Below are 72,089 nucleotides of genomic sequence, written 5' to 3' on the forward strand. Positions count from 1 at the left end.
ATCATTTCTTCTTCTACTTTCATCGCACTGATGTCAAGGTACTTTTCGTTTCGTTTTCTAGGTTTGATATTTTTTACGTATAATAATGTAATAATTTTATTTACTCTCAGTATTGTCTTAATGCTGTTTTGTTCAATAACATTCATCTTTCTCTTTCCTCCGGTTTATCTTTTTTTCCAACTTAATTTTTGATTGAGAATCACAACCTAATTTTTAATTTTTGATTGACATTATTGTTGAATTAGTCGTTATCAAGTTTAGGTATTCCATAAATTTAAGAAAATGAGGTTTCGGCATGTGTTTCGATATTACAAGAACGATTTAGAGACTCTTGGACATATGAGTGAGTTTCTTATTGGATGAAACTTTTTGATTAAGTTTCTTGTGGAGTTAATCAAGTATTAGGATGATGAGATTGACTCCATGAATATCGGTAATCTAGGAGTTTTTTTCTTTTATTTTTACTAGTTGTTAGTCCGCGCGCGATCCCAAGGTAAACCATAACGACGGTCAACTAAACGGTAAACATTAGCATAATTGAATAAGATAAAACGAAGGCACTTTGACTTGGTAGGTCATAACGAAAGGGTAGTTGATTGCATAATATATACTCCTATGCATATAGGCAAGGGTGCGCGTAAAGAAACACAATTGAAAAAATGGTCCATATGGGTGGCAATTGTTCTTATTGTAAAAGGTTTTATGGTACGACAATCGAACCGATGAAAGGCACGGTTAAATGTGGCATTTACGGTTATGCTTTTGTAATAACCGACTAATTGAAAAAGCCGCATGGGGAATTTTTTGTCTTCATAGTTAATAAGACTGAGTTTTAAAGGCAATCACCTACATAATTATTTACAAACCAGAAAAACGGTTTCCACCTCCTCCTCTTCCTACATTTGAGTGTTCTATTGTATTGGCCCAAAAAAAATGCGCTTTCACCTAGCAACTGTATACACACTTCCATACTAAATTAAGAGCTGCACATTTGTCTTCATAGTCCCAAAAAAAACAATAGCACAAAGAAGGTTATTTGTGGAAATCTTGTTAATGGAAAGTACGTTTATTTGGTTAATTGGAGGATCCTCAATTCATAATGTGTATTGAAAAAGTGCTGAAAACTATGCAGATTAATTGATCCAAAGTCGATATGAAATGAAAACAACGGCATACATATGCATAATCTATTGCATGTACAACGAGGTTTTTGAAAATCAATGCTTTAGAGGTTTATAAATGAAGGAATTTTTAAACAACGATTTCAATAGGTTCAATGACTAATTTAGCAAATTGTTACCTAATTCACTAATTGTAAAACTTTTATGGGCATTAATTAAGCATCCTCTTGCATGACACATAAAACACACACCTTACAACACACTATAAACACTGGCATTGTGCTTCCGTGTGGAGTAGCTCAGTTGATCTGTGCATAACAGTCAAGTAGCCACCATATTTTCACGCATACTACACCAAAGCAAACTTAAATACTTATGTTCGATGAGCCAATAGCTCAATTGGATTTTGGGGTTGGGTGTGGTTATGTGTACCTAGTGCAGTTTTGTTCGATAAGCCTAACAATGCAAAAACCGCACCCAACCCCTAAATCCGATCAAGTAAACCTTACCAGGATCCTAAACTTTCTTCAATGTCTTTAGTAAGATATAAAGAGAAAACATAGGTAACAAAGCTAACAAGGAGGATTAGGACATGATGTTGTAGAGAGATTATGTCCCTGTTAAAAGCATCCAAAAGAAGCATAGACTACAAAATAAGAAAACTAATCATTTTATTATTATATTGTGCATACGAACTCCTATCATGGCTCCAATGATTTGAGAAGACCACCTAGAGCTTTGTATTTATATTATTATCTTATGAAAATACAATTTTAAAGACTTTTGTGAAGTTCTTACCCCCAAAAATTCTTACCTCCAAAACCACCAACATAAAGTTTAAATTCGATATAGCAAAAAAACACAGTTATTTTGTGAAGTGAAACATAAGCAAAATCTATGTTACTATACTGTACTGTACTAACAGAAGAAAACAGAACAGAAATCGTAGTTTATTTACCATATTGTTATTTTCATCAAAATTTTCATTTCACAGTGTTGAGATTGATTTCACACCTACAACCATCTCTTATATCATATGGTTTACACGACAATAGCAAAGACCAGTTTTTGTAGCCAACACCATGATGTATACTCTTGTACGTGAAAAATGCAAACATCATATGTTTGATACATGATTTTGACATGAAACATAGAAATTAATACATTTTAATTAAGTCAACAATGTACCATATACTGCAGAACTATGAATTGGGTGTCTGGCTCTTTCATTACATAGTTTATTTTTATTTAAATGTCACTTGTTAGATTTTAATCGTGTTTTAGTTAGCATCATTTGATGATTAGGAATAAGTACATGCCATATCGCAACTATTATCTCATACACAAGAAGCAAGAGTCTACGACTCACCAATACCTACTGAAAACCAAATACCAACAAAAGTCATAGAAAAATCAACTGTTAAATATGCTAAATACTTAAAACTTAAGCACATATGCTCTTACTATATGGGATTATAGTCATACCTAAGGCTAATTTGCCTTTTTGTGTACAAGGAAGCAGGGGATGTCGGAGTCTTCATCATCATGGGCTTCGTCATCAGAGTCTTCGGTATCATAGGAATCGTCGGTATACTTGTCGACATGGTAAAGATGTAATTCCCCATCACTACCCTCAAGAAACATATCATGTGTTTCAGTTGCTTCCTCAAATGAACTACTCCCAATGTGTGGGCCTCCCCATGGCAATTTTGGGTTTCTAACTGGATCCTCTGTAATTTCTATCGGCATTTCAAACTGTTTTGCTTTCCCTTTACCTATGGGCGTTTTTTTTTACCCTTTCCCTTTCCCTTTTTCAGATTTCGGTTCACGAATGCTAATGCCTTGTGTTGTTTTTTGGGTGGCAGAATTTGATTTTGCAAGTCGGGGTAAAGGGGACCTACAAGGAGGAGTATTGAACATTTTTTTAGCTTCTTCCATGACTTTTTCTAAGGCCTCGTACAATTTTTTGCTCAGTTTATCACTTGCTTCGCCAGAGTAGAACATTTTCCAGGCAAAAGGGCTGCCATAGTAAATTGAGTTTGCAAGAAGTATGCAAAGTTAAGCTTCTCCCTCTGTTCCAGCAGCAGTGGCTGCTTTCTAGAGTGGGTGGGTGTTTATGAAAGATGACATTTTAGGTCGAGAATTGGAGGAAAAAGAAGAATGGAAGGAAGGTGTAGAAGATGAAGGGAGAAGAAGGAAAGGTGTTTGGAGATGAGGGTTTTGCCTGATATAAGAGTTACAAGTTAGAAGGAAGGAGTATTAAGTGAGTTCGGTTTTCAATTGGGAGTTTGGGTAATTGTTCATTTGAGAGATACTTGTTTTGGGGGTAGGAAGTATGTGTTATTTTTTTTGTGATTTATAATCATGTAATATATTGTTTTAGCAAAAAGGATAAGTACCTTATTTATAATTATGTAATATATTGTTTGATAATTATGTAATATATTGTAAAAAAGAAAAAGGGTTATTTAGAGGTACATTTATGTATTGACTTGTCTGGATAGTGTAGTTTAGTATTAAGGAATTAGGGCCTGTTCTCCCCAGCTTATTTTCAGTTCAGTTTAGTTCAGTTCAGCTCCATTCTTTTATAACCATTTTGTTAAATATTATTATTACAAATAATATAAAATAATAATTATTAATTATCATTATTATCATTAATAATTATTATTAATAATTTATGATTATTAATATTATTTATTTATAACTATCATTTAAAAATATCTAAAATACTATTATTATTATTCATTATTATTACTTATCATTATAATTATTATGTAATATTCATATTATTATTATTTAAATATTATTTATATATTTATTACATTCAAATTTTTTATTACATTCAATTTAATTTAATTCAATTCAATTTAATTCAATTTAGTTCAATTCAGTTCAGTTTAATTTAGTTTAGTTTAGTTCAGTTCAGTTCAGCTGTTTTATGTCAAAGAGAACAGGCCCTTAATAGATAGTAGTGTGCCGACAAATCTCTATTATATAAGGGAAGGGGGAGCTATGGTGTCCCCGAATAAAGAGACTATTTTACCCCTTTTTCCTTTCTAAATTACAAATTCACTTACAAACCAAAGGGAGATTCAAATAAAAATACTGGAAATAAAATTATAACAATCACTCACAAGTCAATTAAAATCATAGAATTGCATAATTTACATTATACAAATCACTCAAATGAGTAAACTTTACAAAAACCAAAAAATTAACTTACAAACTACAACCAATACACTACAACGTCAATAAAACTCACAAAAATTTGACTTGAAATCCAAGTGTTCACTTTCTTCACAATATATGAAGTAGTATACTTAATTCAAAAACCAACTAAAAAATTATAATATTAGAAATCATAGATAAATTCAATAAAATTTCTATTTTGTTCATAGAATTTAACTTTGAAAAGTAAAAAAGAGAGACTGGTGAGAGACTAAACCAATAAATTTTGTAACTAAAAACAATTATACTCTGTATGTCTAATGTTCAAATTCTGACTTTTACATACGTCGAAAAAAATTGAGTTTCTGTCTTAAAAAAAATTCAAGCACGCAATCGCGTGCAAAAAATGCTAGTTTGATATATCGTAAGTGGTGCGTTTAATTAACACTTGTGTATGTTTGTGAAACAAACTTTGAAAGATTTTGAGATATTTATCGGTATAGTTCAATGACATTTAAATGAAGCAATATATATAGGCTTTGAATTGATCATTTTGAAATCGCAAGGTAATTGCTTAGTGCAATAGTTTTGGTATCCAATGGGTTTTGCAAGGGTTAAGAATGTTAGTAATTTGAGTTTGATTGAATTTGAACGCAAACAATTAAATGTCAATTTTTCTTTACTATTTGTAAAAAATGAGTATAATGATTTCATTAAAGTTGTGTTGAGTTGCGAATCTGAATGTGTAGTTACCTATAGTCTAAAAAGTTTAGTTATTCTAAATAGGCGTTTGCAAATAATAGTATAGTAAATTAACTCAATTTGCAAATAAGCACTCTTTTGTATTATAGGTCTTTTGAAGTTGTCAATTTGTATAAATAGTTTGCTTTAACACTTTATTTGAAAGGAGTTCAATGAAGAATTAGCCAATTCTTTTAATTTCCCCACATCGTCAGGCAATGACCACTGTGAAGATAGAAGATGGAACAAGATAGAAGAGATAACAAATTTCTCACATTACTTTAAAAAATTCTGAAAAAAACACCTTTGACTCCATGTTATCTTACAAACACAAAAGGCTCTTGTTCCTATTAGAACATGATTTGAGCAAACATATTGTCATTAGCTTGCATAATACAAAAGATGTTGAGATGACTGGGCGCATTGCAAGATTTCCTTAGGTCCTTGGCATGTATATTACAAGAAATCAATTATGCATATACGCAAAAGTCAATAATTATATTAGGCATGATTAGGTCCTAGGAACAAGTTATAAACATGTAGCATTAGTCTATGCTAGCAAGCAAAAAGGGGTTCTAGGTGGCCGATGCAGTGGTTAGTCGCTAGACCCAACAGCATCTTCATCGGCATATACATGAGCAGCTTCATGTGCAGGTTTTTTAGCTGCCTCTGTGTCGTGATATGTGGACTTAACAGAAAGCCTTTGTTTTGGATTTGATTCATCAAGCTGAACACTTTGGTAATCCATGGGCTGTGTGATAGTCTTCAGTTTCATATTGACCTCATCAGCTTCATCTTAAGGCACGACTCTTTTGAGAATCCACTGTAGCACATTGTTCAAGGAGAGTGTTGTTTTTGGGCCCACTTCAATTAAGAAAGAGGCTTGTAGGAGTTTTTGGATAGCTGAGAAGGCTTCGAGATTATCCTATCAATTCGACAATAGTGATGTTAAGTTATGCGTATTTGAAAGCATCTACTTATTTGATATTAAGGGTCTGTTTAATCCTAAGGATGAACACGTGTATTTGGAAGCATCTACCTATTTAGTTTTTTGTTCTTTTTGCGTGTTTGTAGGTATATGCAACATAAGCTTATAGTGGAGGTAGTTTTGTATGCTATATGGGTGAGTTAATTGAGTCATCATTAACAGACTGTGTAAAACCAAGGGAAAGCATAAATATTATACTGGAACTTCTATGAACATAACCAACAAAAGAAGCTGCAAATTACATACAGAATGCCTCATCCAAAAGATGTCTTGAACCGGTAATTTGAAAAGCTTTTCAAAATCCTTGCTGAATATTGTAATTGGGAGCGTGGCGTTTTCGTCAGAGACGTCACAGTTGAAAGTAACTTTACATTCACCATTTACAGTTTAAAACGTTGAAGGAGCATGTAATAGGAGTAGTTGTTAGTTTGTGTTTAGAGCAGAACTTGCCTAGGGATGGAAATGACATTTTTTGTCCACAATTAAGGCATGTGTGTGTCTCCCCTACTGGCACATCGGTTCGCTTGTTACAGTTAGAGCAACCTAGGTATGCGTGCAATTTTTCAAAGCTAGGTTCGGGGACCACTACTCTCAAGAATTATCGTTCGTCTTGGAGTGTGTTAACAACTTAGTTTAAATGAAACACATAACCACGTTAAGAATGGGTATTCAAATTAATTAAGTATTCCTACTATGTATTGTTTTCGGACTACAACAAAGAAGTCATTTTTAAGGCTATTATATTATGTGATGATGCTATCAAATAATAATAATGGCAAGTGAATGTTTAAATTACTAATGTGATAATAATATATCTGACCTTTTTTCCTTTAGTGCACAAATTGTCATGACCTGCCTTTCTTTTGATGTGTTCCTTACATCTAAGACTCTTGCTTGCCTGTCAGCTAGGGTGTCCCTGTGGCGCAATGCCCTAAAAAGCACAGTCAAGTTAGAGTACTACATTCGTTGATGCTTTTTCTTAGCAGCGGGCATTTATACTGATATACCAAAGTGGTCTGTCACATGATTACTAAAGAAGTTTGTCTTTTCTGCATGTAATTTGCACTTTCTTTTGTTGGTTGCATAAGTAATTAGCCATTTACAACTTAGGCCCATCAAGATATAAGCATATGTACCAATGAAACGTTAAATATGTGAATTTGAAACATCATATAAAATTTGCATGGTCCACCATTTTGTAGGGTAAGATCTAATTAACATCCATAAACTTGACATAACAATAATCATAACTATAATTAGTTATGATGAACCTAAAGACCTTAACAATAACACAATTAAACTCAACAACATCACAAAATCAATTAACAAAAAACCTAAAATTCAAACAACATAAAATTTGAAAAGAGAGAGAATTTATGGGACATTTTGATAAAAGGATGTCTTGATGAAACACAAATATTGATTACCATTCTGCAAGGGCAGTTGCTCTGTCTCTGTTAGGCTCATGAATAATTGTAGTAGACATGGTTGATGCAAGTGAGAATCCTATAGCAAATGGTATATTAGTTAATACATGATTGATGAACTTCTTTTAAATCCATTATTTGCCAAACTTAGCTTTAAGGCCATTAATAAATGATTGGCATATTAGTAATATATAACGCACAACCTTTATAAGATGTGACTTTTAAGGCTGTGAATCCAATTATATTGAATTTTGCAGCCCAGGTTGAGAGGCGATCACAATCTGCCCCAGCGAGATCATTCCAAGCAGAAATGATAAGCGGTTGTTGAGTGCTGAGAAAGTGGTATCCCCACCAGGTAAGGATTAGCATAATGAGGGTTATCGACGATTAAAGAAGTATAAATATATTGGTTACTTTACATGTGGTCGTTTATAACAATCTCGCAGACAAGATTATCACGTCCTTGGGGCGTTGAAATAGTCCTTGCTTCTTCTTCAACATAAAGCACCACACCAAGGATATCTAAACAATGACGCATAAAGGTCAGGTTGGGTGTATTGCGAAAAGCATAGATGTATTCTAGATACCATCAACAACAACTCTATGCAAGACTTACCAAATTTCTCAGAAGGATCACAAATTTTTGGAATCGAAGATATGGTCTGGTACTCTGGCAGAACAGGATTAGCTTCAGAATTGATGGTTCAAATCATGTCTGTCTTCCAAAGCTCATTTGGTAATCAAGTAAAGAGGAGGAGGATTTGAACTGCTCTTCTGCGGGTTTTATTGGAGCGTTGGCTATTTCGTACTCCCCCTTGTACACAAAAGCTTCTTTGTAGCCATCCACTTGATCTCCAAAAAGTGCTCCTCTCATTCGATTTCCCTGTGAACAAAAATGCATTTGGGTAGTTTCGCATGTTAAAGGGGTTTGCTTCCAAGGGATGTAATCCCCCACAATTTTAAAGGATTTTCATAAATATATTAAAGTATTTATGTAGTTATACTTAAATCCAAATGAGTTTGGAAAATGATTTGACTTTTAAAAAGGGTTGACTATTTTAAAAGTCAACTAAAAATATTTTTCATAGCTTAATAAAATTTGTAATGTTTAATTAAGCATGTTTTAATAAGAGTTTTAATTATCAAAAGCATATTTGAAAAGAAAGCTTAATGGAATCGAAAGCCCAAAAGTAATAAAAAGGGAAAGGATTATTTGATGACTAAAGTCCTAATGAGCCCATCTTATTAGTCATCAAAGTTTTAATAATTAAAATCTCTTTTCGTAAGCCCAAAAGGATTAACCTCTAATTAAATATCCTAAAAACCCAAATTTTACCCTACACACTTTATTTCTCTCTCCTCTTTCCACGTGACTTTTCCTTCTCCCTCTCCTTCGACGCTTTCCTTCTCTCTCTTCTTCTTATTGTCCGTCGTTCATATTTTTCTCTAAAAAACTTGTTTCTTCTTCGCTAAGTAACGTTTCTTGTTCAACAAGAAACGTCACAAATCTTTTCAAGAACCAAAGAGGTGCTGCCGCCGTCTCCTTGCTGCTGTCACAGCCGTTCGGCGCCTTCCTTTACTCCTTATTTTGGTGTTTTTCTTTTCTTCTCCTCTAAGATTCCATTAAAGTATTAGTTTTTATATTATTTTATTATTTATTAGCATGCTTATGATTTATATCATTGTTTTATATGCATTATATATTTCGGCTATCATATATATAAAATTAATAAATTTCAGATTTATTATATGTAGTTATTTTCAGTTTTTATCATGAAATTTATAGTTTTTATGGTTTTTAATCACTAGAAACTATATTTATAAAGTATAAAGCATGAGATTTGGTTAGTGTATAATTTTATATGTGTTAAATATATTTTCAGAAGATTTATAAATTTTTATAAGTGCTGGAATCTCAGAAAGTATGTATTTTAAGGGTTTTTAATGATTTTTAATCACTAGAATAGTTGTACTATACTAGGGATTAAAAATAACGAAAGTTTGATACATAAAAACGATTTTAAAGACGTTTAAAAGGGTTTGGGACGTTTTTAAAGTTGCTGTAAATTTTTAATTCAAGGTATTTATTTCATTATTTTATTTTATAGGCGGAGAATTCGTAGTAGGGGACTTTTAGAGCGTAAAAGTGGCCTACAGATTCGTTTATACAAGGTACGTACATAGTCTACGTGCTATATGATTTAGAAACATGCTTTAGGGATGTTTTATTTATTAGTATCATGTATAAGACTCTGTTGTTCATATGTATGATTTACTGGAATTGTTTTACATGTTATTTGCCTGTGTGCTACATGTAAACTAGTAGTATTTATGAGTAATAATGTTTGTATGGAAGTTTTATGCAAGCAGATAAGTCCAATTTAAGTATTAATTCGTGAGTGAATTAATGTAAGTCTGATTGAATCATGTGTTACATAGATTCTTGAGTATTATTTATTTATCTTATAAGAACCGTGGATCTTATTTGGTAAGTATGAGTTATACCTATATAAAGGTACAGTTTAGTGTTGGCTAGGTTCAACAGGCAAGTTAGTAAAGAATAAAAAGAAGTTAAAGGAGTCTTGATTGATAAGTTGTGAACACTTGTTAATTCTAAGATAAAAAGGAGTTCTGTGATGATTATGTGATTATTAGTTATGTGTTATGTGCTTGGTTGGTGTCAACACAAGTATTAAAATGTATACAACGTAAAGTGAAACGAGAATAGGTTACAGACTTTAGACTGGTGCACGTTTAGAGTTGGACACTAAGGGTTGGGATACAAGGTGAGCGTGCCATGTATTTTCCTAGGATTGGATTGATCACCTTTCCTCATTAGTCAAAGGTTCCTCGATATCGCAGGTCATTTTGGATTACGGAGTCATGACCGTATTTCCTATTTCAGTATAGACAACTCGTCCCATAACTATTCCATTAAAAGAAGAAATAAAAGTTTAGAGTCTAGTTCAGTAGGAGTCGTCTGCAGATTGTTATATGTTTTATTACTATTTATTCCTGCAAGTTATATTTTTGTAGTATCATGTTTAGGGTTATGTATGTCTGATATGTAGTACTCAGCTTTGCTGATTACGTGCTTGTCTGTGTTTGTGATCATGGCTCTGCCTATTGATCCTGTGGTGATCCTTCGGGGGAGCAGAGTTGAGACGGCATTGACATTACAGGTTCGAAGATGCATATCATTGGGGAATCTGGAATGGAGAGGCTCTTGTATTACTAGAACTATTTAAGTTGTTTTCCTAGAAGTTGTGTTTTCAGACATTAGTTTTAAGTTGGTGTGTTTTAGTTCAAAACATTGTATTGGTTTCTTATTTCATAAGTTTTAATAAAGTTGGTTTTTAGTAAATTGTTTTCCGCTGCAAAATTCTGAGTAAGCCGAAACGTTATCACACGGGCGATAATGTCTGGGTAATTCTCTAAGGTTATTATAAAAGTATTTTCTAGAAAGAGAGAATTATCGGGGTGTTACAAATTGGTATCTGGGAGCTTTAGGATAGTTTAAGACTTATAGGCGCCTAACTAACTAGCTTATTAAGTGACTTTAGCTTATTAAGTTACCTAGCTTATTGGTTATTTGGAGGAAACCTTAGTATTGCTCCTACGTTTTGATTTCAGAAACTTTTTATAAAAAAAAAAAAAAAAAAACCGAAATTTTTTTTTTGAAGAATAGGGCTTCGAATTTCGAGTTCGGCGAAAAAAAAAAAAATCGAGTGAAGATTTTTTTCTCTTTTCGAGTGACTAGGTGGTTCGAAATTTTTTTATTTCGAAAATTATTTAGGCACTAGTAATATTATTTATAAAAGTGTCTGCATTATTTTTCATGCCTTTAAGGTTTATAGTATTGCATTGTGAGAATGGGTAGTATAGAAGGGCATATAAGATAGAAATATATGTCTGCATTAGAAAGTTAGTTCAGCAATCAATTATTTTCTTCCCTGCAAATAAGTGCATTATTATTTTTCTTCCCTGCTAATGATGCATGAATGTTTCTTTTTCTTCCTTGCTAACTGTTTATAATTCTTGCCTGCAAGGTGTTATATTTTTCATGCCTTTGTTTTGTTTACCCTTGTTATTTGTGGGAACACGTTAGAGAGAGTGCTAAACCATTATAGGTTTATTTGTTGTAGATCCCTAACCATGTCTGCCAGACAAGTTAATAGAATTGTCAGGCAAAGTTAATAGAGTAGGAAGCTATCATAACCCAATTATTGAGTGATGATGAGAATGTTCGATGTCATGAGCCCGAAGTTATAGTTACACTAGCCTGGACAGCATTATGCATTATGGGTTAAAAGTAGGTACCCTGTTAGCGATATATGAAGTAATTCAAGAGTTTGATTGTACTAGAGTGCAAACCTGAAAGGACATCTACAATATTATTTGGAGACCTTATTTGAGCGATGTGAATGTTTTAGAGATGGATGAAAAGGACATCAACCCAAAAGGATTTGAAGATATACTAGATCTAGGAATTCAAGTTATTATTGTTACTATTATTATTATAGTGAAGACTTTGGAGACTTTGAATGAAATGTTTACTCCATAAAAGTATATAGGAAATAAGGATGAGAATGATGGTGTAATTCCATAGAGTATTTATTTATGGTTTAAGATTAGTTGTTGAAAAGTAGTCAAGCTATAATGGTTTAAATTTCCTTATTCTTATAGTATTGAGGAATAAGTTGGTTATTTTGGATTGGGAGAATATTCGTATTATCGATTGAGGAATGAAATCTATTATTTATTTATATGAGTGAGTAAGAATTTATTCTGGGCACGTGATGGGAATATTTTTTTTATTTTATTATTATTCTTTTCATCATGTGATTATATTCTTGCTTGCTTGTTTCTACTTGCACGTTGATGTGAATATATTTTACATGAACGATTATGTGATTTTAGAGAACATTTCATTTGAAACTTAGTGAGAATTGTTTGTTGATGCGATCTTTAATGATCAAATCAAATTTGCCTTATTAGATGGACATGTAAGTTATGCTGGAACCAATAAGTAGAGTTACGTTAGATTTCAGTCGCGAAGTAGATGCAAACAAAAATGATGCCTTAGCTTTGCTATTCGCCTATTGGCAAAGAATTTGACTCAAGAAGAGTTGAGCGTCCCGATTTTGCTGGGACATGTATGAGAGACTAGCTAAGATTAAACCGTCGTACCTTAAGGGATAAGCTGACCCTATCCTCTTAGAGAGTCGGATTAGGGCGTTTGAAAAGATTTTTGGGCTGTGAATGTCCTGAGAGTGTAAAGTAGGTCAAGTTATACTGTATCTGAAAGATGAGACTGACTTATAGTAGAAAGAGAATGCAGACTCATATGAAAGAGTTTATTTGGGAATCCTTTATTGCTGCTTTAAGAGAAAAGTTTTACCCTGCTTTTATGAGGAAAAAAAGCTCAGAGTTTATAACCTTAGGATGAGAAGTATGACATCTCTAAGTATTATAGCAAGTTCTAGCATTGCTAGATTTGCACTTGAGGTAATAGCCACTAGGAGTTAAAGGCTCAGTGATTTGAGCAAGTTTGATTGAGGAAATTCAATTGGGTTTAGTAGATTTTAAGTGTTGATTTGCCTATTAGCATACCTTTTGGGTGAAATCATAAGGTATACTAAGTTGTTCAAGAACCTGCCTTTGAAGATAGGAGGCTTTGTATTTCCATCTGACTTAATAGAATTCAATTTGGGAGACCTAGATGTGATTCTTGGGATGAACTGGTTGAGTCTTTACAAGGCCAATATGATTGTGAAGTTCAAAAGTAGTGTTGAGAAACCCTTGGGAAAATTGACCTCATATAGACGATTTGGGAAACCAAGAATTTGGAGTGATCTCTGCTATGCAAGTGCGAAGTTGATGAGAAAGGGGTGTGAGCTTGTTTTTCTGTAGCGTGCAAGATTGAGTAAGGAAGCTGAGTTAAAATTGAGGATGTTCCGATAGTGAATGAGTTTATGGACGTATTTCCGAGTGAAATTTCAGGTATGCCGTGCAAGAGCTGTTGAGTTTACCATAGACTTAGTTCCTGGAACTGCACCTATATCTAAGGCACCTTATAGAATGGCACCTCCTGAGATGAGTGAGTTAAAGACGCAATTGCAAGAACTTTTGGATAAGGGTTATATCAGACCTAGTGCATCGCCTTGGGGAGCTCCTGTTTTGTTCGTGAAGAAAAAGGATGGGAGTATGAGTTATGTATGACTATAGGGAGTTGAAAATGTTACCATAAGAAAAGTACCCTTTGCCTAGAATAGATGACCTATTCGATCAATTGAATGGAGCTAGTGTGTTCTCGAAGATTGACTTACGTTCAGGATATCACAATTGAGGGTAGCTGATAAGGATGTACCTAAGACTGCCTTTAGAACGCGTTATGGTCACTACGAGTTCACTGTAATGCCATTTGGGTTAACCAATGCTCCTGCTATATTTATGGACTTGATGAATAGAATCTTTCATGAGTTTTTGATAAGTTCGTAGTGGTTTTCATTGATGACATTTTGATATATTCGAGGAATGAAACCGAGCATGATGAACATTTGAGGATTATTTGGAAACCTTGAGAAGAACCAACTATATGCCAAGTTCTCTAAGTGTGAGTTTCGTTTGGAGAAAGTAGCATTCTTGGGTCATTTTGTGTCTAAGGAAGGAGTCTCGTAGATCCTGCTAAGATTCAAGCTGTGAGTGAGTGGCCAACTCCAAAGAGTGTGTGACATTAGGAGTTTCTTGGGTTTAGCTGGCTATTATAGGAGATTTGTGGAGATTTCTCGAAGATAGCAAGACCTATGACTAATTTGATGAAAAAGGAGTCCAAGTTTGAGTGGAATGAGAAGTGTGAGGAAGCTTTTCAGATCTTGAAGGATCGTTTAACCACTGCACCTGTTTAACCCTACCTGATGGAATGAGGGATTTGAGGTCTATAGTGATGCTTCGAAAAATGGTTTGGGTTGTGTGTTGCAACAGAATGGTAAGGTAATAGCTTATGCGTCGCGTCAATTGAAACCTTATGAGGCTAATTACCCTACCCATGATCTAGAGTTAGCTGCCATAGTGTTTGCATTGAAATTTGGAGACATTATCTTTATGGAGCAACTTGCAAGATATTTACAGACCATAAGAACTTGAAGTACATATTTACCCAAAAAGACTTGAATATGAGGCAAAGAAGATGGCTAGAGTTGATTAAGGATTATGATCTAGATATCCAGTATCATGAGGGGAAAGCAAATGTGGTTGCTGACGCCTTGAGTGGAAATCGAGTCATAGCTTGAGCGCTTTGATAGTCCCTGAGGAGTTGTGTAGAGATATGCAAAGGTTGAACCTAGAAATTTTAAATCCTGGGGAAAGTGAGGCTAGACTTAGTAATCTTTCTTTGGGAGTGTCAGTTTTCGATGAGATCATTGAGGGTCAAGTGGGTGATGAGCATCTAGAAAGATAAGAGAAAATGAAGCAAGGTAAGGAAGTAGACTTCAAGATTCATGATGATGGGAGTCTAAGGTTAAAGGGAGGTGGTGTGTACCACAGAAGTGCAATGACCTTAAGAGACGTCTTATGGAGAGGGCATAAACTCCTATTCTGTGCACCCTGGGGGTGACAAGTTGTATAAGACCTTAAGGTGATCTATTGGTGGCCGAACATGAAGCGAGAGGTAGCTGAGTATGTGTCTAAGTGTCTAACCTGTCAGAAAGTGAAGATAGACCATAAGAGACCCATGGGGAAAGTCCAATCTTTAGAGGTTCCTGGATGGAAGTGGGATTCGATTTCTATGGACTTTGTGACTGCCTTACCCAAGTCGAGGAGTGGAAATGATACCATTTGGGTTATTGTGGATAGACTGACCAAGTCCGCTGTTTTCATACCTATTAAGGAGACATGGAAGAAGCAACTCGCTACAACCTATATCAAGCATGTAGTGAGATTGCAGGAGTTCCAAAGGACATTATTCGATCGTGACTCTAGATTTCTATCAAGTTTTGGAAAAAGGTCCAATCAAACCTTGGGACAACATTAAAATGAGTACCGCCTTTCACCCTGCGACCGATGGTCAGACTGAGAGGACTAACAAACTATGGAGGATATGTTGCGAGCTTGTGCTATAGATTTTCAAGGAAGTTGGGAGGACCAATTAGATTTGATTGAGTTTCTTACAACAATAGTTACCATGCGAGTATAAAGATGGCACCTTTGAGGCTTATATGGACGGAAGTGTAGAAGTCCCATTTGCTGGAATGACTTAGTGAGAATAGTTTGGGGACGAATTTATTGAGGAGTCCGTCAAGAATGTTAGATTGATTCAGGCACGAATTCAAGCTGCGCAAGATAGGCAGAAGAGTTATGCAATGAGTTCGCTGTAGGTGATAAAGTATTCCTGAAAGTATCACCCACAAAGGCGTTATGAGATTTGGGAAAAAGGGCGAGCTGAGGGCTAAATATGTAGGCCCATATGAGATTTTGGAGCGCATTGGGAAAGTAGCTTATAGATTGGCATTGCCAATGAGTTTGAAAAGATGCATGATGTGTTTCATATATCCCAACTTAAGCGCTATATCCCTGATGAGCGCCATGTGTTAGAGCCTGAAAGAGTTCAGATAGATAGTAGCCTCACTTATGAGGAAAGACCTGTCAAGATTCTCGACAGGAAAGTGCGTAGTACGCGTAACAAGGATGTTCATATTGTCAAAGTTCTTTGGTCTAACCACGAGTCAGAAGAGGCAACGTGGGAAGCCGAAGAGGATATGAAGAAAAAGTATCCAGACCTATTCCTTGAGGTGAGTTACGAGGGCGTAACTCGTTTTCTTTAAGGGGGTAGAATGCGATAAATTTCGCGCTTTTGTCTATTTTTATGAGATTTTCATGCATATGTATGCCTATGTTGGGCAATTTGCACATGTTAGTGCAAAAGAAGTAGAGTCTCCGCATAAGAAAAAGTGTTCATAAGTAAACAAGTGTTTTAAAAATGGGAAAGTGCACGAGAGGCACTACCTTTTCTCCAAAAGTTTTCGAAATGATTGAGTTCAAATTTTCGAAAGTACGAGGGTTTTGTGTTAAGTTTCGGGACGAAACTTCTTTTAAGGGGGGTAGACTGTAATCCCCCACAATTTTAAAGGATTTTCATAAATATATTAAAGTATTTATGTAGTTATATTTAAATCCAAATGAGTTTGGAAAATGATTTGACTTTTAAAAAGGGTTGACTATTTTAAAAGTCAACTAAAAATATTTTTCATAGCTTAATAAAATTTGTAATGTTTTAATTAAGCATGTTTTAATAAGAGTTTTAATTATTAAAATCATATTTGAAAAGAAAGCTTAATGGAATCGAAAGCCCAAAAGTGATAAAAGGGAAAGGATTATTTGATGACTAAAGTCCTAATGAGCCATCTTATTAGTCATCAAAGTTTTAATTATTAAATCTCTTTTCCTAAGCCCAAAAGGATTAGCCTCTATTAAATATCCTAAAAACCCAAATTTTACCCTACACACTTTATTTCTCTCTCCTCTTTCCACGTGACTTTTCCTTCTCCCTCTCCTTCGGCGCTTTCCTTCTCTCTCTTCTTCTTATTGTGCGTCGTTCATATTTTCTCTCAAAAACTTGTTTCTTCTTCGCTAAGTAACGGTTCTTGTTGAACAAGAAACGTCACAAATCTTTTCAAGAACCAAAGAGGTGTTGCCGCCGTCTCCTTGCTGCTGTCACAGCCGTCGGCGCCTTCCTTTCTCCTATTTTGGTTGTTTTTCTTTTCTTCTCTCTAAGATTCCATTAAAGTATTAGTTTTTATATTATTTTATTATTATTAGCATGCTTATGATTTAGATTATTGTTTTATATGCATTATATATTTCGGCTATCATATATATAAAAATAATAAATTTCAGATTTATTATATGAAGTTATTTTCAGTTTTTATCATGAAATTTATAGTTTTTATGGTTTTTAATCACTAGAAACTATATTTATAAAGTATAAACATGAGATTTGGTTAGGTATAATTTTATATGTATTAAATATATTTTCAGAAGGTTTATAAATTTTTATAAGTGCTGGAATTTCAGAAAGTATGTATTTTAAGGGTTTTAATGATTTTTAATCACTAGAATAGTTGTACTATACTAGGGGTTAAAAATAACGAAAGTTTAATACATAAAAACGACTTTAAAGACGTTTAAGGGTTTGGGACGTTTTTAAAGTTGCTGTAAATTTTTATTCAAGGTATTTATTTTCATTATTTTATTTTTAGGCGGAGAATTCGTAGTAGGGACTTTTAGAGCGTAAAAGTGGCCTATAGATTCGTTTATACAAGGTACTACATAGTCTACGTGCTATATGATTTAGAAACATGCTTTAGGGATTTTTATTTATTAGTATCATGTATAGACTCTGTTGTTCATATTATATGATTTACTGGAATTGTTTTACATGTTATTTGCCTGTGTGCTACATGTAAACTAGATAGTATTTATGAGTATAATGTTTGTATGGAAGTTTGATGCAAGCAGATAAGTCCAATTTAAGTATTAATTCGTGAGTGAATTAATATAAGTCGGATTGAATCATGTGTTACATAGATTCTTGAGTATTATTTATTTATCTTATAAGAACCGTGGATCTTATTTGGTAAGTATGAGTTATACCTATATAAAGGTACAGTTTATGTTGGCTAGGTTCAACAGGCAAGTTAGTAAAGATAAAAAGAAGTTAAAGGAGTCTTGATTGATAAGTTGTGAACACTTGTTAATTCTAAGATAAAAAGGAGTTTGTATGATTATGTGATTATTAGTTATGTGTTATGTGCTTGGTTGGTGTCAACACAAGTATTAAAATGTATACAACGTAAAGTGAAACGAGAATAGGTTATAGACTTTAGACTGGTGCACGTCTAGAGTTGGACACTAAGGGTTGGGATACAGGTGAGCGTGCCATGTATTTCCTAGGATTGGATTGATCACCTTTCCTCATTAGTCAAAGGTTCCTCGATATCGCAGGTCATTTTGGATTACGGAGTCATGACCGTATTTCCTATTTCAGTATAGACAACTCGTCCCATAACTATTCCATTAAAAGAAGAAATAAAAGTTTAGAGTCTAGTTCAGTAGGAGTCGTCTGCAGATTGTTATATGTTTTATTATTATTTATTCCTGCAAGTTATATTTTTGTAGTATCATGTTTAGGGTTATGTATGTCTGATATGTAGTACTCAGCTTTGCTGATTACGTGCTTGTCTGTGTTTGTGATCATGGCTTTGCCTATTGATCCTGTGGTGATCCTTCGGGGGAGCAGAGTTGAGACGGCATTGACATTACAGGTTCGAAGATGCATATCATTGGGGAATCTGGAATGGAGAGGCTCTTGTATTACTAGAACTATTTAAGTTGTTTTCCTAGAAGTTGTGTTTTCAGACATTAGTTTTAAGTTGGTGTGTTTTAGTTCAAAACATTGTTATTGGTTTCTTATTTCATAAGTTTTAATAAAGTTGGTTTTTAGTAAATTGTTTTCCGCTGCAAAATTCTGAGTAAGCCGAAACGTTATCACACGGGCGATAATGTCTGGGTAATTCTCTAAGGTTATTATAAAAGTATTTTCTAGAAAGAGAGAATTATCGGGGTGTTACAAGGGAACATCACATTTTGTTGTGTAATACCTGATTTATCGGGCATTGAAGATGGCCTCTAAAGGTGCTTATGTATATCATATTTATATGTATAAGTAGGTTTAAGTGCTCCTTTTGAATGAGGCATGCTACAAATAATGATATTGTGACATTTTCTAAGTGGGAATCACTATGAATTAAACTCGTGGTATCAATGAGTAATCAAAATGAATGGTTGTGCGTTATTGGATAAGAAAGATAACAAAGAAGTAAGAGTGTCAATACCTTATCATCTTCTAGAACAAGGTTTTGGTAAAGTATGCCTTTTTTAGGAGGGACCTTAGCCTGACCTTTTTCAATTACCTTGACTTTGACTTTGTAAGCCTTGCTGCTACTGTTTAGTTCATCTAAATAAACACGTTCAGGCTTCATCTTGTAATTCCTAATAAAATGAACATGTAAAGAGTGAATATAATACAGGGGGAAATTTGAGTATTATTTGCATGACTATTTTTCAAGAGAATGTTGGCCGAATGCTAAATATGAAATAGGTCTAGTGAAAGGCATAATACATTTATTAGTTAGTTAATCTACTGTTTAAGCATTGTACCATTTAGAATAATTACCTCATATAGTTATAAACAGTGAGTTTTGTATTAGCGAGATTATGAAGCGTAATTATCATTTATCACCTAGACATCTGGTAGATATATCTATAAGAGTAACATTAGTGTCTATATTGATATAATAATCATTATTTAAAATGCTGAAAAATAATGTTCACATCACAAATGTGTTTAATTACCTTTAAAACACTTTAATTTTGTTAATCTTATAGTAGTTGTTCAAGGTCCTTGGTTAGTTTGTTTTACAATTTTTTATACATAAAAAGAGAGAACGAACTTTTTACAGTTAACAATAACATGTATTAATTAACTATAGCATGTATCACTACAATAAGGAGTTTCAAAGCAAAGCACAAAAAAAAGCATCAAAGATTATTTAAGTTATCAGTTGGGAATATATTTTAGGCAACCTGTGCATTAGATGCGTGGCATATTATTTGTTATTGTACTCAAAGCAAGATCATGAGGGCATTAAATATATTAATTCTATGCTTTGATGCCAAGAATGTGTGCAGCAAACAAACATAGAAAATCTGAACATATCTACAAAAAAGAAGGCAAGAAAGAAGAATGTAAGTGGATATACCTTTTGAGCTCGTGTAACTGTCATAGGATGACTTTGGTGGAGAAAATAGAAGCTGTTGAGCAGTCTCTAATGTTGTTTAAGGATGGATAAGTTCAACTCCTAGGGTGATAAAGGCTTCTCCAAGCTGTAGATATGTTTGTACAGGTTAAGTTGTGGTATCAAAACAGCTTGATTTAGTGGGTCACAATGCAACAAAGAATAGTACATGAACAGTTTGGTGAGTACTTGTAAAGCTGAAAAAAAAGGATGAGCATACTCTTTACCTGCTACAGCCATACCATAGTTAGTAGGCTAGTCAATCAACTTTTTAGATATTACCATGTGATTGTCCTTCAAAGATTTTTGTGGATTTCTTCTTTTGAAGGACTACCCGGATTTTTAGGGGTAGTGGATGTTTTTTTTAAGGCCATGGAAAGTACACAACTGTCAAGGTAAATAAAATAATATGTTTATGCTTTAAAATTGCACCCACTTAATGTTCATAGTCCAGAACATATATCATAGCTTGTTAATTTGTAGGTGTATATTTTCTACTGTTTTAATAAGTTGGTGTTAGGGATTTTGGATAGAAATAGTGAATTATTAACTGCTTCTTGTAAGATATAGATTGATGAAGTGTACAAGTGGAATAAGCAGCAGTGGTTAAAACCACACAAAAATATAATAGGACTAAAACTATGACATCAAGAATTTTAAATGGTAGAAGAAATTTAAACTCTTAAGGAAGAACATAATTAACTAAGGAGAGGAATGCTTGTTCTAGTTAGTGATGAGGAGATTTTGACCTTGAAACAGAAGATTTTGTCATGGTGCACATAAATAATCTTATTGTGCACTTAAATAAATTATGACGACATTTTAACTGTTCAGAACTAATATAATTAAACTTATTAACAATCACAACTTGAAAATCAATTGTATATACCGCATTAATAATATAAATTGAGACACTGAAACAAATCAAAACATAAAATAAACCATAGCCTACATTAATGAACCTATAATTTGGAACAAAATCCATAACAACCACAACTAAAACAATCACAATTCACAAGAGTGAGAAATTGGGCATACTTTTTTTAGCAATTCTGCTTTTAGCTTTATCTGGCATTCAATTTCTTAGGCTTCCTTCAAACGAAAAAAATAATCAAGATACAATAAATTAAAGCTTATTAACCTCAACAAGTGAAGGCAAGAATGGCTCAAAGATACCTGGAAATTCTGAATTTTTGAGCAATTGAGAAAATCAAAAGCCATCTTTTGTGTTTACACTGTCCATATACCTAGCCTAAACTGAGAAAATCAAAAGTCAATAAACAGTAAAAGGAACCTGATTAATAAGCTACTTATCTTAGTTAATTATCGCAATGATCCACCTTCGTGTGAATCTATTCTAAGGAGCATTTTATGTAATGTGTTTATTTTGTGTGTCTGCATAGTTCAGTTGCATCTAGACCAGTCAGGTACAGAGTAACACATTTCTATTTGAGAGAAGGGAACATTACATCATTTTTGTTGTGATTTAGTGCACAGAAACATGGGTGGAACGAGTTAACCTCAAAAATATAGGTAGTTAATAAAACCATGACACACGTATTAATGCCATGGTAGAAACAATGCAAAATATCATAGATTTTGTTCTTTGTGGTTGCATAAGCTATAGCATAGATTAATAGCTCATCTGTTATAACAAAAGTAATGATGGTAACATTATCAAAAGGTGCATGTACAACCACATTTACCATTACAGAGGAAATGTATCAAAAGCAGACCCGTTATCATTTAGGTGATCCTATGAGTCTCGTTGATGCTTACTGGCATCTGTAAAAGCCACAAAGGCAAGTAAGCATTAGATTGACCATGTGAACATAAGTTTGTTTAGTTTATAAATTAAATTATGGAAGGTATGTGAGATTCCTAGTTGGTTGTTAAACGCGGGAGACTATCTAAGACTTAATACAGGTTACATTTGAGCAGTTATCGAATATAATTAAATGCAAAACCCAGTAAACATGATTTAAGAGAGGACATACCTGTAGATGTTGAACATATATCATAGAATGTTATATGCCATGTTCATATGGCATTTTTCAGTACTTATTTGGCTATTTTTGTGTGGACTTGAACATATTTTGGTATGATTTTGAACTCTTTCTCAACAATTGGTATTTGGGTTCTTTAATTTCTATTATGTTGGTGAGAGGGTCCAATTGTAACAATGTGCTATTGAAGAAAGTGCCAAGTTACAAACTCAAGGGTGCAAGTGGAATAAGTCAATAAAGTGCATTTAAGTAGCAAGGAAACAAAGATAGGAAGAAATGTTAATCAAATTAGGAAGCATCCAAGGAAAGAAGAAGGAAGTTGTACCGGCAGCCTCCGCGGTCGCGGAGCACATGACCGCGGTCGCGACGAATTTCGGAGGGAATCAAAGGAAATCGCCGTGAGCAACTCCGCGACCTCACCGCGGTCGCGGACATCCTCCGCGGGCGCGGACCTAATCTCCGCGGTCGCGGACCCCTGTAGTAAGGAAACAACGCTTCGTTTCCTCTGTTTTGCGGATTAAAACAATAGTTCGTCTTTTATGTTGTTGTTCAGTTTTTTCATCTGTTTTTAGAGAGAATTAAAAGAAAATATTGTAATCCTTTATATTATGGAGAGTTAATCTTCTATCTTGGTGTATCAATCGAATCAACCATTTTAATCAACTTGTGAGTTCAATTCTTCCTTTAAATTGCTTGAATATTGATGATTCTTCATGTTCTTCATGTTTGATTGTTTTTGTGCTTAAGTTAACTTGATCAATTAACTTTTTGCTTATTACAATCTTTACTATCTAGATAATTGTCTGCTTTGAGATTATCTAGGGTTTGTAGTTTATGCCCAATTATCGCATGCTCGTGGATGATTGAGTATAAGAAGAATCATCATATAATTTTGCCTTCGACCGCTTGTGTGAATGCTAGATTACCCTATTGAAATCTCCCTAGTTGTTATCTAATTACTTAATTAAACCTAGAACGCTCGGGCTAGGTTGTTACGCCATTAAGGGTCAGATTAGAGCGCTCGCTTAGTCTTACCACTACGTAAGGGGAGATTGAATCTTATGATTCACAATAGGGCGTTCAAGTAAATTAGGTGTTGAATTGTTCAGTGATCAAGGGTTGAATTGGTTGTCGTTTATTATTTGATTTTCCTTGTTTATGCTTTATTTGTTTCAATTTCATTCCTCAAAACCCCCCCCATTATTACTTAACACACGTTTAGTCAAACCAAACCTACCTTCTCCGTGGATTCGAACCTTAATTCCTTATACTACATTTGTGTAGGGTAGTATTGATTTATTTCTGCGTTAGCCAATACGACTTAGGCCTCGCCAAATTTAGCGCCGTTGCCGGGGAAGGCAGCAAGTTTGGGTTGTTATTTTTGTGTTTATTTGTCTTTGTTGTTGGTGTGGGAACCCATCTTATGGTTCACACCCGTGCTTCTCATATTGGATCTTTGTTGTTTGATTCATAGATCGAAAGGACGCTTTATAGGTTGAGGAAGGAGATTCGGGGTCATTTCCGAGAGTTACCTTTCTACATTGAAGTTGAGGAAGAAGAGATGCCGCCTAGAGCTGATCCGACATTGAGGGAGCTTTCTGCTCCTAATCTGGACCAGGCACCATTGGCCATCCAATATCCGGAGTTTGGGGAGAATGTTACTTTTGAGTTGAAGTCGGGTCTTGTTCATTTACCAGAGGAGTTATCAATGATGTGGTTGACCCGAGTGTTCATGATATGTTCGATGTGAGGTAAAACTTTTGTGATTGCATGATGTCGAGCTTTCGACTTTAAACTAAGCGCTTCTCGGGAGGCAACCTGTGTTTTGTATATATTTTATTTGGAGATAAGTTGTTATGTTTTGTTTTTGTGTGGTTTTGGTGTTTTGGTTTTTGTAGCAAAATCTTTGAAGCAAAAAAAAGGAGCTGAAAGGGGTGGATTTCATCGCCATTCCCTTCGAAAAAAAACAAGGGGAGATTTGAGGTTTTGCCGAGAGCAATTCCGCGGGCTGAACGCGGGCGATGCAGCAGTCCGCGGGAGCGGCCCTGTTTGCAAGTGAAAATAATTAAAAAAAAAGAGCCGCAAGCATTTCCGCGACCTGTCCGCGATCGCTGAACGCCTCCGCGGGCGCGGACCCTTTCTCCGCGGTCGCGGACCCTCGTATTTCCGCCAGGTTCGCTTTCTTTCGCCCTTTTCTCTTCCTTCCTACCAACATAATTTTCGACCCTCTCTCTTTCTATTCTCACAAATACTCTTCTCCTCTCAAATTTCTTCAATTCTTTCACTCAAATTTCTCTCTTTCACTCATTCAATCCCTTTTCCTCACTCTCTCATTTCATTTCCCACTCAATTCTCTTCAAAAATCTCTTTTTTTTCTCATCTTTTTCCAACATCTATTGGAAACCCTAAAATTTGGGGGTTTTTTATTCTTGGAGTTTTTGGGCAATCAAGGGAGCAAGGAGCATTCTTGGGGTGTTGTTCTCACTTGGGTACTTAATCAACCACTCTATTGATTCTTCCATAAGGTAAAACTTCAATTCTTCACTCTCTTTTTGGAAGTTGCCTTCAATTTTTTTCGTTGTGGTTGTTTGATTGTTGAGATTATGGTGAATTGTTGTATTTTTAGTCCTCTTTGTGGTTGTGTGGACATTATTAAGGATTGAATTTGTGAATTTTGGGAGTGACTTGTTGGGAGTTTTAAATTGAGAAGTTGAGGGTGGAATTATTGTTTGACTTACTTGGTTGTCTTGGTAAGATTTGTGGTTGCTATAACAATGGTGAGAAAGCGTGGTCGTACCCAAAGTTCCAATGAGCCTGAGGCTCATGAGGAACCTGCTGTTAGTGAGGTGATGATTGACACTATGGGTTTAACTGGACTCAATAGGGAGCAAAAGGTTACTTGGAGAAATCTTTGTCGATCAAAACGAGTTGTCCAGCGTACCAAGTTTATTGACACTAATTTCTTGGCTCAGTTGGGACTTTTAGATGGATTTAGAGAGATGATGGGTAGAGCTGGATTGTTGGGCATGCTTGATTATACACCTCGCACTTATAAGAGGTGTGTTTATGAATTTTTATCCACTCTCACCTTGGTGAAGCATAGGGGAGACACCCGTATTCGGTTTAGGACGCATGACCGAGTTCGTGATATTTCTATGAGCCAAGTTAGAGAGGCTTTTGGTTGGGTCGCTCCCTCAAGCGACAACCCTTTTGTCCCCATGGGTGTTCCGTCTGAGGAGGTTGGTACCTTTTGGTATCGCATTTCTGGGTTACCCCTTAGCAGTGGTGGTGAGAACGAAGATTAGTAGTATCCGTCACCCTGGTCTACGCACGGCTGCTTACTTCCTAGGCATGATATCTTTTGCAAGGGTGAGACAAGGAAATTGAACCAATTAGAGATGTGATATCTTCGTGCCTTGCTTCCGGGTGGTGTTGGTATTTCGGATTGGGCCGACCTTTGGCTTAAGTCTTGCATTGATGTGCGAACCAAATTGGGTGGCCACCTAAGCATGGGAGGTATGATTACACATTTGATTACGCGGTTGGGTTATCCTCCTAATAATGCTTGTGACACGGTGGCTGATAAGTTTCTCTTGTTTAATGCCCGCACATTGCTGAAGCTGAACATGTTGAAGAGTTCTGATGGCCCCCCTTTTCAAATACACTGTGGTGATGGTTTTATTTTCCTTCCTTGGGCGCAGTTTCCTTTTGGCCCCACTGTGGCCGATTTCTTTATTCGGCCCGAGGTAGGCGGTGGGATTTTGGATGAGATGGATGAGGATGATGAGGGTGATGGGGATTATGATATGGAGATGGAGCAAGGAGAGGGAACTAGGCTTTCCTCTATTGAGGAACAGTTGCAGGCTCTTACTCTCCAGGATAATGCTACCATGGGCTACATGAGGCATTTAGATGCTTTCTTTCAGCAGCAGTATGGTGGTAGCTATGTTCCATATGGGGATTTCCCTAGTGGAGCATCTGGCTCCGGTGCTTCCGGTAGCGGTGGGCATATCATGGTGATCCCTGAGGTTTGTTTCCCCTCTTGCTTGATCTTTTGATTTTCTTACACATTGGGGACAATGTGTCCTTTAAGCATGGGGGAGAGGAGTTATCAATGATGTGTTTATATTGTAAATATTTGTCTTTCCTTTCATACTTCATTTCCTTTAAAAAAAAAAAGAAAAAGAAAAAGAAAAAAGAAAAAAGAAAGAAAAAAAAGAAAGAAAAGAAAAAAATGAGTGGCTAGGTGAAAACCCGGAACGGCGCCTAGGCAAAAGGAGAGGACTCGGATGTCACTTATTTTTCGGAGTGGTGGCATATGAAGGGTGTTTGAAGCGGCGTTTGGGTAGGTCACTCATTGTTGAAATAAGGAGGTTGTGGTTTAGATGGTGGTAGGTTAGAAAGCCTCTTGTTTTTATCTTGGAGTCATAAGGGGAGCTGGAGTTGTTAAGAGGTAAGTTTTGGGTTGAAGGTGCTATCCAACCAAAGCTTCATTTTGAGGGAGTGTGTGTGAGATGAGCTTGGGGGAACTTAGGTCATGTTAGCCCCTTGTTCTTTGGTTTGATGTGTAAGTTAGCTTGGGTGTGTTGAGGTCATTTCCACCCCAAGTTAACTATCCTTGTGGATTGTGGAGCGATAAGATGGCTAGAGTTTTGGTGTGTTGAGATTACTTCCGCTCAAACTTTAGCTAGTTGCGATTCATCAATTATTCGCTTTTGATTGGAGTAGTGGTGTTAGGTTTGGATTTTATGTAAATTTCTCCATGCTTTTCTTGATAGACCTTGGAGATAGAAAGGAGTTAGGATTTTACTCGAGGACGAGTAAAGGTCTAAGCATGGGGGAATTTGATATGCCATGTTCATATGGCATTTTTCAGTACTTATTTGGCTATTTTTGTGTGGACTTGAACATATTTTGGTATGATTTTGAACTCTTTCTCAACAATTGGTATTTGGGTTCTTTAATTTCTATTATGTTGGTGAGAGGGTCCAATTGTAACAATGTGCTATTGAAGAAAGAAGTACAAAGTGCAAGTGGAATAAGTCAACAAAGTGCATTTAAGTGGCAAGGAAACAAAGATGGGAAGAATGTTAATCAATGAGGAAGCATCCAAGGAAAGAAGAAGGAAGTTGTACCGGCAGCCTCCGCTGTCGCGGAGCACATGACCGCGGTCGCGACGAATTTCGGAGGGAATCAAAGGAAATCGCCGTGACCAACTCCGCGACCTCACCGTGGTCGCGGACATCCTCCGCGGCGCGGACTAACTCTCCGCGTCGCGGACCCCTGTAGTAGGAAACAACGCTTCGTTTCCTCTATTTTTCGATTAAAACAATAGTTCGTCTTTTTGTTTGTTCAGTTTTTCATCTGTTTTTAAGAGAATAAAAGAAAATATTGTAATCCTTTATATTATGGAGAGCTAATCTTCCATCTTGGTGTATCAATCGAATCAACCATTTTAATCAACTTGTGAGTTCAATTCTTCTTAATTGCTTGAATGTTGATGATTCTTCATGTTCTTCATGTTTGATTGTTTTTGTGCTTAAGTTAACTTGATCAATTAACTTTTTGCTTATTCAATCTTTACTATCTAGATAATTGTCTGCTTTGAGATTATCTAGGGTTGAGTTTATGCCCAATTATGCACGCTCGTGGATGATTGAGTATAAGAAGAATCATCATATATTTTGCATTCGACCGCTTGTGTGAATGCTAGATTACCCTATTGAAATCTCCCTAGTTGTTATCTAATTGCTTAATTAAACTAGAACGCTCGGCTAGGTTGTTACGCCATTAACGGTCAGATTAGAGCGCTCACTTAGTCTTACCACTACGTAAGGGGAGATTGAATCTTATGATTCACAATAGGGCGTTCAAGTAACTTAGGTGTTGAATTGTTCAGTGATCAAGGGTTGAATTGGTTGTGAAGATTGATTGCCAAGTCCGTTTATTATTTGATTTTCCTTGTTTATGCTTTATTTGTTTCAATTTCATTCCTCAAACCCCCCCCCCCATTGTTACTTAACACACGTTTAGTCAAACCAAATCTACCTTCTCCGTGGATTCGAACCTTACTTCCTTATACTACGTTTGTGTAGGGTAGTATTGATTTATTTGTGCGTTAGCCAATACGACTTAGGCCTCGCCATAATGCCAGCCATTTTGAGAATGTCATAGGATATCATGTTCTTTACATAGGTCTGAGAATGATGTTGTGGATCATTTTTTGAAATGACCTTAACGTTGGCCGCTCGCCTAGCACGTGACAGTGCAACATATAGTTGGCCATGTGAAAAACATGGTCGAGGAAGATACACGACAACTTATGATAGTGTTTACCCTTGGGACTTGTTATTGTCATTGCAAAGTTGAGTCTGATAGGAAATTGTTTCCTTTGAAATTGGAATGGATAGTTTGCTGAAATGGCTGGCCGCAATTTAATCCGTGGTATAAGGACGTGTTCTCCTTTGTGGTAGCCGGTTGTTATAGCACATTCAATTAAGTTGGGGAAGAAACGCTTGGATATAAGACGTGTCCCATTGCATAACCCAACATAAGGCAAGATATTACGGAGTAATATGACTGGGCAATTTTCCTTCAAGACAAGTTCGTGTGGGCTCATTCCACCAGGACAAAGCTTGTTTATAAACTCAGTAGGATATACTACACAATTATCATCAAGAATTGTATCAACACTCTTATAAATGACAGCTTGTCCAGGGAACTTCTCTATAAGGACTGTATTAATTGAATCGACATCATCATTCATGGGAGTTAATATTGCCCTTGTTGTGAATATATCTGTTGTGAATATGTTCATATCAAGTTCAGGGAACGCCACTGATGTTATCTCATTTATAGGATCTTCATTTTCCCCGTGGTTGCTAACAATTTCAGATGGCAGTAGAACGAATTCATTTTCTTCAGTCTACAGTTCTCCATTCCCTAGTGAAAGGAGGAACGATGAAAATGTAGGTTCTTCTCTAGCTCGACTGTTCTCTGTGAGCCTAAATTTGATAAGTTTAGGCCAAAGCACTGAACTTACTAAGCTAGCATTTACAACTTCTCTTTGTGATTTGCTGGGCACAACGGGCAATACTTACCAAAAGTCTCCACCAAAAACAATGATCTTACCTCCAAAAGGCAGAGTTGCATCACACAGGTCTCGAAGGAGCAAATCTAGTGACTCGACATTTTATTTCCTTGCCATTGAAGCTTTGTCCCAAATGATCAAACTTGATGCCCGTATCAATGCAGCTAGGCTACCCTGTTTAGGAACGTCACAAGCCAGTGAAGCATGTGAATCAATGGGTATCTTGAACCGGGAATGTGTTGTTCTTCCAAAGGGTATGTTAGATGCAGCTATACCTGAAGTGGCGGTAGGGAGGACTATCTGATTCATTAAGCAAACTTCAGCATAGAGCTCATTGTATAAGAACGTTTTGCCTGTTCCACCAGGGCCATCTATGAAAAATGCACCAGACTTGCCTGTTTAACATGGTGGATTATTGCGTCAAATGCTTTTTGTTGTGCTGAGTTGAGTTTCGAACGACAATCAATGCAATCTTGGGGTATTGGTGCATCTAGTGCATCGGCAATATCCTTTTTCCTCTGCAACTCATCATCTTCTTGACCTTGTAAGTGTTCCAAACCAAATGGTTTAAGCGACTTGCCCATGGCTTCCAAATATTGCTCGACTGGTAAGATGCCTAACCTTCTCTGGGAAATTTGGAAATTTGTGGCTAAAATCTTCTGAGAGGGCAGCATAGTATTTTAACCACAATGCATTTGGGTCACTTGGTTGGTAAACAATCAGGACAGTTGAGAAAAGGTGACGGATAGAAGGAGGCATTTGTACTTCACATGCCTCAGCTAAGCACTTATCAATTGCATCATCTTCTTCTAACAACCTGAGCTTAATAGCTGCTTCTTGAAAGGATGCACATCTATACCCATCAATTGTTAAAAGGTCTTCAAATGACCGCGGCCCTCGTACATTCAGAAGCAACAACCTCAAAAAATATATTTCTCCCTCTGTTGGAGCTACAAATGTGAGCTACAATGACAATCACCTTAGTTTTCCTCTTAACCCATTCCTTTGAAGAAAGATCCCACCTATAGTGCTCTGTGAATTCGCCATATAAATAACTTCGTTCACCTTCAATTACGACATTGGCTTTAAAAAAAGCTGTGATGGGAGTTCGCGAGCGTTTGTCATTCAAAACAACTCTATCAAGTTGTTCATAAGGCCTTATTTAGACTATTTGCATATTAAATAGGTAAATGCACTGGGAGGGTCATGACAGATGGGTGCATTTCAAAGAGGTCGAATCCAAAAATGCGCCATGCAGCTTCACAAGCAGAAACCCACCTCCCTGACTGGTAATGCTCTATCTCATCAACAGTGTCAACCTCACCTCTCCACACAACATTGAAGAAGATCTTGTCATGCCCCTTGTAAACGTACTTATATAAGTACTTGACTGCTTCAATTGTCGAGCATACTTCTACGTTTAAATGACAGTCAAACAAGGATGAAAGATAAAGGTTATATGGTATTACCCATCTGCTATCCAATGTTGCTTTGCGTATAAAAGCACTGTCAATAGTATCCCGTCTCTTGTACATCGAATAACCATCACCATTGTTTGTCATCTCACTGCGAAACTTTTTTGGGTATCCATACTTGCAAGACCCCTTTCTCTTTAGATGCTTCATACACGGACATTCAAGGTTCGGGTGGCCACACGGACCATGCATCATGTGCTTAAGAATAATCTTCCTGAGGTGAGGATTATCTTGTGTTGGGATTTCAGCACAAATGAATCTATCACAATTAATTAGATTTTGTCATTTATTGGATTAAGATGTTTAATAGGATTGGAAACAAAACACTTGGTTAAGAAGCATCTCTGTGCAAAATATGCAGTGAACGTATGAAAGATGAAAGAAAATCGGAAAAATGCTCTTGTTTGTGTTTTTGTCGAAAAAAGAGCACGAGCTAAGTATGTATGCGCTTTTTCAAATTTAATTATCCTATTGACAGGCATTTCTATTGACGTTCTTTAGAAGTATTAAATAAGCAACGTAATTTAATAATCATTTAACTAATGCTCATCACAATTATTAGGTTAGTACATAAGTAGATTACCTATCAAAGTCCGCCGGACATTTAATCTTGAAAGCGGGCTTCAAAATGATGAGCATGTGGCCATGTGGTAGACCCCGCTTCTGAAATTCAACAACATAAACAATTGCAGCAACATCTCCGAACACTTGTTTTTCCATAATATGTTTCTTCAATGCTAGTAGCTTGGCACGAAAAATCCTTGCAACCAAATCGGGACGATTCTGAGCTTCTTCTCCAACAGCCAACTCATTCTTGATCTCTGGCCAATTTACATTGCATGTCATTGTGATGAACAAATCAGGCTTTTCATAGCGCTGCACCAAAGACATTGCATTTAAATATCTCTTTTTCATGTCTCTAGGTCCTCCGAGGAACAAAGGTGGCAATATGACTCTGTGGCCAATATTAGCTGCACTGTTTTTTCCGCTTTCCAATGTATCAAGTATGCCTTGGTATAGATCTACTCTGATGGTTTCTTGATTGTAGCGGAAAAAATCCAATCGCATGTTTTCAATTTTGACATACATGTCCACAATATACTGCTACAAGCATCTCCCAGCTCTTAGAAGCATGTTATTAGGTCGATGTTGGAGCTTATACGCATAATATTCTTTGCATGAAATTTGCTTTTAAAGCCTAAATCGGCCTTGAGACGCACCTATTTAATAAAACTTATAAGAGAGGTTAGTACTTGATTAATAATTAGCATGGATACAATACAAATGAAGGAAATGAAGAATACAAAGGGCATACGTGAAGCTTCTTCCATTAGCAAGGCCTCAGCAGTGTGCACAGCACAAGAGGCAACGGAATCTTGTTGAGTAGCTATTTGGCTCCGACCTCCATTTGACATTATTTTCAGTCCTTGGCTCCACCCACAATCCCCACATGGGAACAAAAGGGGATATTCGAGTGGATCATAGCACCCATAATAGTGCATGATCCTATGCGAGGTATTAGATCTTCCAGATACAACTATATATGGACTGTTAGACTGTCTCGAGGAAATGCTTTCTAACCATATGGCAGCCACTTCATTTGATGTAGGGGCATTATAAGTGCGTTGGTCAAGCACAATATTTTTGTTTATAAGTATTTCAGTGTCTTCATGAATTTGGATTTCCTTCAAAGATCGGAAAAAATGGGCGTAAGGGTTTTTATTTGTGATATTAATGAGGATATCTATTATATCTTGTCTTAATTTTGGAAAAGAACTAGCACGATATTCAGCTTCATGTTAGGTATCATAAAAATATAATTGTAAATACTTGGGATTTTCATCATTAGGCAGTAAATTAGGTACAAAGTGATACAGTTGATTAAAGACATATAATGAATCAATATTTAGTAAAGGCCAACAATAGGGAACATAGTTCATGACTGTGTTGTACCCTCACCCCCGAACTCAATCTTTGGTTCACTTTCACTATCTATGGAGTCATGATAGGGAAATCTACATTGGATATGTCCCTAATTTGTCCCTATGATTTTCCAATATCTAATAGGTTTATGATTCTTCCTAAAAAGAATTGTTGGCAACTTTTTTCAAGACAATTTTCAATAAAGTGGGGTAGTCGAATCAAATACGCACTCACACCGCGTAAGGAAAAATAAAAACACACCTATAATTTGGCGATTTCACTGGGGAGGATTTTTAAAAAGAAAATAATTTTTTTTAAAATGAGTGGTTGAAACATGAAAAATACGTTCATTCTTATTTAATGCCTTTGAATAATATACAGTTTTGCATGTGTATGACTTTTTATCAGCCACCATAAGGACAATATACCTTGCCTCATTAACACATGTTCTATGTGTGAGGTCACCCCGGAGGTTTGTGTTTGTCCTTCCAAGAAGCTTCCAGAGCAATAGTGTATGATCTTACTTATAAGCAAACCTACCCAACCATGGCATTATTCTCTTGTTCTTGACTTGAGACTAAAGTGCGTCTTACACCTGGCCACCTCTTTAAGCAAGGGTACGAAGCGTGGGATCAATCTCTTAGTCATAAACCCTTTTTAGACTGAACTTAAACCTGACCAATAGTTTCAAACATAGAACTGGACTTTAGGTTGGAACCTTTGCATCCATGTTATATGTCATTTTTTCCTGTCATTGCAATTTTCCCATGTTGTTATCATGTCAATGTGTCCTTATTATGCGTCGTTCCTAAAAATCGCGTCTAAAAACAAGCAAAATCACCAATCGACCAAAACTTCGCTTAAATCTCCGAAAAATATGTCGTGGGAGAAGTGCGACAAGCGCATTAAGGTGCGCTAAGCGCATTAAGTTGCGCCTGGCGCAACCACTCCTACGCCAGACGTACACCTGTGCCCCGCGCTCAGCAGTGCTGCGCGGCACGCAGTTTGTGCATCGCATGCTTTTCTTTGATTTATTCGTCATGGTGGTCGATCCTACATACGGTCCTATGTTTGCTTGTCTGCATTCGCGTAATACATGGTCTAATTAGAGGTCCTACCTAATTCAAAGGGTCGGTCTTTTCTTGCAAGGTCGAATCTGTCCTAAAAAAAGATGCATACTAGGAGTCTAGCATCCTTGAAAGCTCGTCAAATCTTGATTCTAACATCATTAGAAGTCTATCAAGTCTAGGATTCTGAAGTCATTAGAATTTCATATTTTAATAGCTCTGATTCAGATTAAAGCTTTATTATTTTATTATTAATTATTTGGGTTTAAAGAAGGAGAATTCATCCGATTAAAGTTTGAAAGTTTGTTATATCTTTGAAATGATTAAATAGTAGTTTTAAAACGATGAGAAAGTGGAGTTAATTGTTTTGAAGTTGTGTAGTAAAGAGTTTGATTTGGTTCAGAAATGAATTGATGTGTTTTGAAACGAGATCTCTCGAAATGGAATGATTAGAGTTCAATGCCAACTAGTTGGCCCCTTTATAGTTTTCGCTCTTCGATGAACCTAGGCATTGAGTTGAAGCGAGACACAATGATGATGGCAGAATGTAGGCTTGACTCTTAATTTCGAAGTTTAGAGCTCTTGGTTTTAAATGTTTGGATTTTTTTCTTTGTTTATTTTTAAGTTTCGAGGACGAAACTATTTGCGAGGGTGGTATATTGTAATACCCCTATTTTAAAGTGTATTTTATTAAGTGCTAAGTATGATTACTAGCCTTATTATATAATAATATTTCTCGAGTTTATTTAAAAGAAATTGAGTTTGACCATGCAATTAGTGAATAGCTAATATTCTTTATTTAGTTAATCGTATTGTAATATTTTAGTGGAATTATTTTTAATGTAAACTCTTAATAGTAGTATATAACTTATATTTTGAAAAGGAAAATAGATGTTTTCTTTTAGATATATATATGTATAAGGAGAGAAGTTTAAGATAATTTGGCCCAATTAGGAAGCAAAAGTCGGTTATTCCCTTAACTTGGTTTTTTTTAGTCGGTTGAAAGAGGTTTGTCTTTGTTGTTTTATCGGTTCAAGAAACAAAACCCATAAACCTAGTAACTTCTCGTCACTTATCCAAGCCACAAAAGAAACCCGAAACTAATTTCACCCAAATCCTAGTGAAACCCCAAAATACCAAAACCTCACACTCTCTCTCCTCTCTCGGTGAAACCTCGACCCCTCAGTTTCTTTCTCGCCTGCGTCACACCACGACGGCGTTTTCTGAGGTTAGCGGAGTTTTGCGCCGTTCCTTTCTCTGTTTCGGTGCTGCTGTGTCCTTTCTTCGCTCTCCTTAAGGTTCGATTCCCTCCCTAGCTCGCGCTGCTCGACGTTGCCCTTGGGTTGTCCCGCGCCACCTTGTCGTCGCCGGTGCTACTGTGCACTTGGTGCTGCTGCTTATCTAAGGTGATCTTGTTGGTGTTTTTGTTGTTTTGTTGTTGTTGTTGCTGCTTTGCGTCGCTCCACGGCGCGGGGAACTGCCGGAGCTCTGCTCCCTCTTCCTCTCCCTTGTTTGTGGGTAAGTTGAATTCATGGTTTAATTTCATTTTTTCTCAAGTTTATAAAGTTAGGGTTTTTAGATTGAAGTTGAATTGGGGTTTTTGATTTTTAGAGTTTGGGTGTGGAATTTATTAAGTTGAATGTTCATTCATGAGTTTAATAGTTAGTTTAGAATAATATGAAGCTTGTTAATGTTCAAGTGAATATAGTGTGCTGTAATTCGTAGACTTACCAGTTCAGGTTCGTATTTTGTGTTTTTAGGCAATTTACGGGCATTTTTAGCAAAAATACTATTTCACAGAAGTTGTTCGTATCGAAATTCTACTCAATTAGGCTCAAGAAACGCTTGATTCGGAGTTCGAATGAGGAAGTTATGCCCATTTTAAGTTTCTGCTAAAATTAATAAATTATATATTAGTTTCGAGTGTTTTAAGTTTGAATGTTTTCATGTGAATGTTTCCTAATGGATTTTGGGGTAATGATGTTGTGGTGGTTTATTGTTAAAATGGTTTATTGAATTGTGGAGTAGTTGCTATAGGTTGTTATTCTGTTGTCGTAGTGGTGGTGTGGGTTGTTGTTGTTTATTGTTGCTGCTATTATGTTGCTATAGTATTGTTGTTGTTGGGATTGTTGGTGTTGGTGTTGTAGTTGTGTTGGTTTATAAAAGAAGAGATGTTGTTGAATTAATTTGGCAAGAGTTGAAGTTTAGTTAGTTCAGTTCTACAATTTAGAATTATGATTTGAAGATTATAGAATTGAGATGGTTAGTGTAGATAATTTCTATATTGAGAATTTGTGAGAATGGTTAGTAATTAGTCTTGTTATTATTTTGAGGTTAATATTGGAGGATGATTATGGAATTGAATCTCATTTGGAGATGAAGATTATTGAAGGTGTTGTTGGAATTGGATTGCGATTTAGCTTTCGAGTTCACTAAAGAGTTGTCTTGGAGGTGGTTGTTTTGCTGTGATTCCTAAGAGGTAAGATTCCTTACTCAAATGTTTAATGGTTACGAGAAAGGTCTACAAAAGATAAGATTTCAACTAAAACTTTCATATCTACGAGAAAAGATTATAAAGGTATGTATCTCTCTTGAGTTGAGATTGATTTGAATAGGAGGATGTTCCTCCTAATACAGATAATTTGTTTTCAAAGCTTGAATTATAGAATAGTTACGGAAAAAGATTTATGGATAGTTTTATGTTTTTAAATTGGTTGGGATTGCCTTTATGGTGTCTCAAGGAATTGGAACTTCGTTGAGTTCGTCTCGACTTTACAGATACAAAATAGTTGGAGGGTACGTTGATCAGTACCTCGGACTTAGATCTTCTGCTGCGGTTTGGCCGTATGTAGGGTGTGCACACTAGGGGTCTTTGTCTATAGTTATCCGGAGGGCCTAGCTAGCCCAAAGGCAAGGAAAGTTCGTTCCATTCCATAGGTTTATGATTCTTTCTTCGTGAAAGAAAAAGAAAAAGAAAGGATTTGATTTAAAGAAGGAAATAGAAAGGATTTGATTTAGAAATAGAAAAGAAAGGATTTGTTTTGGAAAAGAAAGAAAGAAATGATTTTATAAAGTTGGTTATTTTATTTATATGTTTTGAAAGAAAAATGATTTGTAGGATATGATTAATATTATCCTACCTGCATATATGTTTGGCTTCTTAGTATGAAATCTTGCTCAGCCGGTTTGGCTGATACTACATGCCTGATATATGCAGGTACATGAAGGTAATGTCACTAGTAGAAAAAGGACGATTTGCGTCCCTTGATTTGCGTCGCACAGACACGGAAGTGACGCAAAAAACCTATTTGCGTCGCATGACAAACAGAGTACGACGCAAAACATGGGTACAAGTACCACATACAAGCTATATGCGTCGCACGTGCCTTAAGTGCGTTGCAAAAGATCAATTTGCGTCGCACTTCAATCAACGTGCGACGCACATACCCAGCCCAATTTGCATCGCACCGTATTTAATGTGCGACGCATATACCAAGGCCCACTCATTTTTCTTTCAAAAACCACGCATGCCCTAATTCTCTTTCAGCCGCGTCATTTTTACTTTCATCAGCCGCATCATTTTTATTTCAAAAGATATCTCTCTCTCTTCAGCCGTTTACTTTCATCAGATCTCCCTCTCTCTCCACCTCCACCTCCCTCTCTCTCCATCTCCCTCTCACTCTTCATCTCTCAGCCGTCTACTTTCAGTCGTTTACTTTCATCAGCCGCGTCATTTTCCGGCGAATTTTCTTCTTCACCAACAACAACACCATTTCCGGCGAGCGAATCTTCAGCATCGAAGACCCGAAAACACCAACATCGACGATTTTTCATCGTTTTTTCACCGACGAGTTCGAGATTTGAAGAAAGAACGAGATTTCATTCTTGGTGATTTAGGTTTTTTTTTAAATATATTAGTGCAATTTCATTCTTGTATGTTAGATCTGATTTTGTTTTTTAGGTTCATTTTATTAATTTCGTTTTTTGTATTTTAGATCTGAATATTTAAGTTTTTAGTTTCGTTTTTTTATTTTTTTCTGTTTTTATTAGTTTTGTTGAATTCGTTTTTAGCGAAGGAAGTTCATTCAAATTTCGTTTTGTTGAATGCGTTTTTTCTGTTTTTATTAATTTTTGTATTTAAGTTTTTTAATTTTGTTCCAGATCTTGCTTGGCTATATCTTTTATTAGTTTTGCTGAATTTCGTTTATGCATTATTTGTAATTTATGTATCTGTTATGTAGGCATTTTTAGTTTTGCTGAATTTCTATTCACGAATTTCAGTTTAGATGTATGCGCATACGTTTGCGTTTTATTATTTTTAGGATTTGTTGTTAGTTTGTTATTTTTTTGTATGTTATAGTTTTAGATCTGATGTTAGTGGTAATGTTGATATTTTTTTCAATTAAAATTATATAAATCCATGTAACTGCTAGTATTTTTTGTTGTTTTTCTTGTATTTTTTTTCTTGTATTTTAGATCTGATGTTCTTCTTCTAGTTTTTGCTGTTTCTGTACCACTACCAACTCCACTTTCTATGCTTTCTAGTTTTTTTTATTAAAAAAAAATTTTTTTTTTAAAAAAAATTGCAATTTGCGTCGCACGTGGCCCAAGGTGCGACGCAAATCACTCATCTGCGTCGCACCCTAGGCGATGTGCGACGCACATTACCCTTTTAGCTTGGTGAATTGGGCTGGCAAGGTCCACTTGCGTCGCACTGTATACAGGTGCGACGCAAATAGGTGAACCATCTGCGTCGTTTTCGCATACGACGCAGATCGATCTGAGTCATTTGCGTCGAGGGCTTTGGCGTCGCACCAAAGTCCGACGCAAATAGGCGCCTCACATCCGACGCAAATTGCCATTTCTGTACTAGTGTGTATAATGAAGAAGGTTCGATGTTTGAAGTTTGTTGTATGCTTTATACTATTTGTATTGCGGCGAGGACGATCAACTTTGTAATATTGTAGTTAATTTGTAATTAAATTAAAAAGGTTTGAGTTTGTAAAGTTTAGACTTGTTTGGGTTGCTGGATTTTGAGGATACAGGGTTATGAATCGGACGCGAGTCCTAAATTAAGTTTTAGGCGGTCCGTATTACATATGGAACTCTGCCGAATTTTCTGTAGAATTTTGGTAACATATCTAGTTGTTTAAAATATTTGAGGATCACTTAATATAGTTTATTAGAGTTAGAGGTTCTAATATATTCATTGGATTCTAAAAGTTTTAGTAAGTGAAGCGATTTTCAGGTCCACACTCGTGGTGAGTGTGATGGTAATGACCCGGATTAGGATTTCCGATGTGTTTAGTTCCTAATTAGGTTGGTAGTAGATTCGGGTTGTTACACATATCTATTAGGACTGCATTCATACTAGAATCCTTTTGCATTACATAGTCCATCGTTCATACACTTCATGCATAACTAGAGTCCATAGGAGTCTCATTGCATCCATACTTGCCATTTCATCTCATGCATTCTGCATTTAGTAATGAGCTACAAGCGATCTGATTCCCTCTTTTGGGATATGTAGGCAGCCTTTACAGGTTCGAACGCATAGATTGAGTCATTCATACATTATCATGCAATCTTTCCTATCAATCTTACCTTACCATATTCAATCAATTTCAAAAAACTTACAATTTTCAAAATCAATCCTACACCCTCTTCTATTCTACCCTTCTTAAAAATTATTTACAAATCATAATCATACACGACATTTACAAAAATGATTTCAAAATTAATCCATCATATTTTCCTAATAAAGATAAAACAAGGGGTTCCTTTCAAAAATGAATCTTGAAAATTCTAAGCCCAATCCAAACACCTTCATTCAATTCAATCTAATTCATTTGCATTCATTCTAGGCCCATATGCATTAGAATCCATTTTGCATTCATTTTGGCCCATGTTCATTTCAGTCCATACATTCGCTAGCATTAGAATCAATCTTAGGCCCATATAAGTGTAGTTCATTTAAAATCTAGGCCCATCTGCATCTATGTGTGATGTCTAGTCCAAGTCTATCCCTAATCGATTTCAGTCTAGTTCAATCCAAATCTTAGGTCCATTTAGGCCCAATTTATTCCCTAAGTCTAGTTTGCATTATATGTAAATCCTAGTCAGTTTACGGACTATAAAAGTTGAGTCTTAAAACTATAAAGTCAGTTTACGGACTATATAAAAGCTCAGTCTTAGGACTATAAAGTTCGACTATAAAGTTTCCCTAGCTCTAGTTTGCATTATATGTGAATTCTAGTCAGTCTACAAACTATAAAAGCTCAGTCTTGGGACTATAAAGTCAGTATATGGACTATAAAAGCTCAGTCTTAGGACTATAAGGTCGGTCTACGGACTATAAAGTTTTCCTAGGTCTAGTTTGCATTATATTTAAACCCTAGTCAGTCTATGGACTATAAAAACCAGTCTTCGGACTATAAAAGTTCATCCCTTAAGTCTAGCGAAACTAGCATAGGCAATCATCAAATCTGCTTGCATAGTCCAGTCCATGCTTGTATCTACATATAGTTAATCCCATGTCACCATCACAACCCTAATCATTTTCCTTTTCATTTCCCATTTTCCATTTTCATTCCCGGCCCCATAATCAATCTGTCTATCAAACCATTCTATCATTCTACACATCTTCAAGCCTTGCAAAATCCTGACCTTGCATTGTACCCTTGCAAAATCCTGACCTTCTACTGCGTTACATACATTCTAGTCTTGCATAATCCTGACCTTGCATGACGTGTCAACTCTTAGCTTTGCATAAACTTAATTCTTGCATTGCATCTCATGCATCCTTAGATAGCCTAAGTTTGCATCTTTGCATCATTATGTGCTTATCTGAGTTGTTTGCACATATCTGCTAAACTCTTCTTCTGTAGGTAATCAGATTGCTTGTAGATATTGTCCATCATACTAACTTTGTTTTGCAGAGATCGACGTATATAGATCAGTTCTAAACTGCAGAGCGTTTAGAAAAATTCTTCGTCCCAACACTATATACTTTGAATTTCAGTCAAAGTGAGGCTTATGTATGATCCAATGATGAAACATACCGCGGTATCAGTCGGTGCGATCGAACAGAAGAAATCTTATAAACACGGTTTCAAACAAAGCTGGAGAAGGCTCGCCATGAGTCAGGCGCATGTCTGCCACCTGTGCCAGGATCTCTAATATGCACCTGACACGTGGTTTCCTGACTCATTCAGAGTCCTGCGTCAAGCACAGGTCTCAGCGTGAGACGCAGAGTTTCTCATCTTTTTCAAAACACGTGCTTTTTACTAAGAATGCCGCGTCATGCGCTTGACACGTCAGTTGCGCTAGGCGCAGTAGGCAAGTGAGACGCAGGTTTGTTCTGCCTATAAATACTCCTAATTTCCTGAATCAAGGACGATTTTCATTATTATTTTACGAACACAAAAAATTCCTTACGAATACTTACGAGCACAAATTCTCTCAAAATACTCAAACACTTTCAATATTTTCAATCTATTCCTAATCATGTTGCGTTCTTGGTTCCACGATTACTCCGCCTGAAGATTGTTTTGCCCTTCAATCTAAACCGCAAAGGTATAATCTCGAGGATCTTTGAATAAATTCTCTATTTTTATATTGAAGTTACTAACCGTTCCTTTCGTGATGTAGATCTTTAATATAAAAATCGTGCCTTTGTACATTCTAATCCCTTTTCTATACTATATTTTATGTTCATTTATTCATGCCTTTGTATATTATATGCTTGCCTGATCATTCTATGAATATTATATGATTGTCTTGCATAATTGTTATCACTCACATGTTTTTATTGCTAATCAAAGACCTAAAGAATTTTTCTAACTTCTAACATTAATCAGATTAATTTGGACAAGTTGTTATGTTCCCTGTATACTAATTGCATAATAACATATCACTAAATAAATAGTCTTTTTTGTGTTTCCTGAACCAACTTAGACTGAAATTTTGTAGGGTGTTCAAAACATTATATGATTATGCTTTGGCATAAAATCTGTAATGAATCGATAATTTGTAAAGCCCAGCAATGGGCAACATAGTTCCTGATTGTGTTGTACCCTCACCCCCAAACTCAATCTTTGGCTCACTTTGACCATCTATAGAGTCATGATGGTGATATCTACATTGGATAAGTCCCTAATTTGTCCATATGGTTTCCCAATATCCAATCAGGTTTATGATTCTTCCTTAAAAGAATTTTTGGCGACTTATTTCAAGACAATTTTCAATAAAACCTTTACAGTGGGATAGTCAAATCAAATACGCGCTCACACCACGTAGGCGAAATAAAACACGCATACATGCTCCCCTTTCCCCTCCCCCTTATTAGTGTCGGGCTACCCTTCTTCCTTCCCCCTTGTTAGTGTCCAGCTTCCCCCCTGGTTGTTGGGCTCTTCAACAAATTATTTTAGATGTTAGTATAGTTAAGTTTTTCTTAAAATGTGTATTAGCTCTCCGAATAATAGGAGTGTGTTGTTTTTGAGTTGGTAAAGAAATTTTCCGTGGTTGGTTGTGGTCATTGACAAATGTTTGTTAGTTGGTCGAGATTGGTGGTTCAAAGTTGTGATAGTAGCATATGTCGATTTTTTGGAATCCGTGATGAGGGAAAGAGTGACTCAATAAGTTTGTGAGTATGGACGAAGCGATGAAAGTTTTTCATAGTTGGGACGTATGTTTTCCGATTTTGCAAACCGGAGGTGTGTTTGAGAGCTCAACTTGTTTGACTCTCTTTCTAGCTTGGCATTGATCTTCATGGTCCTTGCCCTAGCAAATTTAAATTTGAAGGCGGCACCCCAGTTGCATCTGAGGGTTTTCAGCACGTCAACTCATTTGCGTTTCTCATTCTTTATGGAGAAACCTAAAATACTCTCGAGCGAGAGTAATGAGTCACAGTGGAACGTGACTATTGTAGAGATCACGAGCCCAGAATCCTAAGCGATAGCAAATTGTAAAGATTGCTCATGCGGCAAGCCGCAATGCTCGTTATTGGTTGTTCGCTGTCCGAACGTCATCTACTTCTGACTCCACCATCACAAGATCTGACCAGCGACCCTCCCCTTCATACGCAAGTTTTTATCGTTTTTACTTGTTTTTGTTTTAGATGGAATGTACGAGCTCATAAAGCTCTTTTAGATTTATTTGTTTGGTTTCGTTTTGGTTGTATTAGTATTAGGTTGTACTTCCTCTTTTAATTAATGCATAATTTTTAGTTGTAAAAAAAAAATATTAGACAAATATGTATCAATGTTAGAATAGAGTTTTTTTTTTTTTGACAAGGGGTTGTGAGAGTACTAAGTGCCTTTCCTAGCTGTAATAACCGGGTTATGCGCTTTAGTGATCTCGCTTCTATTAACAAATGAGCAGCAAATAAAATCGAATTGTGTTGACAATTCCTTAATACTACTTATTATATGCCTAATTGTTAGAATAAAGTTGTATCAATGTATGAAAAATTAGGTATCAATGAGATAGTAATTTGGTACTAAAGGAGTGAATTATTACCAATGACATTGTCCATTGGTACCATTGTCCATTGGTACCATTGGAAGTACCATAGAGGAATAATTTGGTACTAATAAAGAAGTAACGTGGTTATTATGTAAGATTCATAAGAAGCTTATTGCACTTCGTTGAATCGACACTAATACACTATCATAGGTAATTCGTACCAATATGACTAGTTAAAAATTGGTATAATGGTAATCTCTATATTATTATCTAACTTCTGATAACATGTAACAAATGTAATTCTAATTGATAGGAGAAAGAGTAACCACAACCTAATTCTCGATAAATCCAAACATGGAGCTCAACTTCGCGTTGGCTTATACAAACCACCTATAAATTAGTCCCTCCGTCCCAAAATATAGTTTCCATTTCCATTCTGGGTGTCCCAAAATATAGTTCCCATTTTTATATTTAGTTTCACATTTTTACGTAATTTGTCTAGAAAATTCGTGTCCCATCATTTATTTGCTTCTTGAATTTTGTTTTTCCTTTGTTTATTCAACCAAAATATTACAATTAATGCTCTTTCACCAATTATTCTCTATTCTCTCTCCTAAAATCATCTTTTCCCATACAACATTTATTTAAACAAACAAAAAATCTTTACTATCCCTACTTGCATAAATTACCGTAAAAAAGGAAAATGAGAACTATATTTTGAGACGGATGAAGTATTAATTAGTTTATTTGACGCACTACGAAATCAAAACAAGAGGACCATATTATAGTTACAAAAATCAAGCATTTTAGCATCACAAAACACTTTAATAATCACTAGCAAGCCAAAAGCTATTCCATCAACTGAAATAATCAAGGGATACATTAGCTTTTGATAAATTAAAAGAATTACATCATAAATTAGTGTATTACCTGAAAAGTTTTATGCACTAACCCAACTTCTGATAACTCCTTATCAATGGTTAAAAAAAGTTTCTGGTACCCAGCTTGAACAGTAGGAGTAACTGAAGAATTAAAGACAATGTAAAATCAAACCCTTAAAATTAGTTAAAAAGGGAAAGAAAAGAGAGTGATATTGGTTCCATTCTCTCACCCTTCTCTAACATTTTGAGAAATATGCGTTCAATTTCAAAGAAATTAAATTGTTATACTAACAACATCTTATCTCTCCTTAACAAATTCCACCATTAGAAACCTCCTATTCCTAATTTCTCCCACATCGCTTAGCCTCTTCTTCCTCTTATTGGGTCTTGAAATAATATTCGCTAAAATTTGGAACTTGATAAACCCTAGTAGATAAATATTCGTTGTTGAAGAAGCCACTAGATTTAAGCTTCAATATCGGGGAGAAAGTTAAATTTTATTGGTAATTCAAGCGAAAGAGATACCAATGAATAGAAGAGGCTAGAGAGAGAAAGGAGGAAAAAAAAGCAGGGAAGAGAGATGCGGAAAGGGGAGAGAGACACGAAAAGAGGAGAGAGAGGGGATGATGTGGCAAGCATGCACTTTTGGATACCGAATTCGAGCCGATTCAAAATTTTGGGTATTTGAAATTTCGGATCGGTGAAACGCGATCCAGATCTGTTCCAAAAATTCGGATCTACTTTTTCTTGGATCGATCAATCTGATATCCAATCTGAAATCCTTTTAAAAAAAAATTCTAAAGCAAGTTGATACTTAACTAACTAATCTCCAATTTTATCCAGTCTGAAAATCTGAATCTGATCCGAAAATTCGAAATACGATAATTTATTTAACTAAAGTTCATTTCAGTAGAATAACGTAAATTTCGGACTATCCGAAATCAGAAAAATCTGATCGTCTCCGATCAGAATATCTGTTTTTTTACGGGTATCATGTCCGAATCATCCGAAACTTAAAAACTGGATTGGATATTTGAAAAAATTTGCAGTGGATCGACGGATAAGATAGTTCGGATCAGATTTTTGTCTAACCCCTATCGAGCATTTGGCAATCATTTGTCTTTTATATGTGAAATGACTAAAAAGCCTCTATTGGAGTCCAAAATGGACTTTAGCAATGAGATGTCAAGAGTTTCTCACGTACAAGCTTAATACCCATTCCACACTCATTTCAATTTTCGAGGGAGAGGTGGTACTTCAATAGATTACCACCCCAAATTACAAGACGTTGTCGAGGGTTTGAATCCTTATCCCAACAAATATTGGAGCATTTACTTCTGGACTGTTTAGCCTTTTACCCAATCTCTGAGTTGGCGTTCTTGCAGGCTAGTAACCTAGCAGATCTTAGTTTTTAGACCAATTGTCTTTCCTAATTAAAAAGAAGACTCATCTATATATATATATATATATATATATATATAAACCAAGACAAACAAATGTCATGCTGCCACATGTACTCTCCCCTCCTCCACACAATCAAAATGAGACATCTATACTAATATATTAAAAGGCGTGTCTAAGCCAGAAACGGTGCCACGTGGCGCTCTCCCTAAGGGAGTTTTACTCCATGTAATCCACAACAATAAAAAAATTAGAAATTGCATAGTGTAAGGTTTGATCCCGGGACCTCAAGAGCTTACAATAAAGTCTTAACCACTAGACCAAATAATATTTAGTATTATCATCTTAAATTATAATTTTAATAAATGAAAATTTTCCTTACCCGGGGCGTAGCCCGGGCCTAATAACTAGTTATACACTAAAAATGTGTGTTTCAAGACTCAAACCCCAACCTCTCATTTGATATACTAAAGCACTAACCAACTATACTATAATACTTAGTTGGTCTTTTTTGAGAGGAAAAGTCATTTAAAGCCAAAATAATATTTCTACTTTTTAAGACTTGAAATGTACGTTGGTAAATAATCTGAGACGTATTGCCCGGAACACGAACTAGTTTTCAATTTTCAAATCCTATACCTTCTAAACTAATTTAATATGAATAAAATATAGTCCTTGAGACTCATAATCTAAATTTTTTTTTTTAAATTTATAAGAGACTCATAATCTAATTAGACCCATAAACCAGATTGGATTGGTTGGGTTTGAGTCGGATCTGGTTGACAAAGGCCTCCTTACCTCTTGGGAACACGGAGACCCTAGATGATGCATAGGTTTTTTTTCCAATCATATCCTATATAAACCCTCGCTTCGTTAATCTCCCGTGAAACCCTTGCAGTGTTCGGCGCCTCCTTCCCATCTATTACTAATTACCCTACACAATAACCACGCAGTTTCTCCTCTACTTTTCCAAACTTTTCATTGTTTTGGGTTTACAATCTTTTCTACTCCCATAAATTTCCTAAAAGCATCCGATTATAATTTTCTCTGCTTTTATAATCAACAGAGAAAAAAAAAGAGAGATGCAATATTTATGATCTTCAAGGTACCTATGGACGTGTGAATCTCTTCTCTTTTTTTTTTAATGGGATTCTTGACATTTTCTCGTAGGTTCTACATTTCCCTTTTTAACCATATTGAAGCATTCGAAATTTTGTTCTTTGTTGTTCCATTATTACTCTTTTTTGTTGCTCGATGATGATTCATTATTGCTTTAACCACACCGAAGGAAGCCTAGTATTGGTTGGGTAACTTCAGATCTTGAATTTTTAAGCTCATGAAAGTATTTAGCCAGAGTTTTATATATCTTGGTATTACTTGATGATTTTTCTCTCTAAGATCATTGAGAGTTGAATAAACTTTTGATTAATTTTAGGGAGGAGATAAAAGTTCTGCTGAGATTTTAAAGATCTGGCCTTTTAGTTTTCATGGTCTTAATTTTTCTATTGGTTGGTTGTGACCCTTCAAAGAAAAGCTAATTTGTGGAAAACCTTGGCCCTTGTCTGAGAGCAACTTTTCATTTAAACTTTGTTTAGAACTTTGCTTTTTTCTGGTAAAAAAACTAGCATTTGTGAAATTGGTTTTGATTTGACAACTGTATAAAATTTGAGCTCAGCTAAAAAATGGCTGGATTGTTTTAATCGAAATAATTTGATTAAAGCGTATTTTTTCTTAATATTTTTTGAAAATCGTGATTAGTCGATTTTTGATCCCTTGACCTTTCGTCGCTCGAGAAGAGCAAATCAAGTGTATCCCATTTTTTTTTTTGCAGTTCTTATGCAAGTGAGATTAATTCATTGAAGGCGAACATTCGTTTTCTTAAGAATAAGAGGCATCAATGTCTGTAATTTTAACTAGCCTTCGTTAATATTTGAAAAGTATGTTAAGATGAATATATAAGATCGCATTTGATTAGGTTTTTGTTTGCGAAAAAATAACCAAAAACAGTCGAAGTATATGTGACGGAGATTTATCCGAAAATCTCATTTACATCAGATTAAATTGGGGCAAATTTGATTCAATATCTTTATATTTGTATATTCCAAGGAGTAAAAACGTCACAAATAAAGTCCATTAACGTTGAAGATTCTTTCGTGAATCTCCGTTAAATGACGGCCTCATATTCCATTTCCTTGAGTAGCGGCGTCGCTGCTTTTACTTTTTGGCAGGCCATGAGGCATACATTTATTAAATTTTTTTTGAGGGGGTTTTTAATATGCATATGGACATATTTATTATATTGTTTTAAATTTACACTCCTTTAATTCAAATTTGATTTCACAATTAATTAGCCTATGAAGAAATCAGTTTAAAAAACACCATCTTTCGGGACTGAATGGCCCCCTAAAAGGGCCTTGCTGTTACAATTCTGCAATTCTGAGGCTTTGATTCTTTTTTATTGTATTGTTTTTCTGTAGTTTTTTCCCCAAAAAAAAGTTGTGATAAAATTTGGGAACCCTCTAGTCTAATCATGGCGATAAATATACTTTGAGTAGTTTAATACCATTGAACGAACTTCAAGTTGAGGCTTTTGGGTTATGTTCATTTTCCCCTCATACAGACTTATATTAGTTTGATTTCGAAAATATTATAATTTGAAAAAATAAGTTATTTTTAAAATAAACTTTAGTGGGTGCAGATGATGATAAAACTAGACAGGGACATCAGAACTCGTAGGAGCATCAAATATGATGATTTGTCTAAAATGGGAATCTCTTTGATGCACGTTTTTTTGTTAATAGCTAATACATAGATATGTTATTGTGGAGCAATTAACGGAGAAAGTCTAATTATTAAAGATAAATGATTGTAAAAGTGTTTATGTTATCAATGGTAAAACTTTACCCAATACATTTAGTTTCAATTTATAACTTTTATTAAGTTGGGATTATGTCTAGGATAAGGAAAATATTTATTTATTTATCCTGTATTTTAAAATGATGACACTAAATACTACTTGATTAAATAGTTAAAATTTTAATTTTTTAAATTAAGATCATGGGGTCAAAGCCTAAATTATACAATTTTAGATTTTTTTATTGTAATATATTTATATAGATGCACCATCAATTTGACGATATTCAAAGTTGAATTTTAATTGTTAATTACTCCTTGTTTATGATAAAAATTATAGTAAGAAATTATTGTTATAGTTTTTTCAAAGATAAATTTAATGATATCTATTATCTTATACAATTTTTATTTGTCATATTATAAGATGTTAAAGGGATGGAGTAGAAATAAAATTGATTAAGAGTTTTCTAAATACACCGTAAAATCTCACAAAACTTGTATCATTCATATACGTGGTTTAACTCAATGCATTTGTGCAGCACAAAAGAAACTATCTTTGTTGTAGGTGGCTGCTGTAAACTTGTGGATCATGGATGTCGAAGTGTTTTCCTTATGGATGGCTTTGTTACATTCTTAGGAGCATTGGGAAATAGATTTGAGAAGAGCTTATTAGCTAGTACAGCATTTGCGGCGTCTGATGGATGAAAAGCATCCCAGAATACATAATCCTTCCTGTTTTTGCACACTTTAGAATTCGGCAAGCATAGTCCCCCAATTGATGTATCAACGTTGCAACATGATGTATTCGATATCTTGAAACCTGTATACATAGAAACCAAGACTTAGTTCATGAATTCTATCTAGCTTAGGAGTTTTATAGAGTTATTTAATTTGGTATAACTGAGTTTTTACCATATGCATGTGGGTCTGTGATGAGATTGAGCACATCTTGGTAAGTATCAGCAAATACAAATTCTGCATTCTCTAGGTGCTTGTTTAAACTCAGAACTAGATTCTGGACTTTAACATTGAAGTGCTGTGACCATCGGTTCACTTGGTTGAGGCATACCCCTCGCTTTGATTTCACCCTCTGCGATGGTATGCATCCAAGGGGGCCGAGTCCGTGGAAGAGTACTTTGCGAGCTCCTAGCACATGGATTTTCTGATGGTAGACCATGTTATATATGCTACTGTCAGTAATCAAATTGCTAGGAGCTCAATCGAGCACATAATTTAATTAAGGGATATACTATATGCAACTCTAAGGGTTGCATATAAGATGTAATTACATTGCTTAAAGTGGAAATTAGTTGTAAATTTATGACAAAAGTTTGCATTAATTTATGTAATATGGGTCAATACTTATTTTTTCCATTTTTAGCTTCTTATATGTAATTCTTAAGACTGCATTTAGCTTTTTCCCTTTTATATAGGAGCTAATGTTTATATATGTAGCCAATCTCAGTACTAATAGAACTATCTCACTTTCATCACCAAAGCATATATGATTTCATATGAGTGAATAGTTGGGCAAAAATAATTTTCATGGAAAATGGTTTGCTTATTTTCTTTGTTTAGTTTGTAAAGAGAATGAACTAGTTTTTGTTATAGTGGTAAATGGTTTTTGAGGTGGTTAAAAACATTATCTTTGTTAAATGGAAATTTCAGAATTTTGTTTATGACTTTTCCCTCTAGGCTCCGCCCATTTATTACTCATTTACATTGCTCTTTATACCTCTAATAACTTCCTATACATGCAGCAGAACATAGGCAAAGATATTGAATTACGAGTTGCTAAGGCCTTGATCACCAAACATGATATTCATTGATTCTTTGGTGTTTTCAAATTTTCTTATGCCGTCTAGTAAATTCTACTAATTGTGATATGGTAATTGTCGGTTTGAACTTCAGCTGAAGGGGAGCGTGGTTTACCACAAGTTGTTGCTCCAAGGTGGCGATCAAGAGATCTACGAACTCGTCGTGGGAGTACTGCTGTCCTGCTACCATGAATGGTTGCAAATAATTGTTTACATAATCATTACTTCCTGCGAAATTCACACAAATATCTATCAGTTTTTGCTCAAGTAAAAAGACTCAAATCTGAAATGTAAGAAGATCATATAGCTTGTACCTATTCCGACGAAGTAAACAGCTCCATTTAGAAGCTTGTTAGCAGCTGCTTCTCCTATCTTTGCTTTGATAGCTAGTGTTGTGTTTCCAAAGTAGTTTATTTGATCATCAAATGATAATCGTTGTATCTAGGTACAAAATCGAAACAAAGAATTATAAGAGTAACAACCATTTATAAGTTTGTTTCATATGAGATTTGTGTTAAGTCTAAGATAAGTATATTACAGAGAATATTTAAACAAAACTATATGAGAGAGCTGAGATTCTTACGAAGTAGAGCCCTGTGTCGTTGAGAATTCCAGCTCCTCCAGATGCATAGTTTACTCCTTTCAGCAACATATCGTCATTTGGAGAGAGGGAAAGATATGGTGGTGGTGATTGAATTCCAAGCCTCGCAGCTGTAGAATATTAAAAACCAATAAATATTCATTTCATGGAAGATAAAGATAGTTTGTCTAAGTTAACTTGAGTAGATAGGACATCCTTCTCTTAGTTTTGAGATTAGGTTAATTTGTGTTGAATGTTAAAATCTATGTTTGTTTTTAATAGCTAAAGCACATGGTATTGGAGCCTACTACAATTTCATACTTCCCCCGTTTCATAATAAGTTAAACACTTCTCTCTTTTATGTGAGAGCTTTTTTAGAGAAGTGTTTCACTTATTGTGGAACGGATGAAGTATTAATTTGAATTCAAGCAAGGCTAACCCCACACTTTTGGCCAGTTGAGCTAGAGTGGTTGTGGGTAGGAGGAGAATGATATATGAACGATTTTTTATTTTTTTTGTAATTTTGGAGAAATCATAGGGTGTTTGGGTTTTCGCTCGAAAAATAAGAAGTGTTTTGAAAAGTTATTTACATAAACTGCTTAAAAAATTGTCAATGAGATATACAAATAGTGCATATATGGATACACATTTGTAGTTTTTCACAATACTAGTAAAGAGGAAATAAAACTAAAATATTAGTAAAACTTAAGATACGTAAATTACATATTATATCGCCAATGGTTCTTCCGTTAGTGAACCTTCCGGTGGCTTGGCCGCCCTCAAAATCAATGCCATACCAAGGATAATTGGACCTGGCAAGAGAATATTGCAAGTAATTGTTGTTGCCAACTTCAGTCAAGGAATCACCAAACACAAATGTAACTAGCTCCTCAGTAGGCGTTGCCACCGCCAACACTCCCACTTGAACTAGGCCTAAAGCCAGCAAGAAAGACAACAACAATCTTAGTTGCAAAGCCATATATTAGTTTTAGTCGTTAATATTGTATATCTGGGTGCTTATGTAATTGAAAATGTTTTATAGCATGGTTAATGGTTGGAGACTTGGAGTACTTTCTAATAAACTATAAAATTATGTCTATTTCTCTAAGTTTTCACTTATTAGGTGAAAATTTTCAAAACAATAAGAAAATCTTGAAGATTATGGTGTCAAGAAGATTCTGATTGTGGCATTGAGTGTGCCAAGGTTAAGGTTTGCAATTGGAGTGGTTGGTTATTACTGAGCAATAGCAGTTGGCCAACTTGATTTGCATGTCTTTAGTCAGTTTGTTAGGTGTTTGCCTTTCCTTCAGTTGTAGTCCTAACATTCCTATGCTAAAATGGGTAAGAAATTTCAGGTATATGTCTTACTTACCACTTCATATGGTTGTAGGAAGATGAAGGATTATTGGTCGTGCCATCGCCTTGTTAAAGCAATAATATGAACTAAAAAGGTTCATGGAAGTTAACTCTTGAATAAAACAAAATTCATGAGCTGTAAAACCTACTAGTTACTACTATCATTTTCTTTTGTTCTGTCCATTTACTTACAATAGCCTAAAAACAGTGGTGGGTATAGGTAGACTTGGGCATGGACCGGGTCGGGCATGAAATTTTCCAGATTTTGTCCATGGCCAGGCCCGAGTCCACGGGCCCACTGACCTGACCCGTGTTTTATGTTGTTTTTTTTGGATTTTTGACAGTTTTAGGCTAAAAAAAAACGAGTTAAGTATACAAGAGGGTACTGAACTTTGATAAAAGTTTCAGTTAAGGTACTGAACTTTCAAAAGTTTCAGTTAAGGTACTCAAATTGGACGGACGTTACCCTAAGGTACTAAACTTTGGTTTCTGCCGTTAACAGCCCATAAATTAAAAGTAAAATGTGACATGGCAATAAATACATGGTGACGTGGCAATAAAATACAAAATGACAGTTAATTCAGTACCCTTTAATTCAAAAAAGCCAGCGAAATTCTTCAACGGTAACAAATGAACATATATATTTTAAACTGAACCATATTAATAGATATATTAACATCCAAAAAATCATCTCTCTCAAGAAATCAGGAGCAGCAAAAAATAAGAACTTCCACAACACGAAAAAAATCTGATATTGGTGTTCTTCCATCAACAGCAAAAAAAAAAAATCAACTTCATCACCTTCAATTAATCAGGTACAAAGCAACTGCATTAAGGAAAATTAAACCTAATGTTAATTTTTTTCCCTTTTTTACCAATGTGAATTTTAATTCTTAGTATTTTGTTCACCTAGGTAGCATAATGTCAAGAAATAGCTATGGTGGTTCCATTCCCCCAATTCCCAAAAGATGTCATTGTCGGTTTGTTGTAACCAAAATCAGAGCCTGGACAAGGGACAACCCTGGTAGAAGTTTGTAGCATGCCCTGACTACGATGCTAAGACTGATACAAGGGGGTGCAAGTTATTCAAATGGTGTGATGTTGAAGAGCCTATAGAGTGGCAAAAAAATGTGATTTTGGGGTTAATGGAGGAGAAGCAGGAGCTTAGAAGGGAAGTGATGTTGCTGAGGCACAATTTGAAGACAACAAATGAGAAGGCAAGGAAGATTGAATCAAAATATATCATGCTTAAAATGAAAAAGGGTGGATTTATGTGTGTTAGGGCTTGGATTTGTGTACTCCTTTTGGTTCTTGTTTGTTTATGGTACAATATATAACTATGTAAGGGGTTTATTTAGGACTCTAATTACTATATCAAGCCATGTAGTAGCATGTTATTAATTAAATATAAGTTACCTTTCAACTAATTTCTCCTTTGCATCCTTTTAGCCATTGCTAGGTCCTGAATATATATAAACAAACTAATTCAGAATACATGTGCATATTATAAGGTAAGAAAATGTTAGCTAATTCAATCAAATCACATACCTGTAAGGCTTGGCTAGTTATTGTTTGTGAAGCTTGTGAACCCTCTGGTTGTGACTGGCTAAATGAGTGTTCTTGGCTGAATGAATATATGGTCTGCTCACCCTCATAATCTGAATAACATGCTACTCTTCTTTGTGGGATTGTGTGATTGAGGGGTTGAGTAGGGGGCTGATGTGGTGGCTGCTGGGGTGGCTGCTGTGGTTGGAGAGTAGCAACTCTTTGGTAGCCACTTGGGTAGGTGTATACACCTACACCTCTATGGTGCATGGGTATAGTAGGTACATTATGTGCACGACTACTAATTGACTCACTTACACCCATGTGCACAGACTCTGTAGGTACATTCTTGCAACCTCTCTTGTTATGCCCTTGAACACCATATAGGCTGCATGTCATTACTGAGCCTGTTTTTTCAATTTTCCTGAACTTGTAACTTCTCCAACTACCTTCCTTCTCTTCACTTGGCGCCTATTGTGCACTTTCTTGAGTTTTGGTGCATTTACCAAAGTTTCTGAACTAGGCCACTCTTCTGCTCCATTTATAGGCTCCAACAAGTAGTCATATGCCTTCAAATACACTGATTTGTGAAGAATGGGTTAACATAATGTTCTGGTTGTCAACTTTGTTCCAAATTGCAACCACTGCATGTTTGCATGGAATCCCACTTATTTGCCATGCATTACAGCTGCAAGTTCTAGCTTCCAAATTGACAACATATTTTGTTTGTGTTGCCCCTTCCCTCACCCAAAGAAACCCCCATCCCAGAATGCATTCCATCCCCTAGCACCAATCTTGTGCTTCTAACTTGCTGTTGTATTCTTGGACACAACAACATCTCTTTCTTCCCAATTTCATCCCTCTTCTTGTGTAGCCTCTCCATTATCCCCTCCCTGATGTCTTCCAACATAGTAATTATAGGTTTATGCCTTGAGTTCAATGTGTAGGCATTGAAAACCTCACTCATGTTGTTATCCACACTATCACAACAAGACAGAGGAGTGTAGAAGGCTCTACACCATTTCTTGTAGTTCCTATTTAGGAGAGCATCAACAGCTGCAGTAGATATTATCCTCATCTTCTCTAAGTTAAGCAAAAATTCATTTTCTGTGGTGCTCTTAGCCATGATCAGAACTGCTTCCTATACTCTAACCACCACCAAACACCCCTCTGAAGTTACATACACATGCCTTGCACATACCCTCTCTCAGCTTGGGGAAACACATCTGACACACCTTCAATAAACCTTTCTGTGATCAAACATGAAAGTGTAACCAGCACCTTCATTTGAGCTCAAATCCTCCCCTAAAAATGTCAAAAACCATGTCCAACTAGAAGTTGATTCAACCTCTACTACTGCCCATGCAATTGGGAACATTTGGTTGTTCCCATCCCTCCCAACAGCAACTAAAAGTTGTCCACCATAGGGTCCTTTTAAGAAACATCCATCAAGAGATATAAAAGGCCTACATCCAGCTAAGAACCCCTTTTTCAGTGCCTCAAAACAAATTACATTCTTTCAAAAAATTTCCATCCATCTTAATTATCACTGTATTAGCTGGGTTACTTTTTTTTATCTCTGCAGCATACCTTGGCAGCAAGGTATATTGCTCCATATACTCCCCTACAATCAAACTTTGCCCCCTCCTCCTAGCTCTGTATGCTACAACTCTGCTCACCCTAATCCCCACTCTAGCCAGACTGTCTCTATTATATCTTGTAGCCTCAGATAAGATTTATTTTGAACTTGCTCTTGTAATTTTTAGCAATCCAAGAAGCTGTCATGTTTCTGTTTTTAGGGGCTCTTCCACAAGTGTGTTGGGCACCAAGGTTTTCACCATAAATTTCTCTTAAACTTCTCCAATGAAGCCCAAATTCTCCAAGGACATCCTTTTCCTTGTTCATGCATCTAGCACCTACCCTGTTGGGGTCATTCCTAGTGAATGGTAGTTCTCTCCAAATCTCAATTGAGTAGTCAATTAATGCTTTTCTGAAAGTCTTTGCATTTTCAAACTGTTGTGCTACAAAAAACTTACACTCAACTCCAACATCCCCTCCATCTACCCCTTTGTTGCAACTGGGTGTTTTTTTTTTTGAAGGTGCAGCTTCTAAGTACCCATACTCCTCATCTTCATCTTCACTATGACTGTCAAGATCATATCACCTTCAAAGTCACCATCAAATAGATTTCTCCCTAATCCCTTAGTTGCAGATACTCTTTTTAACATCTCTATTTCTTCATCATAAGACAGTTGTTTTTTTTTTCATCACCGACTTTGGTCCTGGCACTAACAAATTCATCATCATCCTCATCTTCCTTCTGTTATCATAGTCTATATCTAACATGGGTTGGGGTCTAGTATGGTCAGGATTTTCAGGAGGGACCAATGCCTCATCTCCATCACACAACAATTGCACTAAGGACCCTTCACCACCTAAGGACCCTTCACCACACTGCCTTGATCCAACTCCACTCCATCCATTACCTACCCCAAATGGCGTAACTATTGCATGTTCTGTATACACATGTATAAGCTTGTATTATAAAAGAAGTGCTAAAAATGGATCAAATAATTGCTTAGAATAGCCCAAGAATCTAATACGAGTGCTAAAGTCTTTCCTAGGATCCACAAAATGAAGCTTAATGATGTTATTGTAACCCAAGTTGTCTATGATTTGTTTTACATATGAAGCATCAACATTATCAGGTAAGTTTTTAAAGACACTTACTTGACCACCATCATATCTAATGTCACCATTAACAAACTATTCTTCACCATGGTGCACAATAATGCAAGGTTTTAGTTCCATAGAATCTGTCATACAAAAATTTATATACTAAAGTAAGTGCAAGGAATGGAAGAACACCAATGATATTGTAGAATCCATAATTACCATTCATATATAATTATATAGTAAAGAGTACATAGCATTCATTCACACAAAATTTGGCAAGCTCCAACCAATTACATAACAACATATTAAAATTTCTTGGAGCCTGCATTCATATAAACCAAAAAATTAAATCTGTCATAGCAGTGACAATCACCCTAAATAAAGCCAGTGGCTGTCACATTCTACCCCTCCTATAGCTATGACAAAGGCAAAAAATCTAAACCCCACCCAAAAAAAAGCACCAACTTTCTTCCTCTTCAATCCTCTTTGAATAACCATGGGAACCCATCAAAGTAGTCAGTCATGTCCTTGTTGATCCAAGCATGGAGGTCCCTCCCATTGTTGTAGATAATATCATCTATTCTCCACTTCTCAATGTGCCTACGATCATTAAGCTAGAAATAAGTACTACTACCATAAATTCTGAGTCTCCACCAAAGCCTCCATTTCTTACAAGTTCGCTCAATCTTGATCTGATCCTCCCACCTTAGCCTACTGAAAATGTGGGTCACTAGGATATCTTGATGCGAACATAAAGGGTGTGCATGGCATAAAGCTTCCATACCTAGTCATTAACGAAAACATAAAAAATTAATTAAATTTCACTTAACCCTAATTTGTATAAATTATACTTTAAGTTTAACAACTAAACTTCATAAACAATTAACACCCACACAATGATACTTCTACAAAACCCTAAGCGTCATCAACATGCAACAAACAAATCCAACAAAAAACAACTTAAACTAGTTTCGAAAATCGCCTTTTCAAACAAGAAAGGGGGAAAAAAAACATTACTATTTATTCCAGTTACACACAACAACCAAAAAGGTAACCAAAAAGTACTAAAAAGGAAAACAAAAGAAATAAATGAAGTTCTGTAAAAAAAAAGAGGAGTAAATGAAGAAGAATATACCTTCTTCAGAAGTCTCTGTAATTCTTGGGAATTTTGTGGTTTTGGTGCTGGCCACATACTATGATTATAAATGGCGTAAATGAAGAGGACAAGGATGTGCAGTGATTTAAATAAGGACAATGAAAGAAGGAAAGTAAATATAAACAATGAAAGAAGGAAAGTAAATAAAGACAATGAAAGAAGACAAAGAATACAAAGAGTTGATGATAAAACCCGCGAAATAAACCGCCTCATTAAAAGTAATCATTAGGTGGCGTTTCGTGTTGCACACGCACCTAGGAAAATGTACCAAACGGCGCATTTGACAGAAATTCACCATAAAGTAACGTCCGTCCAATTTGAGTACCTTAACTGGAACTTTTGAAAGTTCAGTACCTTAACTGAAACTTTTATCAAAGTTCAGTACCCTCCTGTGCACTTAACTCAAAAAAAACAAAGGAAAAAAGCGTTCGGTCTACGGGTCATTTAGGCAGACTCGTGCCGGTGCGGGTCTGGAATAAAATTTCTTGACCATGACAGGCCCACGACCCACGTAGCGGACAACGGGCCGGCCCGCTTGCTGGCCTAACCCATGCCCCTCTAGGTATAGGGGAGTATTGTATTTGGGGTTTGCATAAGAAAATAGTGGAAGAAGAGAGGTAGTACTTAGCCTTTGTGTAAGACAAAAGTAGAGAGAGATGAATTTGATTTCCTGAATCCTAAACCAATTGATAGCAAGAAGTTGGCCAAAATTCTTGGTAATAACGTTTTGAGTCTAAAAATCATGAAATTTATTGTTCATGTGCATTGCTGTAACTTTTACATAGTTGGGGATATTCTTGCATTGCCATCCCTTTGCTTTTTCTTTTTCTCTATCCTTTTTCATTCCAGTTTTTCACCTTCACTACTCGCAAAGTTTTCATCTTTCCTTTACTTTTTGCTCCTAGTTTCCACCTTTTCCTTCTTTCCTCTACTTTTACTTCTTGGAACTAGTGTCCACTCTATCTCTCCTTTCCTCGATGGCGATTGTCGTCTTATCTTCTCCCTCAACAACATGCCCCTCTCATTTTCGGAATCTTTCAAATTGCTTCATCTTCCTCGATTTTGCGTAATTTGGCCATAGAAGTTCGAGTAACCCTCAATTTTGCTCTCTCGGCAACTCGTGGAGTCTCTTCTCTACCTTTATTATATTTTGTTCCAGAAAATTTATAGTAAACCTGAATATACCATCTCATTATACACCAAGACTATTTTTTGCTCATTCCTTATTCGAAATTCTCCAATTGAGCAAAATTCTCCAAATGAGCAAAATTCTACTAATTTTAATTGCTTCTTTTCATTCACCAAATGAGCTAACTTGCTCACGTGGGCAAAACAATTCTCATCAGTTGAGACAATGAGCAAACATTTTTGCCCTAATGATCAAACTTTTTCGCTCATTTTGTCAAATGAAGATAAGTATTTGCTTATTTTAAAACTGTAATATTGATTTTAGATGTGAAAATAAATATGTCCCCCCTTGATCAACTTTGAAACCATCAACATTTGTTTTTGTCATGGGTGCAACCCAGCTTTCTGAAATCATATTCTACAGTTCACCAATTTGATTGGCCATGTTGAGAGGAAAACCATAAAGCTGGATAGTGAGATTTGGAGGTGAGAAATAATACAAGAGAGAGAAATTTTGAGGTTAGAGAAACCATGGAGGTAAGAGAAAACTAAGCTATTGTTGATTTTTAAATCATCTTTTGCGTTATTAATTATTAGTTATGCCCTTGAAGAATTTCGAAAACTAATATTGATTTTCAAATCTAAAATTAATTCCATAGTTGATGAAATTTTAAGTTTCAATATTTGTTTATGCCATTTATTAATTTCAATGAAGGTTGCAAATGTGAAGGAGAGAGAGAGAAACAATATAGGAGAAAAATTTGGAGGTGAAAAACAATTGAAAAAAGAGAAATTTGTAGATGAGATATAATGGAAGAGAAAGGAGTTTGGAGGTAAGAGAAATAATGAATGAGAGAGAATATTGAAGGTAAGAGAAACAATAAAGAAGAGGAATAAAGAAGAGGAAGAGAGAAATGAGCCAAGTAATTAGGAATAAGAAATTAGAAATGAGTAAAAAATTTATCATTTGGAAAATTTATTATAGGAATGCTCATGAGTATACCATGAGCATGGTACACTGGAGGTGTACCATGCATGTACTCATCTTGTTTTGCTTTAAATTTGCCTCTTTTACTCTCTTTTTAAAGTTTCTATTTTACACATTTACATTGTTAAATAGGTCACAGTTTGATATGGGTTACGTGTTGATTTATGTTTACTTGTCGATTTAATGTTGGATTCCTCACATTTATAAAATTGATCTAATTGCAAATTCTATCAACACCAATAAATTCACTAAGAGTCCGCTTCAGGTTCTTCTTTTTAGCTTGTAGTAATTCTGACGCGCTTGTTGTAAGCACGTCAAAGATACCTAAACTACCCAATATAGGGTAAGCAAAGGGTTGAATCCACAAGGACTAAGGGAGGAACCAATAAATATCGAATTATGATAAGTTAGGCTAAGTCTATGTGTTTTAATTTGAAGATTTATATATGAAAACGCAATAAGAAAAATGACATTGGGAAATGATATCTACCCATCATCTCATTCAAAAACCAAGCAATCACAACAAAAAGTCAACAATGGGGATCAGTTGAGGGGAGTTGTTCATCCATTGATACTCTAACCACTCTCTCGAGCTAGTTAGATTGGCCTATTCTCCTATCGAAGACCTATTTTCATGGCTAAGGCATTCAAGCAAGCATATCCATAAACATGATGAACATAAACAATCAAACATGAGGATCATGAGCCTCGAGATGGTGTATTATCTTAATTAATCTGCATTGCATCAATATGGATCAAATAATCCATTAGGTGTACATTCAGAGATGGATAAAATTGCCAAAAGAGGAAGTCTCACTATAGGCTAGGAGCCATCGATTAGCTCGGCCTATGCTAACTTTCCCTTTTCTCCAAAAAAAAAAAAAATCAAACAAAGTCCTCTAAGATATGTAGTCTTATTCTCATGGTCCTTTAAGCCTATAATCGATTTAAGGTAACCCCTTAACTTCATCTCTTGATCCTTCACTAAGGGTACCTAAATTGTGCTCCTATAATGGCCAATCACACAAATATTTATGAAAATGCTAAATTAATTAACCAATATTATCCCAAGTCAAAAGCCAATGTTGGATTTAGAGGTTCATGAACTCATCAATGGCTTCAAACCTTCCCAAAGAAATAGCTACTCACAAATCATGATAAATTATAAGATAAAAATATTAACAACTAAAGAACATGATAGTAAACATTAATCAAAGAAATAATAAACATGATAACACTAATTAAATTAAGAAAATAAAAATACAAATAATTAAACTAATCATGAACAAATGAAAAAAATTAAAATAAAAGTAATAAAAGAGGTGAGAGAATAAGATATACTCATGGATTCATTATTGATAAGTTCAATGCAAGTTGTCATCCCTGAATCTCAAAATCTTCAATTTATTGTTGAGTTTTCTCACTTTCTCTCTCATAGGATTCTAAGTATTTGAAATACTTAACAAAATAAAATCTCCTTTATTAAAATAAAATGTAGCCTCACTAGAATGACATAAAATTGTTTTATATAGTGTTAATAAACTAAGTATTTTACAAATTAACCCCGTACAAATAGAGGATTTAAAAAGAAGGTTTTTCAAAAAACATGCGGCCCATGCGGGTTGGAGTGACCTGGGTGCTCAGGTTGAGGTTGACCCGGGCGGGTCAGATTAAGTAAACTGAAATTTCAGTTTTTTGTAGAATAAACCAAGAGGGTTAGTTGACACAACTAGCGCTTATGTAACTTGGTAAGTTTCTTCAGCTCATTTTCAAACAGCCATAACTCACTCATTTTTTTTTCTTAGAGTTGGGCTTGTGACCACTCATTTGGAATCGATCGACCAAATTTTCATTGTAACACCCCCAAATTTCAATCTTTTTGAAGAAGATAATTTAATATAAAACACTTGAGAAACTTGAGAGTATTACCGCCACGTGATAACGTTAAAGGCTAAAACTACTAACTATCAATTTAATAATGCAGCAGAATTAATAATAATAACTTCTCTTTATTGATAAGTAAAAATTTATTGTTGCTACTATGACGAAAGAAATTAATAAAATAACTACTACTAAACTAAGCTATGTATTACTCCTCACTAGCTCCCCCATGCGAAGTATGCATCAAATCAACCTGTAAATTCTGCTCACCAAAAGGGTCATCATGGGGACAAAGCCATAAAACAGACAAACAAAACGCGTGTCAGTAAAAATACTGAGTACATGTATATGCGAAACTTTAAATACTTTATTAAACATTTAAGATATTTTTATAAACCTTCCTTGGATACATATATAATATAAAGTATATAACTTCAATAAAAACTCCTTTTCCTTACCTAGGTACCTTTCCTAAAGTGTGCACATCCCCCAAATTTAGTATTCCTTAATGAGTCTATTACGAGGGGAACTACCTTGTCCACATGACTTATACAAAAAGTACATGGGTAAATTATCATAGCTACCATTCCTGTTAATAAATAACAAGCCTTTGCCTCTTTATAATTGTGATTATATGTTGTAATCTTAGGCCCAATATATAATTCTAGAATTTATTTGAAAAACCCATAATATATTATAAAAGCCTATTTATAACCTTTATAGTTAATAATAAACCTCTTTAATAAATAAAACCTTTTTTAAAAAAATTATAATTAATAGCTTAACGAAAAATACGGAGTACTACAGACTACCCCTCCTTAAAAGAAGTTTCGTCCTTGAAACTTAAAGCAAGCAAATAAGAAGCAAAGCATGTAATTCATATATACCACAAACTCTCTATAAAAATAAGTTGGCTCGCATAATAACTCATAGAATATGTCAAAAATAGGTCAAACAAATAGGGTTCTAAGTCAACGCGCGAAACTCTATCGCATTCTACCCCCCTTGAAAGGAGTTACGTCCCCGTAACTATACTACTACCTCTACAAACAACTCTGGATATTTCTTTCGCATCTCAGCCTCTGCTTCCCTATGTTGTTTCTTCAGACTTTTGATTAGACCAGAGCACCTTAACGACTTTGACATCTTTTTTTCGGGTACTTCTAACCTTACTGTCTAAAATCTTAATAGGCCTTTCTTCATAAGACAAGTTCTCATCAATTTGAACTGTTTCAAGTTGCAACACATGCGATTTATCTGGGATATACCGTCTCAACTGAGATGCATGGAACACATTATGAACACGGCGTAATTCAGTGGGTAGGGCTAGTCTATAGGCCACTTTTCTAACTCCATCCAATATCTCATATGGGCCTATAAACTTAAGGCTGAACTTCCCTTTCTTTCCAAACCTCATCACACCCTTCATTGGTGACACTTTCAAAAGCACTTTTTCTCCCACTTCATATTCTTCTTCCCCGCTTCAGACTAGCGTAGCTTTTCTAACGATCTTGGGCTGCCTTAATCTTTCCTTGGATCATCTTAACCTGTTGCACGATCTCTTCAATCAATTGAGGCCCAAGTATAACTGTTTCACTTATATCGTTCCAACATAATGGGCTTCTACTTTTCCTGCCATACAAAGCCTCGAATGGTGCCATGCCTATACTTGAATGATAACTTTTGTTATAGGAGAACTCTATCAAATCTAGATGATCTTCCCATGAACCCTGATATTCCATGACACAAGCTCTTAACATATCTTCTAAGGTTAGTATATGGTCCTTTCATTCTGACCATCGGTAGCTGGGTGAAAAGAAATACTCATCAGTAGCTTCTAACCAAAGGCTTGTTGTAGCTTCTGCCAATCTAGAATCTCGATCAGACACAATATCTTTCGGTACCCCATGTAGTATCAATACATGCTTGATGTAGGCCTTAGCTAGTTGGTCCATCGACCATGTTGCCTTCATAGGTATGAACACTGCAGACTTGGTCAACCTATCGACAATTACCCATATCGTATCATTCCCAGATTTACCCTTAGGTAAAGCAACAACGAAATCCATCGAAATACAATTCCACTTCCATCCTGGCACATCTAAAGGTTGGACTTTTCCTTGGGGTCTTTTATGTTCACTCTTCACCTTTTGACATGTTAAGCATTTGGAAACAAATTCAGCTATGTCCAACTTCATACGAGCCCACCAGAAATTCTTCTTTAAATCCTTATACAACTTATCACCCCCTGGGTGCATCGAATATGGAGAATTATGGCCTTCTCCATGATTTTCAATTTAAATCTTCAAGCTTCGGGTATAACCACCTTCCTTCCATTCCTAAACTTCCATCTTCATGAATTTCGAAGTCTCCAGCATGACCCTCCCTCACCTTTTCTTTTATCTTTTCCATCTTTTCATCTTTTAATTGAGCTTCCCTAATTTGTCAACACTAGGGTTGATGGTCAATGCACTAAACATTTTCTCTACTTCTCCATATTGCATAACTTCAAGATTCATCTTCTGAAAGTCTAAACACAGTTGATCTGCCACCACCATAGAGGTATGACTTGTCTTCCTACTCAAGGCATCTGCCACTACATTGGCTTTCCCTTCATGGTATTGGATATCCAAATCGTAGTCTTTTATGAATTCTAACCATCTCCTTTGCCTCATATTCAAATCCTTTTGGGTGAAAATGTATTTCAAACTCTTTTGATCTGTTATATCTTACATGTCACCCCATACAAATAATGACGCCAAATCTTTAAAGCAAAACTATTGCGGCAACTCTAGGTCATGAGTAGGGTAGTTGACTTCATATGGCTTCAGTTGTCTTGATGCATAAGCAATGACTCTTCTATTTTGCATTAAAACACACCCTAGACCATGTTTAGATGCATCACTATATACTTCATAAGTATCACTCCCATCAGGCAAGGATAACACAGGGGTTTGGTTAGTCTTTCTTTAGGATGGTGAAGGCTTTTCACATTCTGGGCTCCAAATAAACTTGGACTCTTTCTTTATAAGGTTGGTCATGGGTCGGGCTATTTTCGAGAAATCCTTAACAAAACGTCCCGTAGTAACCTGCCAGACCTAGAAAACTTCTTATATCAGTCACATTCTTTGGATTAGGCCATTCACTAACGGCTTCAATCTTTGTTGGACCTAGAAAACTTCTTATATCAGTCACATTCTTTGGATTAGGCCATTCACTAACGGCTTCAATCTTTGTTGGATCAAGACAACACCCTCCTTAGAAATGACGTGGCCCAGAAATGCCACTTTTCCAACCAAAACTCACACTTCGAAAACTTTGCATTGAATTGCTTATGTTAGAGGGTTGACAAAATTATTCGGAGGTGTTTCCCATGCTCTTCTTTATTCTTAGAGTAAACTAATATATCATCTATGAATATTACCATATATTGGTCTAAGTATGGCTTGAAAATCCGGTGCATGAGATCCATAAATACTGCTGGCGCATTAGTTAATCCAAAAGGCATTACTGTAAACTTATAATGGCCATAACGTGTCCTAAAAGCGGTCTTAGTAATTTCCTTATCATCAATTCTTAACTGATGATACCCTGACCTTAAGTCAATCTTAGAGAAAATTCCAGTTCGTTTCAGTTAGTCAAACAAATCATCGATCCTTGGGAGAGGATACTTGTTCTTAATGGTCACTTGGTTTATCTCACGGTGGTCGATGCACAACCTTAGACTACCATCCTTCTTCTTTACAAACAAGACAGGCGCACCCCATGGGAATACACTAGGCCTTGTGTAACCCTTTTCTAATAACTCTTCTAATTGGGTCTTAAGCTCATTTAGTTCAGCTGGAGCCATACAATATGTTGCTTTAGATATTGGGCCAATTCTAAGCACTAAGTCTATGGTGAACTCCACCTCTCTTATTGGAGGCATTCCCGGGATTTCTTCGGGAAAGACATCCTGAAATTCATTAACTACAAAAATATTCTCCATCTTTTCTCCTTCCACTTCTAACTTTTGTATACTACACAAATATAATGGATACCCCTTTCTTATATAGTTCTTGAGTTGCATAGCAAAAATCATTCTTAGACTGGGCTTCTGACTGATTTTTCTATAGGTTACTTTGACTCCTTTTGGGCCTTTCAAGGTCACTTTTTGGGCTCTGCAGTCTATTTGGGCTTTGAATTTTTCCAACACCAATCCATTCCCATAACAACATCTAGGTCATCTAATTCAAATTTAATTAAGTCTGAAGGAAATTCTACCCTTACTATAGTCACTAAAACATCTCTATATAATTTAGAAACATTAATGACATCTCCAAAAGCTGACTATATCTATGCTTATAAGTTCGGGTTTTTCAAACTTAAGTTTTTCCACTAAGGTTTTGGAAATAAAAGAGTGAGAAGCTCCTGAATCAAATAAAATCTTAACTGGAATAGAAGAGATGAAGAAAGTACCAGTCACAACGCCCACAGTCGTTTCAGCCTCACGATTGCTCATGACAAACAATCGACCTTGATTATTTGCCTTAGCCTGATTGTCTCCTCCATTCCCATTCTTAGGAAGAACACGATTATGGGTCACCGATTCCTGTTGGAGTCCTTTGCTCCCATTACCTCCTTGATTCTGGGTTGGCTTAGGATTTGCTGACCTTGAGTCTTTCTGGAAGCACTCATACTCTCTATGGCCTAACTTGTTACGGATCCTACAAGTTACCAGATTTCCTTCATAGTTCTTCCCTGGGTGGTTTCTTGGACATCTTTTGCAGTAGTAGAATCTCTTAGACTTTTTATTTTCAGATTGACTACGATTGTTGTTATTCCCATTACTTTTATCATCTTTTCCTTGCTTGAATCCCCCATTAGTCTTTTGACGCTTATCTCCACCTTGAAACCCATTACTAGACCCCTTCCTTTTATCTCTAGGATTCACTTCTAGCTCTCTTCCCTTTACCCCGATTAGATGGGCAGCTCTCTCATACACTTCATCAAGGCTATCAAAGTTATCCCCTCCCAATTTCCCTTGAATGGATAAGGTCAACCCTTGCTCAAATCGTTGAGCTTTCAAAACTTCAGTTGGAACCATTTCAGGTGCAAACCTCATTAACTCTATGAACTTAGAGTAGTATTCATTGACAATCATGGTCTCCATCCGAACAATAATGCGAGTGTAATAAGGGAACAAAAATTTCAAACTATTTGCATTTTCGAAAGAAACTTTTTTTTTAAGTATATATATATAATAAGTTTTTATTCTGAATGAATAAAAGGTTTTTCGTGTATGAAAAAATTAATCGAGGGAGTTCCCAGGAAAGAGAGGTGCGGCACAAACGGTCAACTTAAGTACCAAGTCTTTCCTTAGCCAGAACTTTCCTCAGAAAAATAATCTACACACTTATTCCTTTCTTCAAAATATATAAATTGGAGAATATTTATACTTGGAAATATAACTTTTTAGGTAGGATAAGAAATAATTATGCAAATAAAATGCAAAAAAATTTATGCACTAAAAGCGAAACTCTAACTTATATGCCCTTCCTAAATCTACCCAAACTCTCATTAATAAACCTAAAGGCTCTAATACCAGTTTGTAACACCCCGAATTTCTCTCTTTTTGAAGAATATAATATAATATAAAACACTTGAGAAACTTGAGAGTATTACCGCCACGTGATAACGTTAAAGGCTAAAACTACTAACTACCAATTTAATAATACAACGGAATTAATAATAATAACTTATCTTTATTGATAAATAAAAATTTATTGTTGCTAGTTGCTACTATGACAAAGGAAATTATAAAAATAACTACTACTAAACTAAGCTATGTATTACTCTTCACTTGCTCCCCCATGCGAAATATGCATCAAATTAGCCTGTAAATTCTGCTCACCAAAAGGGTCATCAGAGGGACAAAGCCATAAAACAGACAAACAAAACGCGTGTCAGTAAAAATACTAAGTACATGTATATGCGAAAATTTAAATACTTTATTAAACATTCAAAATAGTTTTAGAAACCTTCCTTGGATACTTGTAGTACTTGTATAATATACAGTATATAACTTTAATAAAAACTCCTTTGCTTGCCTAGGTACCTTTCCTAAAGTGTGCACATCCCCCAAATTTAGTATTCATTAACGAGTCTATTACGAGGGGAACTATTTTGTCAACATGACTTATACAAAAAGTACAGAGGTAAATTATCATAGCTACCGTTCCTGTTAATAAATAACAAGTCGTTGCCTCTTTATAATTGTGATCATAAAAGATCATATAACTAATAAAAATCTTTCAAAAATAATCCTTCTTTATAAAGAATAGAAATTCTTATATAAAACTTTAGCCACTTAAAGGACATAAAATTAATAACTTGCTCATATGGAATAACCTTTGGAAAACTTTAATGACAATTTCAAATATAACAATCTCAAATTACGACTTAACCACCAATATTGTACAACAAATTAAATAACGTATAGACCTCAAAGATAAATCTTAAATATAATAAGAAAAGCAAATTGATTACTCGTACAGCTCAAAACTCATGATTATTCTCAAACTCCATAATGTGCTACTGCCAAATTATAGCATTGGCACTTTGACTACATACTCTAAGCATTATTTATCTTTAATCTTAGATGCAAAGAAGTAATGCTTGGCGACATAAAATTTGAAAGTCCGACAACATCAACATTGAGTTTTTAGATTCCACGTTGGCATTTAATTATTAGCCTCATAAGCATACATACCAAATTCATGTTGTTCGCGTTTAACTCATAGAAACATGCTTATTAATTAAAATAACAATCCAAAAACATGATACTAAGTTGAAAAATAATATTCAAAGATCTACATATACATGCATCTTGAAAATTAATAAAGTACTAGGGAGGAAGAGAAAGGTAGGCTAAAAGAGAAAGAGAGTTTAAACTTGAGAAAAGAGATTTATTTCTCAAATTTGGTGTGAAGAATATGGTGGATGGAGACCCCTATTTATACTAGTTGGATAAGTAGAATAGGACTAGGAAACTAAAAGATGATTTTAGGGAAAAAGATAAACTAATCTAACTAGGATATAACTAATACTTATGATTATCCAACTAAGATTAGGAAAAAATATAAATTATCCCACAAAATATAACTCTAGTAGGTTAAATAGTTAATAAGATAAACAAGAGAGAAAAAAATGTATAAGACTTTGCCTTACTAATGTTGCTGCCGAGAGATATCCTTGGCTGGCAACGATATATTTTTGTTTTGTTTCCTTTTTTTCTTTTTCTTTTTCTTTTCATAAACCTTTTTTTTGAAAATCTTTGAGATTTTCGTTTAAGAAATATCTTCAACTACTAAACTAACTACTTGGATTATAAGTTGTAAACTTAGGCCCAATATATAATTTGGGCTAGAATTTATTTGAAAAACCCATAATATATTTTAAAAGCCTATTTAAAACCTTTATAGTTAATAATAAACCTCTTTAATAAGTAAAACCTTTTAAAAAAAATATAATTAATAACTTTACGAAAAATACGGAGTATTACATTCATATCCAACTTGATTCACCCAAAAATATTGTGTTTGATGAAAGTTATGACCATTTGAAGTTGACCTTTGTGCATGAACTCTTCCAAAACTTCTTATGTTTGCCCCCATGAACTTGGTTATGCTTCCTTGACCTTCCTCTATAATCTTAATATCTGGGTTATGCAAGTGCCCTCCAAGCATGCTCCTAAGCCTTGAAACGAAACAAAGCACCCAAGGAAAGTGCATACAAAGGAGGAAAATTGCACAACTTAAGGAAATAACTAACAAACTAGCTTAAACTAACTCAAAAACCACTATAAAACCAACTAAAAACTATCAAAAAGCCAAACAATAAACCATACATCAAATTCGTTATTTGTTCTTAACGACTGCTTGTGTGATTTTTACTTCATGCAAATTGTATATTGTTGCATATTTCCACTCATTTTTTGATCTCGTTGATAATTTTCTAGATTTTAAGCATTGATTTTTTGGAAAATTTTCCCAACAGTGATGTTGGAGGTCAATGGGATTCTTTCATTCTTTCTAGTGCCGAAATTGGTTGCATTAAGCTTGTAGTTCGTTAAGTTGACTAAATTAAGATACCTGTTCTAGTTTTATTTAGTGCGAGTAATGTTTATATTAAAAAATTAGTTCAAGTTACATGGTTGCTAAATTCGACCTTAATTTACTAAATACAATCCCTCTAATACCTAAAATATCGTGATTTCTTCATAACCCTCGTTCCCATCTTTCTCTTCCTCTTCCTTTCTCTTTTCTCCTTCTTCATCTTCCATTTTCGGTGCATCTTTATATCCAAAGTGAATCCTTTTACCCAATATATCCTCGTATATTCTCTCCAAACTTTGTGAAACGGTTGTCAAATTGATGAATTGTAAGATTTTTTATATATTTCAGATCCATGTGCGAGTGAAGAGATTGTTAGAATTTCGTGCCTTATAGTCCACGAATTGCGTTCCAGATTTTTTGTTATTCCATGCAATTTACATACAATAGTGTATACTATTTCGTATAAATTGCCCAAAATAGGTTGTCTTGTTTCAACAATTAGCACGAAATTGTAACACTCCGATAATTCTCTCTTTTCAGAAATACCTTTATAATATAAAAGGAGAGAATTACCCAAGTATTATCGCCCGTGTGATAACGTATCGGCTTATTCAGAATTTTGCAGCAGAAAACATATAACTAAACTTTAAACTTTTTTTATAAATAAATAAATAAATATTTAGAAATCAAACAATCTAAATGAATCTACTCAAACAAACTTAATAAATTACGTTCCTACTAATGCAGAAAATTAAAATATACTAGTTACACATTATCTCCATTCCAGATTCCCAATGATGCACATCTGCGAACCTGTAATGTCAATGCTTTAAAGAATCTGCTCACCAAAATGGGTCATCATAGGATCAATAATAATAAAAAGATTCTCAACACATGTCCAGGATAAATTCTTGCTCACTCGAATAAATACATAATTAACTTTTATTCCTCAAACGATAATAAGAATAGTTTTCCAATCCAAAATAACCAACTTATTCCTCAACAATATAAAGATGCTAAAGAATGAATTTTAAACCATTGTAGCTTGACTACTTTCCATCAACTAATCTTAAAGCATAAATAAATACTCTATGGAGTTACATTATCATTCTTATCCTTATTTCCTTTATACTTTTATTGAGTAAACATTTCATCTTTTCTCCATAGTCTTCACTATAATAATAATAATAATAATAATAATAATAATAATAATAATAATAATAATAATAATAATAATAATAATATAATAAATAATGATAATAATATAATAATAATAATAATAATAATAATAATAATAATAATAATAATAATAATAATAATAATAATAATAATGATTTTTTCACCAAATACCCCCGACAAATCAAGAAATTCACCATATACCCTCAATATATCAGAAATGCACCGTATACCCTTGAGTTTCGAAAACTGTGCACCAGACACCCTTTACCTAACTACCGTTAACCCACCATTAGATTTATTTACGATTCTACCATCATTAAGCCCTAATCCTAATTGAACCTAACCCTAACCCTAATCTAACCCTAATCCTACCCCTAAACCCTCCCCCTTACCCTAACCCTACCCCTTGGAAACCCCACCACTCCCCTCCACCCACCCCAGCCCCTACCCCTTCCCTACCGCCGATGTGCGTGCCAGCCTCCCCCACCCCCACCGCCGCTGCTTTTGGCGGCTTCCACCACCAACGCTGCGTGCGCCGGCCTCCCCACCCCCTGCGCGTCCGTTCGCCGCTGACCACCCCTCACCCCTTCCCTTCGAACACCAAACCCCCACCCCTCCCCTTTGAACACCGGCTACCTTCGAACATCGACTACCTTCGAACACCCTACCTCTCCCCTTTGAACACCAAACCTCCCCCACACCACCGATCTCCCCCACCCCTCCCTCACCCTCGCATTTCGTCAGATTTGGCTAGCAGGGGGAAGGGTTCCGCGACGAAAACAAAGAGAGGAGTGCGTGGTGAGCTTCGCGGGGCTGTGGGAGGGAGGGGGTAGGGTTTGCGGCAGAGGGAGGGGAGGGGGTGGGGATTGCGGCAGAGGGAGAGGGAGGGGGTGGGAGTTGCGACATAGGGAGGGGGATGAGTTGGGGCCTGCGGCGGGGGGAGGGGGAAGGGGAGGGGGAGGGGGAGGGTGGGGGTTGCGGTAGAGGGAAGGATGGGGGGATGGTGGAGGGGGAGGGGGAAGGGGAGGGGGCTGGGTTAAGCTGGGCTTACGGTTAAGGATTAGGGTTTAGATTTTAGGGTTAATATTTAGATTAGGGTTAGGGATTAGGTTTAGATTTTAGGGTTAGGAGTTAATTGTGGCAAAATGGTAAATAAAGTTAACGGTGAGTTAATGGCAGTTAAAAAAAGGATATTTGGTGCACAAAAATGAAAAGTTAGGGGTA

General features: G+C 35.6%; 2 protein-coding genes, 2 non-coding genes and 1 pseudogene across 4 annotated transcripts; 2 read left to right on the forward strand and 3 right to left on the reverse strand.

Moving 5' to 3' along the window:
* Window positions 1-5,829: 5,829 nt before the first annotated feature.
* LOC130590457 (replication protein A 70 kDa DNA-binding subunit C-like) lies at window positions 5,830-19,486 on the reverse strand (annotated as a pseudogene).
* Window positions 19,487-30,576: 11,090 nt separating this feature from the next.
* Window positions 30,577-31,941, reverse strand: LOC125494724 (uncharacterized). The gene is made up of 2 exons (XM_057392897.1): window positions 31,457-31,941; window positions 30,577-31,132 (listed from the first exon to the last, which is right to left on the reverse strand). The coding sequence occupies exons 1-2, from the start codon at window positions 31,939-31,941 to the stop codon at window positions 30,577-30,579; spliced, it is 1,041 nt and encodes a 346-aa protein (XP_057248880.1).
* Window positions 31,942-47,958: 16,017 nt separating this feature from the next.
* On the forward strand, window positions 47,959-48,055 carry LOC125495390 (small nucleolar RNA SNORD96 family). Its single transcript, XR_007272027.1, has one exon. It is a non-coding gene; the product is annotated as a small nucleolar RNA SNORD96 family (small nucleolar RNA).
* Window positions 48,056-48,301: 246 nt separating this feature from the next.
* LOC125495360 (small nucleolar RNA R44/J54/Z268 family) lies at window positions 48,302-48,396 on the forward strand. Its single transcript, XR_007271998.1, has one exon. It is a non-coding gene; the product is annotated as a small nucleolar RNA R44/J54/Z268 family (small nucleolar RNA).
* Window positions 48,397-48,897: 501 nt separating this feature from the next.
* LOC104887234 (GDSL esterase/lipase At5g37690) lies at window positions 48,898-51,890 on the reverse strand. Its single transcript, XM_010671826.4, has 6 exons — window positions 51,584-51,890; window positions 50,864-50,991; window positions 50,595-50,721; window positions 50,396-50,508; window positions 49,376-49,625; window positions 48,898-49,283 (listed from the first exon to the last, which is right to left on the reverse strand). Exons 1-6 carry the CDS (start codon window positions 51,837-51,839, stop codon window positions 49,051-49,053), a joined length of 1,107 nt encoding a protein of 368 aa, XP_010670128.2. The 5' UTR covers window positions 51,840-51,890; the 3' UTR covers window positions 48,898-49,050.
* Window positions 51,891-72,089: the final 20,199 nt, after the last annotated feature.

Source organism: Beta vulgaris, chromosome 2 (genome assembly GCF_026745355.1).
Source record: "Beta vulgaris subsp. vulgaris cultivar EL10 chromosome 2, EL10.2, whole genome shotgun sequence".
NCBI lineage: Eukaryota > Viridiplantae > Streptophyta > Magnoliopsida > Caryophyllales > Amaranthaceae > Beta > Beta vulgaris.

Excerpts from the sequence above, each read along its gene's own strand:
- LOC104887234 (XM_010671826.4), bottom strand. The coding sequence starts at position 51,839 with ATGGCTTTGCAACTAAGATTGTTGTTGTCTTTCTTGCTGGCTTTAGGC. Across the intron at positions 50,992-51,583 it reads AACCATTGGCGATATAATAT|CTGCGAGGCTTGGAATTCAA; the intron begins GTAATTTACGTA and ends AATATTCTACAG. Across the intron at positions 49,626-50,395 it reads CCTTGGAGCAACAACTTGTG|AAAATCCATGTGCTAGGAGC; the intron begins GTAAACCACGCT and ends GTCTACCATCAG.
- LOC125494724 (XM_057392897.1), bottom strand. The coding sequence starts at position 31,941 with ATGCGATTGGATTTTTTCCGCTACAATCAAGAAACCATCAGAGTAGAT. Across the intron at positions 31,133-31,456 it reads TGTCCGGCGGACTTTGATAG|ATTCATTTGTGCTGAAATCC; the intron begins GTAATCTACTTA and ends TAATTGTGATAG.